This window comes from Elgaria multicarinata, chromosome 12, assembly GCF_023053635.1.
Source record: "Elgaria multicarinata webbii isolate HBS135686 ecotype San Diego chromosome 12, rElgMul1.1.pri, whole genome shotgun sequence".
Taxonomy (NCBI): domain Eukaryota; kingdom Metazoa; phylum Chordata; class Lepidosauria; order Squamata; family Anguidae; genus Elgaria; species Elgaria multicarinata.
In genome coordinates, this window is record NC_086182.1 from 7,171,052 (window position 1) to 7,235,052 (window position 64,001).

At 47.2% G+C, this 64,001-nt stretch overlaps 2 protein-coding genes across 3 annotated transcripts; one reads left to right on the forward strand and one right to left on the reverse strand.

The window, feature by feature from the left end:
- Positions 1-1,461: 1,461 nt before the first annotated feature.
- On the reverse strand, positions 1,462-20,227 carry POLM (DNA polymerase mu). Of its 2 annotated transcripts, XM_063139613.1 has the most exons (12): positions 20,218-20,227; positions 18,913-19,198; positions 17,807-17,993; positions 14,530-14,628; positions 13,674-13,844; positions 12,153-12,224; positions 8,293-8,413; positions 7,201-7,333; positions 5,548-5,650; positions 3,686-3,958; positions 2,970-3,053; positions 1,462-1,842 (listed from the first exon to the last, which is right to left on the reverse strand). In XM_063139613.1, exons 2-12 carry the CDS (start codon positions 19,101-19,103, stop codon positions 1,756-1,758), a joined length of 1,521 nt encoding a protein of 506 aa, XP_062995683.1. In that variant the 5' UTR covers positions 19,104-19,198; positions 20,218-20,227; the 3' UTR covers positions 1,462-1,755. The 2 variants fall into 2 exon arrangements, with proteins under 2 accessions (XP_062995683.1, XP_062995684.1); XM_063139614.1 differs by lacking the exon at positions 12,153-12,224.
- Positions 20,228-20,401: 174 nt separating this feature from the next.
- LOC134407390 (N-acetylglucosamine-6-sulfatase-like) lies at positions 20,402-57,291 on the forward strand. The gene is made up of 13 exons (XM_063139136.1): positions 20,402-20,812; positions 25,375-25,434; positions 26,501-26,704; positions 27,962-28,027; positions 30,009-30,107; positions 32,881-33,045; positions 42,652-42,734; positions 44,457-44,575; positions 46,886-46,989; positions 47,546-47,647; positions 48,797-48,907; positions 53,368-53,475; positions 56,244-57,291. Exons 1-13 carry the CDS (start codon positions 20,492-20,494, stop codon positions 56,385-56,387), a joined length of 1,686 nt encoding a protein of 561 aa, XP_062995206.1. The 5' UTR covers positions 20,402-20,491; the 3' UTR covers positions 56,388-57,291.
- Positions 57,292-64,001: the final 6,710 nt, after the last annotated feature.

Below are 64,001 nucleotides of genomic sequence, written 5' to 3' on the forward strand. Positions count from 1 at the left end.
ATGCGTGGTTTATCATGACATGCAAACTGGGAAGTCCGGCTCGTCTGGAGAGTGACAAGCCAAAGCCATAAATCATGGTTTGTTCTTGGCTTATGACACTGGCTCATCTTGAGAGAGGCAAACCACACATCACAAAGAACAAGCTGTGGACAGAATTTCCAGTTTGTTCAGCTGCTCCTGCTTGCAGGAGAAGCCAAGTGGGAGCGATCAAGCAGCATGTTCGAGATTCAGGACAAATAAAAGGACTTCTTCACACAGCACATAGTTAAAACCATGGAATTCACTACAAGATGTGGTGATGGCCACCAATTTGGATGGCTTTAAAAGGGAGTTCAATAAATTCCTGGAGAAGGCGATCAATGGGCCCGTTCAGAAGATACCTTAAACCAGCCTTCCTCAACTTGGGGCGCTCCAGATATGTTGGACTACAACTCCCAGAATGCCCCAGCCAGCTCCGCTGGCTGAAGCATTCTGGGACATGCAGTCCAACACATCTGGAGCGCCCCAGGTTGAGGAAGGCTGCCTTAAACCATTTCTTTAACTATGGTAGTTAAGCTAGAAAGCCAGGCTGTGTTCAGAAGACACCTTAAACCATAGCTTTAACCATGGTAAGACTTTTTGCTTTATTCACCATGGTTAAAGCCATGGTTTAAGGTGTCTTCTGAATGGGGCCAATGGCTACTAGCTCTGATGATTAAATGCTATCTCCAGTATCCAAGGCAGTAAGCCTGGGTGCACTAGTTGCTGGGGAACATGGGTGGGAGGGTGCTCTTGCATCATGTCCTGCCCCGGCTGACAGCTGGTTGGCCACTTTGTGAACAGAGTGCTGGACTAGATGGACCCTCTGTCTGATCCTGCATGGCTCTTCTTATGTTCTTATGCACCAGCACACTAGCACAGTCACAAAGACATCAAATTCTTTAGAATTCTGGTTTATCGCGATGCGCAAACACAGCCGATGTATGGGTAGAGGGCGAACAGAAGGAATGATGCTAAGGAATAGAATTACCAACTTTCCCCCTGGCTGATGTCCTGTGCCTTTAATGGCTACTCTATGCCATGCAAAGCTTTTTACCTGCTAAACGTCTGCCTATCACAGCTGCTACAGAGAAAGAAACTCGGGCAGGGGAGAAGAACTGAGAATGCTAATTCTGATTTGCTTTTCAAGATCTTGAGCACCGGTTATTTTTCCAGCCTTGCTACCAAAAATCTTTGAACCAGAGAGTAGTACCCAATGTAAGTCATGACTCACTGAAGGTCCCATTCATTTCAGTGAGTCTACTCTGTGTAGGACTAAATGTGGATACTAACCAGAGATTCCATGGGATCTTTTACCGAGAAGAGCGGTTGGAAACAATCCCTTTTCGCCTGCAGCACTGTAAGAATGCAGGACTGCCAGGCATGGGACTCCCTTGCCATGCGAAAAAAAAACCCACCAGAAGAAACGAAGTGAGGAAGATGTAGAAAAAGAAGTGCTTGTTTAATTTTCTTAAGTTCGACGGGCATCATCCGGGAATGGGTTGCAGACCTGCAGCAGGAAGTGAGTTGTAATCTCTGCTCCATCCTAACTATTTCTGAATCAGTGGGGGGAAAAGACAACAGGCAGCCTTTGCAGCCACAGCAACAGGTGATCCCGAAAGTTCATGAAAAGATGTGAGCAGGTCAAGGGGAAGAGAGTGGCCACGTCATTCCCGTATCTTCGGAAGAGGTTGTGAATTCATAGGACCGAGAGGGTTATTCCCACGATGAGGGGGTTCAGGCGTTTCTTTCTTCAGGGGGGATATACTCCAAACCTAAATGCTGGAAGATTTCTTCCTCGGAGGCAGCAGACAGAAACGTTTTCTGAAGTGTAGTTAAGACACAAAAGAACACAAATGAAGTTGAAATTATTTGCTCACATCCTGACTCCCTCCCCTGCCCCTGCAAAAATAAAGGACACAACAAAAATTCAGCATCAAGGTGACTCAGGTCCTGTGGCCCGTATAAATTGTGCAGCTGTAAAGTTGACAAGCAAACTTGCTTTGCATAATTTATTCTGCTTCAGGTATGCAGGATAGATACCTGGAGTGGGGTAGGGGGGCAGAATCAGTTTCTGCAAATGATGGGGAGGGCAGCCCAATGACCCCTAAATGCTCCTCCTCTTCTCACCACTCCTGCTTCTAACATCTCACAGGAAATTGTAGCCGCGTTCATTCCAGGCTAACTGAGCAGCCTTAAGGGCCTGCTAGGGCGTCCCATGAAGTGGACTGGTGGGAGATTCAGGACAGATAAAAGGAAGGACTTCTTCACACAGCGCAGAGTTAAACTATGGAACTCACTACCACAAGATGTAGTGATGGTCACTAATTTGGATGGCTTTAAAAGGGGGCTGGATAGATCCCTGCAGGAGAAGGCTATCCATGGCTACTAGCCCTGATGGCTACGCATTACCTCCAATATCAGAGGCAGTAAGCCTAGATACAGCAGTTGCTGGGGAACATGGGCAGAAGGGTGCTTTTGCACTCGTATCCTGCTTGTGGGTTCCTAGTCAACAGCTGGTTGGCTATGGTGTGAACAGAATGCTGGACTAGATGGACCCTTGGTCTGATCCAGCATGGCCCTTCTTACGGCCTTATGCAAGCCTGCCTTTAAAAGAGGAAATAAAGAAGGCTGGATGCTATGCCTGATCCCCACGTCTAGCACAATGGCAGAGGCTGAAAGGAGAAAGGGATGATGTGGGGAAGTCAGAACCCCAAAACTTCAGACATCCGTTTTGCATTTCCCCCATTCCTCGGCTCAAAGCAAAACAAGCAGCGCTGTAATGCGGACAGTGGGGGAACCAGCTCGGAATGCGGCCATCTTGAAGAGAACTGCAACCACTGCTGATCCCTGCCAGAAGAAGTCGTTTCTGTGAAGGTGTGCCAAGCTCAAAAACACAAGTCTTCCGATGTGGGGATCCGTCTTCCTTCTCCTCCCTGGAGGCCACGCACCTGCTCCATGTGATAGAGGCTGTGGCTGTTGAGAGTCATCTTCTTCTCTTGCTTGGAGAAACGCCTCAGGTCCCGTTCGAAATTCTGGGGGAGAGCAAGAATCTACATTAGGGGGAAACTGCTCTGCCTTACTGGGGCTGCTCCTTTGTGCAACTGTGATGGGCTCCATTACATGGGCACACAGGGGCAGCGGCAGGGTTTGAATTACTGGCCACATGTTTTTTATTTGAAAACTTCCCCTCCTTTCAATGCTCGTAGCCTTGAATGGGACAGTGCCATCTAGCAGCTGCTTTGTAGCACAACTTTGACTTTAGATGCTGGGAAAACCCATATTATTTCAAAAGAACCAGAATATCTGAGGTGTTTTTTTAAGAGTGAGGTTTCCAGAGGAAGGAACGGGAAACGTCCTGGAGGTTGACAACATCATCTAAAGGACTCACAAATATCTTTTGAGTTGTCAGTCACAAACGTGCTATATATCACTGGTGTAGAAACACTCAGAGAGAAGATGGGCTGTAAGGCAGCTGCTTCCAAACATCATGCCCCCCAAAATAAAAACTCATTGGCCCTGTTCCGAAGACGCCTTAAACCACGGTGGTTAAGGCTTTTTTGTTAACAAAAAAGCCGTACTCACTGTGGTTTAAGGTGTCTTTAGAACATTGTGTAATTAATATCAAACACAAAACAACCCAAAACAAGATACTAGTGAAACTCACCTTTGAGCCGGTCCAACCCAGCAAAGCAAATGGAAACTGACTGCAGGGGGCCACAACGAAGTCCACCCTTATAGCCTTCCAGGAGCCGGATGCTCCAGGCTTCTGAGCCCCAGCGCCTCCTTGAACAGCCCCAGGGCAGTTGCCAAGGCGGAAAATGGAGAGACATCGCTCAAAACGGTCCATCCCGCTTGCGCTACTGCTGATCTCCTGCTCTTCTTCCTCTTCGAAGTACTGGAAAGTGTTTCTGCGGCTGCTGTGATACAGCAAGAAGTCCTGGGAAGGAAAGAAGGAAGGAAGGAAGGAAGGAAGGGACGGACGGACAACAGGCCCTCTGTTGTTAACACCCAGCATTTATACAGTAAAGCATTTCCCAAACCTCTGATTTCTGAGGCACATGTCTCTCTTGCACTTCAAAAAAGGGATGAAATTTTAAGAGTGTGCTGGAGGAGGAAGTCCCTGCTGCACAGGAACCCAAGCCCTAGGCTTCTGCAAAACTCACCGATTGGGGGCACACTTCAGACAGCCCAGAACAGTGACTCTTGCAGAGTTGCAGCAGGGAACCTCCTCCAAGGGCAACATAGGGACAATCACTAAGGCAAAAGGAGAGGGAGGAGCCTGGCTGGCTGGGGATGATGGGAGCTGTAGTCAAGTCATCTACCGCACACCAGGTTGGGGAAGGCGGCTTTAGAATGCTTGATGGGCTTTGCCTCGCAATTTCCCAAGGAAGGAACTGTTCCTGTCCTTTAACACAGTGGTCTTCAGCCGGTCCTGGCCCAAAACCCACCTGGGGCTGGTGAACAGGATGCAACGATTAGGAGGAGGGTCCAGTGACTGATAATGGGTGCCCCGTTTGGCCATGTTGTGCCCAACACTGGATCCAGGTAGGTGAATGAAGAGGAACAAGCAAGGGGAACAGTACAGCCAAAGGTTGGCAGTTGGGCCCTCCTTGGAGCATGTGGGCTATGGCAGATGTCCAACGATACTTGTCCCGGGAATAGGTCCGTAGGAGAGTTGGTGCAGCTGTATTTTGTATTTGTGTTTTTAAATTGTTGGTTGTTTTATTATGCTCTTCATGGTTTAAATTTTTGTGAACCGCCCAGAGAGCTTCAGTTATTGGGCGGTATAGAAATGAAATGAAATAAATAGCACCATAACCAAGAGCTGAAATCTCATCTAAGGCAGAAACTCACTGGGTGAATTCAGGCAAGCTACTATTTATTTATTTATTACATTTCTATACCACCCAATAGCTGGAGCTCTCTGGGCGGTTCACAAAAATTAAAAACATTCAAAGTATAAAACAACAATATAAAACCATAATATAAAATACAATATAAAAGGCTCAACCAGATAAAAACAGCAACAATGCAAAATTACAAATTTAAAACACCAAGTTAAAATTTATTTATAGACTGTTAAAATACTGGGAGAATAAAAAGGCCTTCACCTGGCATCTAAATGCATATAATGTAGGTGCCAAGCGAACCTCCTTAGGGAGCTCATTCCACAGCCGGGGGGCCACAGCAGAGAAGGCCCTCCTCCTGGTAGCCACTTGCCTCACCTCCTTTGGCAGGGGCTCATGGAAAAGGACCCCTGAGGATGACTACTAGACATTTATAGCAGCGGTCTTCGACTCGTCCAGACCTGAGGTCCACCTCGGACTCCCAATCTACAACACGGGACCCACTTCCACAATTTCGCCATCGCCCAACGCGGCGACAACAGCCCTCCCGCAACCCAAGTGGACTGATCTCGCGACCGACTTTTAGGTCACGGCACACAGCTTGAAGACCAGCGCTTTAACACATCCAAACACCCCTCCGTTCCCAGCGCGTCCCACTGGAACCCGAACCTGCTCCTACCTGGCTCTCCAGCCAGCCAATGATTTTGCTCAGCAGTCCCGCTTCTTGGCCTTCCGCAGGGTGTGTGATGAGCAAGTCCACATCGTGGCCGCTCCGTTTTCCCCTGCAGGGGAAGGGGAAGCAGTAACGTCGGAGTCACGGGGAAGGCAGCGAGAAGCGGAGTCGTGGTCTTCAGCTGCACATAACGCACACGAAACCACACGCTCTGCAGTGCCCTTGCCCAACCCAGGCCATCCAGCTCCGTGTCCATACTCCCCAACAATTCCAACTTAAGGGATCTATTTTCTTATTGGGCGCTCCAGTTACTGGCATGTACAGAGTTCAAGAGCTTGCCCACTTAATTTGAAAACAACCATGCCTGTTTCGGTCTATCAAACTTAGGAGAGGGCAACTTGGTGGTCAAAGCACCTAGAGGGCCACAACTTCCATCAGCCCTAGTCAGCATAGTCAAGGGTGAGGAATCATGGGAGTTGTAGGCCAGAACATCTGGAGGGTCCCAGGATGCCTGCTTGGCTGAATCAAACGGTATCGGGAGTATCATGATTTTCTGCACTCCACATCTATCAGCTGGGGTTCAAGGAAGGATGGCAGAGTAGGCAACGCATCCTGTGTGTTCCCTCCAGCATCAGAATCTGACATTTGTGCTTTCATTGCCATTCTGACAGGCAAGAAGACCTGCCTTTTCGATAATTCCCCATCAGGAATACAGACTCAGAAGACATATTACACACTACAAACATAAACCCCTCTCGAAACCGGTTTAAACTATCGTAACCTCCTCTAAAGAAACTTGGGAATTATCGTTTTGGGAGAGTGCTTAAAACTCTCTTTGGTAGATCCCTAGTGCCTTCATAGGGCAACCTCCGAGGGCTGGAAAGAGTGCAGAAAAGGACACCTAAAATGATCAAGGGCCTGGAGCAGCTTGCCTATGAGGAAAGGTTACATCAACCGGGATTGTTTAGCTTGGAAAAAAAGGAGGCTAAAGAGAGACATGATAGAGGTGTACAAAATTATGCATGGTGTGGAGAATGTGGAGAGGGAGACACTTTCCTTCTCTCATAATACTAGAATCCAATGTGGTCAATCCCATGAAGCTAATTGGTGGGAGATTTGTGACAGATAAAAGGAAGGACTTCTTCACACAGCGCATAGTTAAACTGTGGAACTCACTACCACAAGATATAGTGATGGCCACCATTTTGGATGGCTTTAAAAGGGGGTTGGACAAAGTCCTGGAGGCGAAGGCTCTCAATGGCTACTAGACCTGGTGGCTAAGTGCCACCTCCAGGATCAGAGGCGGTAAACCTGTATACACCAGGTGCTGGGGAACATGGGTTGGAGGGTGCTGTTGCACCCGTGTCCTGCTTGTGGGTTCCTGATTGACAGCTGGTCAGCCACCGTGCGAACAGTGCTGGAGTTGATGGTCCTTTGGTCTGACCCAGCAGAGATCTTCCTACGTTCCTTACAGGTTCTGCCTTAGAGTGGTTTACATCTGCAGTCTAGAGAGTGTGGAAGTAACAGATGACATTACCGGAGGACGAAGGAGCTGCTGCGGCTGAGCAGATGTGACACTGAGTGGATGTGACACGAGTGCATTCCAGGAACGGGATGCCCAGCCCACCTGTCAAGAACCAATCCTCCCAAAGAATTCACCTTCTAAAGCCACCAATCAGAGTGACGGAGGCCCCAGGCAACAGCTGCTCAGCCACCTCTTGAACCACCTGGGCGATGGCCTCCGCTTCGGGGCGTTCCACCGGGGTGTTGAGGTCCTTGTAATGAAGGAGCCCTGAGCAGGGAAACAAGCCCATCACCCGGAGGTCACAGAGCAGTGTCTCAGGAGCGAAGACGTGAGAAGATGGGAAGAAACAACATTCCACTCCACGCTAGGTAGGGAGGAAAGGGCCCCTGCTTTGCAGAAACCCCGGAGGGTGGCTGCCAATTAGGGTCAACAATACTGGCCTAGATGGACTGATGCTGGGGATTCCCCCTCTGAAATCCTGGAGAGCCGCGGCCAGTCAGCACAACACGGGGGCAGGGAACCTCTTTCAGCCGGAGCGCGGGACTCAGTTGCAGAGAAGCTCTCGGGGGCCGCATTCCGTTGGTGGGCGGGGCCAAAGGCAAAGAGGGTGGAGCCAACCCCCCCCAAAACCCCACCCAGTTTATTGAAACTTAAAGCTCCGACTGCCAGTAGCAAAACCTCAGGAGCGGCATTTCAACCATTTAGAAGGTGGAAAATATACAGATGTTGGGAAACCACCAAATGACCGGTGGTTGGAGGAAAGGAGCGAGGTCAGTGGATTGGGAAATGGGCATCTGGGGAACCCCAGAAGGTTGGTTGGGATCCCAGGAGCGTTGGATCTGGCCCTTAGGCTCGAGGTCCGCCAGCCTTGATGTAGAAGCTACCAGTAAAGGCTGGTGGCAGCATTGGGGCGAAAATCCCCCTGGGCATGCGAGGGCAGCGGACGCCCCTCATCCAGCCTTCATGGTCCAGGCAGATGCGACTGGCGGATTTTTCACCCAATGCTGCAGTTCCGCCGCCTTTCTCCTCTTCCCCCACCATTAACACAGCGGGGGGAAATACGGGCCTCCCGAAAGTGCGTAATTCCTCCGGCATGCCGTTAGGGGGCAGGCAAAGCACGCTTTCCGAGGCTAACGGTGTGCCAGGGCAATTGCGCTTCGCTGAGCACTTGTCCGGCCCGCTGCAGGCCACATCTCCAGCCCCTCTTGACTGCGCAGATAACTTACCAGCTTGCTGTTCTTTGTTCAGCTTTGTGCGATGTACCTGCAGGTCAGCGAGGGTCCTCAGCCCTTCCTGATACCACCGGCTGGCTGTCTTCACCCCCACGCCAAAGATCTTTGTGAAGAGCTGTGGAACGAAAATGCCATTCGTTGCAACGTCACTGCCGTCTGCTGCAGCAAAGGATTCTGGGGCATATGTTCCACAGCATCCACTCAGTTCACACATTAGCACTGGCCCGGGGGCGATAGCCTCACCATCACCCTACCTGCACTGAGGGTGCATCCTAGGACATAGAGTGCATCTTCTTCCCCTGCAGCTGTATGTTGCAGGGGAGGAGCAGTAGTGATGGACCATCTCCTTTCATGGGAGTGCGTCTGTGTCAGGATTTCCCCTATGACCTGGACACTCTGAGCAACACCTTAAGAACCTATGCCCCCTTAAGAGACCCACCTTCCTTCTTTTTACCTTCCCAGTAATGCTGAGGTTAGGCTGTAGATGTGGGGCGAGTGACTTAACACAACAGTTTACTAATGAATTTAAACAACCAAATTGTTTAAATTGTTAGAGGGGAGTAACACAAAAGGCATTAAAAGAAAATAAGAGTTGCAAAGATACAAGTGCTTCTTTCTGCTCCTTCCTTGTGGTCTTGTCTTGTTCTGGCTCTGGTCTGGTCTGGTTCCTGGCTGGCTCTCACATACTTTTATACCCTCTTCCCCACAAACAGAAAGTCAAATTCCTACTTGAGGAAATGAATCTTAACTGGAGAAATGAAACTGCTCCTCTCAGGGATACCCTCTCCCAATAGAAAACTCCAGGCCTTTATTTACCTTGCCTCAGTAGGCCTCAATCCTTCACAGTCTGTTATTATTGCTCTTTTCAATGAGGAAGGCAACTAACATACAAATTAGGATATCTAATACTAATCCCCCCAAGTAAAAAAGCACCCCCTCAAAAAACAGCAGGTACAATAGAAAACCCACACAAATCAGCACTAGCCAGTGACACAAAAATTAACAGCAAAACCAAAAATATCTGAGCAGCTTCAGTTGGTTCTAAAGACTTAAAAAAAAAATTCACCCGGCCCTAGAGCAAACAGCATCAGGGCTACAGTTACATAAGCTTTCTTGGGGAGGATGTGTCATCAAGTTAGTGCCAGCCTTGAAAAGGCCCTGTTCCTAGTAGCCTCCTGTAGACTATCTGTCAGTGAGGGAATCTAAAGCACAACCTCGGATGTTGCTCTTGATGGAGGGGTATTTATTTATTCAATTTATACCCCACCTTTCTACAAAAATAAAATGGCATTCAAGGCGGCTGAGAAATTAGGAGAAATCTTCTTTATGCTGATGTGCTTTAATTGTGTGTTTAATCTGCTCTTATGACTTAATTGCTTTTATTGTAGTTTTTTATTGTAATATTACTATTGTCACCTACCTGGAGTGCTTTTTTTTTTTTGGCAGCAAGGCAGGATAAAAACTTAATGAATAAACAAAATGAAAGTGGTCTTTCCGGAATCCGGTTCCCAAACCCATAGAACTTTACAGGTAAGAACATCCAGGTGAACACCTTCAATTGAATCAGGACATTTATCCACAGGAACAATATAAACCACTGCTGTTGCCACACCAGTATTTTTGTTGGAGTCAACTGGGTATCCCTTGCCAGCGGCATCAGTGATCCAATTCTCTTCATGCTTGTCATGTGTGCACGTGTTTATGCTTTTGACACCAGGACCAGGTTTCCAAATTCTACCCCAAGTGTGAAAGAACATACCAGAAGAATGCCTTCAAGAGGATTCCATTTATATTTAACAGCCTAGACCCCCAAGGAGCAAATTGTATGAGTAGTTTATGCTGCAGATGTGTTCCCAAAAGCATCCGAGGTAAGAATCAAAGCCACTGTTGGGAGTGACCTCCCCTCTCCATGACTGCTATTGCAGCACCAGGTCTGATCCAGCACTGGTAGCATGATAAATGTACAAATGTAATGGACGTGGCGGGACCAGCGAAACTTTTCACCATATGAAAAGGACAGGGCTCCTGTATCTTTAACAGTTGCATAGGAAAGGGAATTTCAGCAGGTGTCATTTGTATATATGGAGAACCTGGTGAAATTCCCTCTTCATCACAACAGTTAACGTACAGGAGCTATACTGCAGCTATACTGTGACCAGATTTAAAAGAGGGCAGGGCACCTGCAGCTTTCACTGTTGTGATGAAGAGGAAATTTCACCAGGTTCTCCATTTATACAAATGACACCTGCTGAAATTCCCTTTTCAATACAACTGTTAAAGATACAGGAGCCCTGTCCTCCTTTTCATACGGTCACCCTATGTAACACACTGAGTAACTGGCTATTTTGTTGGTACCTTAATGGTGCCCCATAAATTTCACCCTGCCAAACAACTGGTCATGTCAATTTCAACACTCCAATGACTTGGGAGGTGGGGTCCTGAGGAAGCAGGCTTCACTCAGCAAAAACAGACCACCAGTCAGTGAAGTGCTGAAACTGACTTGATTTCCGGCAGCTTCCAGCACTGTCAGTTTCATGCCCAAGTGAAATTGCCCTACCTCAAAACTTGCAAAATCAGTGTGACCAGGACAAGACGCACACACGAAATTTTACTGTCAACAACGCAAGCTGCAAGCCATTTTCTGTACACAGCGCAAGACTGCAAGGTTCACATACTTTCCTGCTATACTGGGGAGCCACCAGATGGCAATAAGACACAAACTCCAGATATAGGAGCACAGGAACAATCTCCTTCCCTCACCCACGCCAGCAGTTCTCTTTTCCTTTGCAAATCTTTGGCTGTTGCTCTGCCAGCGAAAGCTCTATAAACTGCTGCTTCGTGTAGAAGTTATGCCAAGGGAGGGCTGCGTGCCCGTGCACATGCACAAGCGGCGTGCACTGAACCAGGAAATTCTAAGAACTGCTCTCCCCCCAGCAATACATATAAAATAAAGTTCTGTGGCAGAGCAATCTAAATGTTCCACCTAAAACCTGGGCAGGATCCACACTACTGCTTTAAACCAGTTTATAACGGTAGTGACAACTGTTAGGGCCTAGGACACACTCCTTATACAGTTTTCAACCCGTTTTCAAAGTGTCATATCCTGCATGGTGCAGATCTGGCCATAGACTCTACAACTTTTAAAAAATTATGCAGGGTTGGGGAAATTTTACTCGCTTCACAGAATTTTCAGGGATTGCTAGACAGGATTTGGAGGCAATGAACTACACAGACCATGGAACCCTCTAACCACTAGAAACCTTATTGCTTTGGCTGCTGAGATTTCACCCTACTCCTTCAAGCATGGCTTTGCAGCCTTAAGGACTAGAAACTTACTTTAAATACATAAAGATTAAAGATTAGAGAAGTGGAAGCCAAGGGTCTCTGGAAGAGAAATTTTCCCGATCCTTCCCCATAATTGTGAGTGTGGCAATGAGGACAGGGCCTTTTCGGTGGTGGCCCCCAGATTATGGAACGATCTCCCTAATGAGGCTTGCCTGGCGCCAACGCTGCTATCTTTCCAGCGCTAGGTTAAGACTTTCCTCTTTGCCCAGGCATATGGCGGCACATCTTAATCACCCACACGTTTAGTTTTTTAACGCTTTATGTGTGTATGTTCTGTGTTTTAGAATTTTAAATTTTGTATACTCGTTTTTATCTTAATTTTAGAATTTCTGTAAACTGCCCATAGAGCCCTGGCTATGGGAGTGGTATATAAGTGTAATAAATAAATAAATATACAGAACGCTGATCCTAGCGTTCAACAGACTTGGTCACGTTCCATTAAACATCCCCCAATACCTGGCTGCATCCACCAGGCCAAAGATTACGCTATCCAAGGACAACAATCACACCTTCATAGTCTGGTATCTGTCAGACTGCCGGACTCCCTCCACCTCGGCAGACATGCCATCTTCCAGCATTTCCTGCTTGGGAGACAGAAGATGGTAAGACAGGGCTGAGACAGTTCAGTTGCAAGAAACCAAAATGGAAAGGCATTAAATGCAATGCTCGCATTGGCTGCCTATATGTTTCTGAGCCCAATTCAAGGTGCTGGTTTTAACCTATAAAACCTTACATGGCTTGGGACCACAATACCTGACGGAACGCCTCTCCCGACATGAATCTACCCGTACACTACGCTCAACATCTAAGGTCCTCCTCTGGGTGCCTACTCTGAGAGAAGCTCGGAGGATAGCAACCAGGGAGAGGGCCTTTTCAGTGGTGGCCCCCCAATTATGGAATGATCTCCCTGACGAGGCTTGCCTGGCGCCAACATTGTTATCTTTTCGGCGCCAGGTCAAGACTTTTCTCTTCTTCCAGGCAGTTAACAACATGTGCTGAGTTGTTGTTTTTAACTGACCCCAGAATAGTTGTTTTAAAAGGACATTGTCGTTTTTATGCTTTTGATGGTTTTAAATTTTGTCTATTTAGTTTTAATGACTACTGTTTTTAACTTTTGTAAACCACCCAGAGAGCTTTAGTATGGGGCGGTATATAAATGTAATAAATAAATAAATAAACAAACAAACCCACAAAGCAGGGGAGAAACTGTTCTCAGAAGGGCCAACCGACTTAAAAATGTATCTCCTATAAGGAATATTCGTATAGTCTAAACAAGTCAACAGGTCTGTCCAGAAGACACCTAAAACCCTGCTGGCTAAGGCTTTTGGTTAAGCAGCAGGGCTTAAAGTGTCTTGTGTGATGCGTTTTGCTAACCCCTGGTCACTCACTAACCCCAGTTGGACTGTCTGCAGCGGCTCTCACCATGGCTTAAAGTGTTGTGTGTGACAGCACAACTTGTGGTTAGTGCCAACCACAGAGAATGGTCCCAATGTTTTCAGTGATACATATATATGAAGAATAAAAAGCAAATAAACTCTAAAAGGAGAAAAAGGGTAGCAAAACTGAAAAGTTAGGCATTTCAGATTTTAGCAAAAACATAAAGGAAATTGTACTTCCCTTTAGGAACAGAGAAAGTTCCCTTATATTACACTATTTGTCTTTCTACCTTAATATTGTCGACTCTGCCTGGCAGCATCACTCCCGGATTTCAGACAGGGAGCTTTCCTTGCCCCACCTGGAGATGTTGGGGATTGAACCGGGCATCTTCTGCATACAAAGCAAGTGGTCTACCACTGAACTACCACTATTCTTTAAGCACACGTCCACAACCAAAGGGACAAGTTTCTAGCCCTTAGTAAAAAGAAAGCTGACATCCTCAGAGAGCTGAAACACCCGATCAATGTCAGTCTACGTTTGTTTCTGTACTTCTTTGGAATGGTGGCCTAGACACAGCCTTAACACGGAGAAGAATGGGAGGACAGAGGTTAGGAGTGTTGAAAAGGGGTAACATGACTCAAGGACAGCATCACCTGGATGATTCTCTTGGAATGCTCCCCTATGCAGGGAAGGCCGCTCAGTTCCTGCACTCTCCTGACAGCCCAGGATAAGGCCTTGAGCACCGAGGCAGCTCTGGTGAAGCCCAGGCTGCGTACTTCACTGCCACAGAAGTGTGCCTCCTCCGCCATGGTTTCCAGAGCTTCCTGAAAAAGGAAAACCGATAAAGATAATCCCTGTCGGGGCTTTTTGACACTCAGAAAAGGACTGTACCACCTCACCATCTGCATCCAGGAAGTTTCATGTTTGAGCACATCTATGTGTCCCCTACACCAAGATCTACCCGCATGTATAAAGCTAGAGCATCAGGGAGGAGGCTAAGGTGGAAGACTTTGCTTGACAAGCTAGCTTGGAAAGCCATAAAGGCAAAGAAGGGGCAGGCATAACTCTCTGGTGAGATCGTACCACTTGCCACCATTCTAGAAAAAGCTTCTCCCCCTCCCCCCCAGGTGTTTTTTTTTTTTTTTTTTAGCATGCCAGGGCAATGCAACATGGGCGGTAAAAGTGGTGGCAACTTAATCCTTCTAACTTGCTTGCATCCTACTCTGAAACCAGCTGTAATTCAGTCACTTGTGAGCGGCACAGCGGTGCTCCCACACCCTCCCCATCCCTTTCAACCGGCCCTGTGAAGGAGAACTTCCTGGCAGATAGCAGTACTCCGTAATAACGGAGATGGGGCGCCACTTGGAATTTCTGCCACAGGCCCCAAAATCCCTTGCCCCCCCCCCCAATCCAAGCCTCCACTGTCCGGGCAGCGTCGTTCTTTGCTCCCTCCCCGCAAGCCAAGCTCTGTCTACTCTAGTCGCCAGACCTCGAGGCGAGCAAAATCACCGTGAGCGCTGCATTGTTGTGGGTGAGCGGCGTTCGGCGCTGGCAGGCATACGCGGCCACCTGGCTGTCGCCTTCCAGCTTCTCTGCATGGGCAGTCACCTGAGCAGAACAGAGAAGAGGACGACATGCCTTCAGGATGTATAGCTTGCCCCATGTCAACGGCTGAGAACAACCGCTGTGAAACTTTTGCATCCGGCATTGATATAAAAGCCAGCGCCCAGTTTTCTGTTTCTTTGTCACTCTCTAGCAGTGTCACGGCACAAGATGACAAAGACATGGGGGAAATAATCATCATCAGGGAACTATCTTTGGGAAGGGGGGGATCCATCTTTCAGAGTCACAGTGTGCAATCCTGCTTTTCTGAAGCCAGTTCTTTGGCCGGTAGGGCATTTCCAATTGCACAAAAGATTGCTTTCAGCCATTCATGCACCCAATCCAATTGGGGGAGGCAGGAAAAGCAGAGAGGAAAAGTTGCATATAAACAGCAGCAGAACCTGGGGGTTCCCGACAGACTGTGCCTCCCTCTCTGTGTCTCAGAAGCAGATCACACACACAGGGGTGGGGGGCATGGGGAGGAGAAACCTGTCTAATCTGGACAGATGGCTTGGGACCACAATACCTGATGGAACGCCTCTCTGGACACGAACCTACCCGTACACTGCGCTCAACATCTAAGGTCCTCCTCCGAGTGCCTACTCCGAGGGAAGCTCGGAGGATGGCAACAAGGGAGAGGGCTTTCTCGGTGGTGGCCCCCCGACTGTGGAATGATCTCCCCTATGAGGGTCGCCTGGCGCCAACATTATCTTTTTGGCGCCAGGTCAAGACTTTTCTCTTCTCCCAGGCATTTTAACAGCATTTAACAATGTTAAGTTTGTTTTTAATGGACCCCAGAATTGTTTTTAAATGGATACTATTATTTTTATACTGTTGTTTTTATGTTTCTGATGGTTTTTTAAATCTTGTATACTTTTTAATGTTTACCATTTTTAACTGTTGTAAACCGCCCAGAGAGCTTCGGCTGTGGGGCGGTATATAAATGTAATAAATAAATAAATACTTAAGAGCAAGCCCTGGAAGTCAAGCACGTGTGACACCGAGTTGCCAACTTCTGCTACCTTGGCCTCGTTGCACTGCCTTTCACAGCAGTGCAACACAAAGAACACAGGAAGCTGCCAAATAGTGAGTCAGATCCTCGGTTCATCTAGCTCAGTACCGTCAACACTGGCTGGTAGCAGCTCTCCAGCATTTGGGGCAGGAACGTCCCCTGCCCTACCTAGAGATGCCAGGGATTAATCTTGAGACCATCTGCGTGCAAAGCAGGTTCCCTGTGCCTGAGCCATGGCCCCTCCCTAAGGAGTGCAAGCACATCCCAAACATTCATTACAGCCTTTGCTAATAACCTTTATTTTACAATACTCCAGTAGCTGAGAGGCCTAGGAGTAATTAATCCATTTGAATTTTGCTCCCATTCACAAACGGACAGCTAGAACACACTCAAGGCTATGAGCACAAAGAGGCAACCTTAAGGCATCTCATTATCAAGTAGCAAGCTGGAAAAGAATGCTGATTCCTCTCTAACTTTTGTAACTTAACTAAAAGCATAATCAGGTGGTCAAATTGAGGAAGTTTTAGTTTTGATACATTTTAAAAAATTTACTTTGTTCATTGGATCAACAACTTCGGCTATTAACTTTTATAACAATGTCCAGAGAGGTAGCTGTGTTAGTCTGTTGCTGGCAAATCAATAGAGGCTATCAATGGCTATTAGTCCTGATGGCTTTGTGCTACCTGCAGTAGCAAAGGCAATAAGCCTGTGTGCACCAGTTGCTGGGGAACATGGTCTACAACTCGCACCATCAGATGCGTGAAGCATCACCCTGACCTTGAGGTATACACATGAACACACATGAAATTAAGGTGCAGCTTTTCCCATCACTTCTGTCTCCATGTCCAGAAAAAAGATGCACATGCTAAATTTCTGTGCATCAAGGTTGCTGAGAGGAACGCAAGAATGAGTCCAGGACCAATACAAAAAAATGGTGGCAACTATTTTTATCCAATTGTCATAGCTTGTCTGTTTTAACTTTTATCTGCTCGCTTTATCTGATTTTGATGTTGCTGTATTCGAGATTGTATTGTGTTGTAATTGTACAAATGCGACATGCAACAGTGGATTGCTGTGCGGAGAATTCTTGCTCGGGGTTCCAGCCAGCTAGTCATGCCTTCTTGCAGGATATTCCATTCCGCTTTCCATCCTGTAGCATTTTATGTCCCACCCATCCCAACAGAAACCCATGCTCATTAGGGTGGGCATATTTGGGGGGGTGGGATGCTTGAATGTTCCCCCCCTCCTTAAAGACTACTTGTAGTTCTGCAAACATTGAGACTCCTCCAAGCATTCCTCCCTCTTGTTTATCAGTGGTCCCATTTTAGCTACATAGCTGTCGTCACTCAGCATCCAATCCGGTATTAGAGGGAATGCTGTGTTTATTGACTCCGCTCAGACGACACTCAGTGCTTTGTGGTTAGCTTAACCACGTTCAGCTGTGGTTAACACTAACCACATACGGAATGCTAGCAGACAACACCGTTAGCCCTTTTGTGCTGCAGTTTTCCTTAACCACACGCTAACCACAAGGCAGTTAGATGAGCACCTGAGTCCTCCGAACACTCCGCCCCGTATCCCAGCAGTTCGTGAGCTAAGACGACTGGCAGTTGCACCGGGCATTTCACTTGACGTCGTAACGGTGCTTCAACACAACACCGTAACGGGGCTTCAACGTGGTAAGAGAAAGAGTAGATCAGATTGGGGATGGGGAGTAAAAAAAGGCATATTTCCAGAAGGCGCTACCGCACAAAAACGGGAGCCGCTTAACCAAAATGGCGGCTGCAGCGCCCATTATAACCAAGCAGGCTGGAGCAGTTATTGAGCCCATAGGTTAGAGCGGTCGGGGCAATTTTGGCCACTCTGTACTGGAAGCTCTATGATTTCAGCCTGTGATCCAGAGGTGCGTGTCAGACGACACCTTAAACCAAATTTTCTGCTGCTAAAAACGCATGTCAGAAGACACTGTTAACCATGCTGCTAAACCATAAAAAGGTTAACGGCATGGTTAACAGTGTCGTCTGAACGGGGCCGATGTCATTAACTGCCTTGGAGGCTTAGTCCAGAAAGGGGGGAATACGCATTTAAACAAACCATACAGACAAGCCACGGTCTGTATGAATCCTGCTGGAGACCAGGAAAAATCAAGCGTTCGTGAGGCTCCTTTCTTACCTCTAGGCAGTGCTTGCGTTTGATCTCCACCGGCCGTCCTGCGCTCATGCTTTCGGTGAACCAGCTGAGATCTAGAAGGGCCGGGCCGCTCCCCACAGCATCCATGTAGCAGTTCCCATTCCTCTTCAGCCACTTGACCACCTCATCTCCAGAGTTGCCCTCTGACACCACATGGGTCACCCTCTCACTAGGGGAGACGCCACATGGAAAGGTGTGTGTGTGTGTGGGGGGGGAGAATAAGACCTGAACTGTAACCTCTATTGATCCAATCCGGTACAAAAAAAACTGTTTTTTGAAGAAATGGAACTCAAGCTAAGACTCAGCTGGGGTTGACCCCGAATAATTTTATTGCCCAAAGCAGGAGATAAATGGCTGGCTGGGGAATTATGGGAGTTGCAGAACTTCTCTCTGTCGAAACATGCCTAGGATTGAAGAATAAGGATACAATCCTATGCATGTCACGACAGAAGACAGACCTAGAACCCCCAGCATTCCCCATAGGATTCCACCCTAAGTCCCAACGTTTCTTTGTGGCCAAACACTTAGTTGCTCTATTGTTGGGGCTTCCAATGAGGTCCCACTAGCACCTTCATGCCTGCAGACACCCCTCGATGGCTGCAACGCGCCCTACCCGTCCTGATTTTGATTTTGTTTCTTAAGTTTTTTAAAATTACGCTTTAAAACAAAACAGGCAGGCTAGCATGCTGCAAAGCTCTCCCTTCCAGCACCATTTTTATTTGGCTTCTAAAGAGAGGCTTCGTTGTTTTAGACTGCAGAAACTTGTACTTGGGTTCTTGGGCGAGTCCCTTTTCTTTGGGCCTCACCAGTTTTCCTTCAAGGAAATGAGCGGTTTATGGTTGGCCATGTCCCCAAGGCAGCCATTTTGTGAGAGCACCCATGAGACTCTCTCAAAGTCCCAAATCTGCCCACCGACCCAAAAGGGTGGGGCAGCCCTATCACCAAAGCTTCCAAGGGTTGGCTATGCGAATTTTAAAAATTGCGACAGGTGGCCATCTTTTTCCCCTTCCTCCTGGCCCTGTTGTCTATTCTCGCTTGAGTGCCCTGACACCCCACCAGAGAATCAGTCGGGCCCAGCTCCTTCTTACCTCTTCGCATCCTCTACACAGAAGCCCTTGGAGCGGGCCAGGGTAGTGAGGAAGGCCTTGCGGGTCGCGCCCATCCTTTTTTCTACCAGGCAGAGGACCACTTCAGGGAAGCGCACAGGATGTCCTGGGTCAGCCGGTGGGGTGGGCTTAGGTTCACGGGGACGCTTTTTTTTCACAGGATGTGGCAACATCACAGGCTTAATGGATCAGGGCCTTTCCCCACAAAGCCAAAAAAATAATAATCAAGGATTGTGGCATGGCCAGGAGCGGGCTGGGGGCCACAGCCCTGTGGAAACACAATCAAGATGGATGCATTATTTTTGATTGCTACACCTTTCCTTCTGAAATGAACAGTTAAAACCCGATTTCTGGTTATAAGCTTGCCTTCTGTGCCTTGTGTGGCACAGAGTGGTAAGCGGCAGTTACTGCAGCCAAAACTCCCCACGGCCTGAGTTCGATCCCAGCAGAAGCTGGTTCTCAGGCAGCCGGCTCAGGTCGACTCAGCCTTCCATCCTTCCGAGGTCGGTAAAATGAGTACCCAGCTAGCTGGGGGAAAGGTAACTGTGACTGGGGAAGGCAATGCCACCATCTTGGAGTCAGCAATGACTCAAGTGCTTGCACGAGAGGTTCCTTTCATTCCTTCTGTGCCTTTAACAGCAGCCTGGTATTTATAGGCAGAAGTTTTCCTCAGGCAGGGAAAAAACTTCTTCATCTCAATTAATTAATGCCTAAGGTTCAGGGTGCTGTTAAGAGGCACTGGAGTGCACTTGAGGCTAGAATGCTTGCAGTAAAAGAAAGGACATGTTGAATTCAAAGGAGCTTCCTTTCAAGAAAAATAAATAAATATAGGCAGGATGGTCCAATTTCCCCAAACAATCCATGCATTTGCCAGGGAGAAAAAGCTATAAACATCCAGTATCAGAGACAGTATGGTTATGTACCCCAGTGCTGGGGAACATGGGCAGGAGGGCACTGTTGCACTCATGCCCTGCTTGTGAGTTCCCATCCAACATAGAGTAGGGCTGGGACTTAAATTAGTTGTAACTATCACAAGTCTCATTCATTTCAATAGGTCTGCTCTATATAGGACTAACATTGGCTACCCCTCACAACGTTGGACTAAATGAACTCGGTTTGATCCAGCACGGTTCTTCTTAACTCCGCAGGGAACGTTTACTCCCGAGTAAACATGCACAGGACCAGGAAGCTGAGGCTACAAGCTTTCATGCGAGGCTTTGTTTTCAAGGAATCATGCAGAGAGGCGCCGGACAGCCCCGTTTCCCAGGTCAAGAAAGGAATACTCACCCCTCGCCGCCTATCCGATCGGACAGAATGAAAGGGCCTCCCCAGGCAACGCCCCTTTATGCAAATAAGCACCTCCCGGGGGCGGCGCTGGAGTACAGAGGCCGCCCCGCCCCCCGGGTCCCTTGCAAAACTGAAAGTGAACCTTCTGCAAAAAAGAGAGAAAAGGCTAGGGAGTAGGGAGTAGGGGGTGGAGATCGTCCTCTCGGCTAGCCTCGCCTCGCTCTCCGGGGGTGGGCAGCGCCCCAGAGGCAGGTGGAGTTTGTAAGGCAATCATATGACCCGCAGAAAAGTTGCACTTCCTGAAAATCTCCACCTTCTCCTCCTCTTCCCAGCTAGCCAGCCTGCAACTAGCCACCCCTACGTAGAACAGCTAAGCAAGGGGAGGGGGCGGCGGCAAACTACTACTACTTTGCTACTACTACTACTAGCAGCCCTAGCCATGGGGGGCTCTTTGAACCCTGGGATCTTCTGGGCTCTGTTCATGCCCTGGCTACTGCTTGCCGCCGGGCGAGCAGAAGCTGGAGGTGGCAGAAAGGGCAAGAGTAATATACTCCTCATCCTAACTGATGACCAGGACGTAGAGATCGGGGGGATGGTAAGTAATGCAGGTTCCTCTTGGGAAAGTGGTGAAGTTAAGTGGGTTTGGACCCCGGATTGAGTCCTTCTTCTCGGTAGCCTCTTTTACTAGCCCACGTGCGTCTTGCAGAACTAACATTTCTCTTCTCCCCGCCCCCGGCCAAGCCACCATCCCTTGCTTTGCAAGCGCTTTGCCGTTCCAGATGTTAGAACAACAAAAACTGCCTCCCAACCCTGATTTAAAAAACAACAACCAACTATTTATTTATTTATTCCTTCGTTGCATATTTATACCACCCAATAGCCGAAACTCCCTGGGTGGTTCACTCACACACACACACACACACGCACACACACCATTACTATGAGCATGTGCAGATTTGCATTTTAAGCCCACGTAAACCATAGCACCATTTACAGGAGTAAAATGGGAGTTTGCTTCTGCTGCTCTCATCACCTTCCGCTTTCTGGGTGGTTATTTGGGGACGGGGGCTGGTCTGTGAGCCCCTGGACTTTGGCCCCAAGGTCCGGTCCCAGCTGCACTACTGGCTTTGGAATATGATTAATAATAAAGCTATTAATATATTAGTGGTTGTGATGATGATGGAGTGCTTGCGAGCTGGAATCCAGGCAGCAAAAGCAAGGGGTGTGGTTCAAGACTTAATATTTGTCTGGACACATAGTCTCTTCTGAATGCCAGGGCTCAGCTCTGGGATAGGGCGCCTAATGGCGATGAAACAACAACACAAAATGGTTCATGTGCAGAGTGCATTTTCTCACCACTAAGTATGTGGCAGATGTGGCTACAAAGCAAGCCATTATACATTTAGGGCTGTAATCCAGTTTACACACTTAGCTGGGAGTAAGTAAGAGCCAGTGTGGTTTAGTGGTTAGAGTGTGGGCCTGGGAGTCAGGAGATCTGGGTTCTTAATCCCCACTCAGCCATGGAAGCCTGTGGAGTGACTTTGGGCCAGTCAGATTCTCAGCTTAACCTACCTCACAGAGTTGTTGTTGAGAGGATGAGGAGGTTTATGTATGCCGCCTGGTGTTCCTTAAGAAGGAAAAAAGGCAGGATATAAATCTAATAAATAATAAATTGAATGCCGTGGGACTTACATCTGAGTAGATGTGTATAGGATCGCACCACACAGGAATTAAAATTTGTATGGTTACATAAAGATGTTGCTAGATTTTGCAAATGGTGGTTTCTGTAGTGAAATCATTAATAAGTAGTAAAACTGAGGATCAGTCATATCCCAGAAGGCTGTTCTGCTAGCCACTGAATGTGGTGCTTGGAGTTAGTGTTAGATAGCCTGCTCTGGGTATAAAAGCACTAATAAGGTAAGTTAATTTGAACTTATAAATTGGCTCTCATTTGTGCTTATTGTCTCCAATTCTAAATGTTGTGTTGCCACGCTTTCTCTATATAAAGCATCTCTGCTGCAAGTCACTTTCCAACACCTTTAAGCCAAAGTTATCTCCAACGTATTTAGAGGCCCTCATAATATGAAGGTATAAGTCCTGGCTTACTTAGCTTGTTCCTAAATCTGGCATTGCATAGTGGGTTGCGGTGTGTGCCAGCATGTGCTGGGCAGCTTTTGAATATTCATGCTGTGACCGCAGCTTGTGTTGTCAGAACACGGCTGGGGCAGGTTGTAGAAGGGTTAAACATGCTTGGTTGTCTGGTCAAGGGGATTCGCTTTGCCTCGTCCACCAAGAAGTTGGCAACAGTGTCGACTTTAATCAAATAAAATGTGAAGTAATTTCTATTATACTTCTCAGGTGAACTTCATAAAGCAATTTACATTTTCAAAAGAAGCATAAATCACAACCTAATAATAAAATTTATTTCTTACCCACCTCTCCATTTGATCAAGGCGGAGAACAGTAAATATAAAATACATAAAACTGAATTAAGAACATAATATTCATTGTTAAAACTTTCTAAAAACATCCTAAAATCCCCCTGGATATAATACAACAAGAACGACAGGAAACGTACAAGGAGGCCCAGCTCTGTATTTGAACAGCCCTGTAGCGACATTTTGGGGTGGGGGAACAGGAGGTGCCACCTCAGCTAACAGCAGGATCTAGGTGAGACTAATAGGAATCTCTTCTGAGCGTTCTTGGACACACAAACGGTTTTCAATTCCTATGTCTGATGGCCTTCGTGTTTCACAAAATATTCCCACAGTTTTGGAACCGGAAATGAAAGTCGGCAACTTTCATACTGCAGTTTACCACTAACTTCCTGAACAGTTTCCCCTTTTTTTTTCTTTTTAATTTTACATTATTCCGGGCAGCAGCGGCAGCAATGACAAGCCGAGACCAGATGGCATTGGAGAATTACCTTAGTAACCTTTGAGCAAGCGCTGTCAGAAGGAGTGACCACAGATACATGGTGACTGACCTTCGCTGTGGTAACTTGTGTCACCTGACGATGAATCATTGTGGGTTGAAATCCACGTGCTTTTAAGCCTTTTCTTAGAGGGAGAATACTGTAAGAACCAGACCCTTGTGTGCCTGAGAGAAGGTCCACCACGTTGCTCTGATGGCCCAGGCATTCTCTGAAGACAGTCTGTATAATCTTTCTGTTCTCTTATCTGGAGTAGAACAGTGCTGTTTATTTAGTTATTCGGTTTATATCCCTCACTCCCCTTCAAAGAGCCCAGGCAACTAACAAAACACAGTATACCACATAAGCAACATTAAAACCACAACTCTAAAATCACAAATATATAATAAGATATAATAAAACCCTCAACACAAACACACACACAAAATAATTAGAGCCCTTGACTATACCCTCAAAGCCTGCACAAATAAATAGGACTTTGACTAGTGCCTAAATGACAGCAGCGTGGGAGTTGGCTGAATCTCTACCAGAAGAGAGTTCCAAAGCTGAGGTGCCACCACCGAAAAGGCCCTTTCACATGTGGTAGCCCCACAGGACATATTTCTCAAGGACACCATAAGCAAAGACTCCCCGACTCATCTTAAATCCTGGGTTGGTTAGTATTGGGGAAGGCAATCCTTCAAGTGTTGCATGTCTGTTTGTTATGGTGTATATATACCTGTCTTTCGCTCACTCTTTGTCTCTTCTCAATAATAAATAATAATAATAATGTGAAAATGGCATTGGTTAAGCCCAGAGTCATGACCTATTTGTCAAAAGTCCCAGGCTGTTTTTAGGCCTCCATTGACCAAGATGGCCATTTTGAATTTCTGACTGAGGAAGAAAGAGTTTTCACTGATTTCAGACTCCCAGCCAGGTTCAGAAGTCTGCTCTGTAACTTAACTTAGATATATAGCATGGTGTATTCTTAAGAATGTTTGGAAAGGAAAGGAACCTCTCGTGCAAGCACTGAGTCATAGTAATGAGTACTGAGTACATAGTACTGAATACATAGTACTGAGTCAGTACTCTTGGAGGGACGCCAGCTTTCGCGGACGTTTTCTTGGCAGGCCTTATAGTGAGGTGGTTTGCCGTTGCCTTCCCCGGCCGTTATTACCTTTCCCCCAGCTAGCTGGGTACTCATTTTACAGACCTCGGGAGGATAGAAGGCTGAGTCGACCCAAGCTGGCTGCCTGAAACCAGCTTCCGCTGGGATCGAACTCAGGCCGTGGGGAGAGTTTCGGCTGCAGAAACTGCTGCTTTACCGCTCTGCGCCACACGAGTTTATACATGTCTTATTCTGTATAATCACTGTTTTGTGCTCTAAAACATGTCATGGAGAAGGTGATTTCTGTTCCGCCCCCACGCCATTGGCTGCCATGACCTAAATCAGGGATCCAGTCTGTGGGCATAATCTATCCCACCAGGGTCCCAGTCCGGCCCATGGAGCAATGAGTTCCTTCAGGGGGCAAGGCTTAGATTCCTCCAGGGTAGTGGCTGCTGGTAGCTGCAATGTCAGTGGGGTAGCGAATCCGCTTTGAAACCCAGAGCAGATTCACCACCCACTGACATCAGAGCCACCAGCCTCCACAGTTCCAGTTATTTATTTATTTATTTATTACATTTTTATACCGCCCAATAGCCGAAGCTCTCTGGGCGGTTCACAAAAATTAAAACCACAGTAAAACACCAACAGTTTAAAACACAATTACGAAATACAGTATAAAGTTATCTCCTCAGACTGGAAATAACTGTGGGCTTGCAGATGGATGGGGAGAATTCATCTCTTCCCAGCACTGGCTGAGTCCCTTTTTCCATACTGAGAGAGGTGTACAGAATTCTGTCCTTGTCTCAGCACAGAGAAACGCTAAAATGGGGGGGGGGGGATTATTACCATTTGACAGCCCCACTGACATAGGACCTGTGCGTAGGGCCTTTCAGGGGGCTTGTGAACTGCCCGAGAGCTTCGGCTATTGGGCATTATAAAAATGTAATAAATAAATAAAATAAAAATTCTGACTCCCCACCCCCATATAGTTCCGCACGTCTGCCCTAAATGATGGCCTATCTCTGCAAATGACTAACAACACCCTGCGTAGGCCATTGGGCTGGTGCGGGTTTTTTTTGGGTTTTTTGGTAGGCTTATTTGTGGGGTGTGGCCTGACCTGGGTGTTTTTAACCTTCAGACCCCCATGAAGAAGACTCAATCGTTGATTGGCCAGTTAGGCGCTTCCTTTGCGAACGCGGTAAGTATCCTGATAATGCCGCTTTGGATTGTCGAAATGTGTGGGGAGGATGCAGCCCTTTCCTGAGCGTAGCCAGCTCCTTGTATCGTTTCTCCACGCAAGTTACTGGTCCGAGAACCTGGTGATGAGGCAGATGTGGAATTTGCGCTCCACATCACAAAATCACTCTTTGCAGCCCAAATGAAGATGGCGTTGGAGGTCAGCCCTCTGCTTTGCAGCATGCCAGCCTAATGATTTTTTAAAAATCTTAAGAAATACAAACCAGGAGGGACAGGGACAGGGGGCCTGGCAGGCATTGGTGCCCACAGGAGACCCCAGCCATAAGCTTTCGGGCACAGTGTCCACAAAATAATCCCAGAATAAATGTGTCAGTCTTTAAGGTGCCACAAGATTCTTCGTTGCTGCTGTTGTAGGAGCAGCCTAACACAGCTGCCCTGCTGGAAACAGTTGCCATGGATTCCAGGTTAAGCTGTAGCCCTGTGGGCACTTAGCTAGGAGTAAGCCACATTGAACACAGTGGGATTTACTTCTGGGTAAACATATATAGGATTGTGCTGCACGTTATGTGCTGTTGATACAAAGTTCTTACTTCTCTTCCTGACTCAATTGCCAAATTGGTCTTGTTGGGTGGCCCTCGGGTTTTATGAGAGAAACACAGAAAAACGATCCCCTTTCTCTTCTCTCCGTGCTGTACATAATTTTGTAACGTGCTAGCTTGCTTTCTCATCTTTTTCTGTACACCCTACTAAGCTAAAAAGCTCCAAAGTCTTTAGCTCAGGGATGGGGAAACCGTGGCCCCACAGATACAGCTGGACTACAACTCCCATCATCCATGACTATTGGGTGTGCTGGCTGGGGCTAAAGGGACTTGGTCTCCAACAGCATCTAAGGAGCCACAGGTGTAGCCTTTTCCTTGAACAGTTTCTCCAAACAGCAGCTGTTTGGACGCTTGTGACAGCCAGGTTGGGCCTGGAATAGCTCCTCCCCGGGATGGCCGGGGGAAGAGGTGTTAATTTGGAGGGGATGAGCCGAAGCTGACGGCCTAAACCTACACGTCTGCCTTCAGTTTGCAGTCACTCCACTGTGCTGCCCTAGCCGCAGTGGCATCCTTACCGGCAGCTACCCCCACAACCATCTGGTGAGGAACAACTCCCTGGAGGGCAACTGCAGCAGCCCAGCTTGGCAGAAGTTTCAGGAGCCATACACCTTCCCGGTTTATCTGCAGAAGCAAGGCTACCAAACCTTCTATGCCGGCAAATATCTCAACCAGGTAAAGAGAAAGACCTCTTTCTCCCGTGCAAGCCTGCCCGTGTTAAAAATCTTCTGGAGAAGCCGTTCTTTCAGTGCCCCCGCCTTCAGAGGCATATTCGGAGGTGAGGCAAGACAGGGCCTTCTCGGTGGCTGCTCCCAGCCTGTGGAACTCCCTGCCGAGGGAGGCTAGGTTGTCTCCCTCTCTGCTGTCCTTCTGCTAGGAGGCAGAGATGCTTTTATTCAAGCTGGCCTTTGGGCGTGTAAGCAGGTCTGCTGGGTTGGATGCTCTTTTTATTCTTGTGTTTGTTTGTGTGATTTTAATGTACTAGTTTGATGAGTGTTTCAACCCAAGTTTTTATTTTAAATATTGTTTCTTGTTGTTAGCTGCCTGGAGTGCCATTTTCTTGGCAGAAAGGTGGGGTATAAATCAAATAAGAGCTTACCTTCTGCAGGTAGATAGCCAAATATTATTTATTAAGGGCGCAATCCTATCCCGACACTTGAAAGCCTCCGAACCCAGAGGCTTACGGTTAACCCATGCAAAGCAGGAGGAGCCGTGGAGGGGATCATCGCTTTGGCTGCTTCTCCTGTTCTGCATTTTCGCTAGATGGACTTTTTTGCCCATCTAGCTGGGGCGATTCAGAGGGGGAGGAAAGGAGGCTGGAGAGCCTTGTATCCTGCCCTCTCCAGTTCCCTCCCCTTCTGGAACACTCACTTCACTCCCCCTCCAAGGTCGCGCTCCTGGCCTGGGAGAGGTAGCCAATGCAGTTCTTTCCACCCCAGCAGGGAGAGGGAGAGGGAGGGGGCTTGGAGTGCAGATTCCTGGATCCCGGGTCAGAGCGCTGTCTCTGACCTTGTTTCCAGGAATTCTAAATATCCTCTGGCTCCCCCCAGACAGTGGCTAGGGACTATAGGATTGCTGCCTTATTTACAATTATTTATATGCCTCCTTTCAGGATACAAATCTTTCCAAGGTGCCTTACAAGTAACGTAAAGAACAATATAATCACAATAAACGCTATTAGCAAATTTTTAAAGAATAGCCATGGGGATCCTTCCTGCAGGACACTTGGTAGAAAATGGTCCCGGGGGAGGGGGGGTCGGGGCAGGGGAAGTCCAGCTGGGGCAGGAGTAGGTGTCTCATTTACCTCCCTCTGAAAGTGGGAGGTATTACAAAGATTTGGGGTCTATTTCCCCCCTCCACCCCATCACACTTAACTTTTGAGATCGCACGTGAGCATGTAGCACGTTAACTGGCAATTCATCTCTTTCGCAGTATGGAGACGCCAAAGCAGGAGGCGTTCAGCATATCCCCATGGGCTGGTCCTACTGGCTAGGTCTGGTGAGTAAATGACATTTCCCCCCACCCTTTCTTCTCTTTCATGAAATGTTTATTTCATTTTGAAATCAAGTTTTTAAAAAGTAGAAACAACAACATAAAGGAAACACACATAATAATATAACAAGATCACTGAAGAAGCAACGAGATTTAACAATTGTACCCTATTTCTTCAATTCTAAGACGCACTTTTTCCCCCAATATAAACTTCTCTAAAAACGGGGTGCGTCTTAGAATCGCGGGTGTGTCTTAGGGTTTTTTTTTCTGTTGGTGGTACTGAAATTAGTGTGCGTCTTACAATCGATGGCGTCTTACAATCGAAGAAATATGGTAATTCTTAGTCTGTCACCGACGTGCGCAGGAAACATCTGCAGTAGAACAGCCTAAATAGGAGCTCAATATCTGTTGAAAGAATGAAAATACATGTTACACAGCATATAAAATGAGTGAGTGCAAGTGTCCGTTATTTTGTGTGTATTACTTAGAAAAAAAAATATAGACAACTGTACCTGGTGGGAATTTGATCAAATATTTGAAAGCCTTCAACATAGGAATAAATGGAGACCAGAGTGTAATATCTTCCTTAAAATTAGGATCCGTTGCTTGCTGCACTTGCTGATTAAGTTTATGCATAGTCATAGCGTCCCAAACTTTATCAACTCACTGCTGTTTAGTTGCTTGCTTTGAAGAATTTGAATTATGTGCTATACGTGACCTTGCAGCTGTATGCAATTGCTTGAGAAGGTCTTTGTGCAGGAATCCAGGGTCATTTAGATTCAAAAAGATGAAGCATAGCTTTAGCAATTGCCAGTGGTCTAATGTGGACAAATTCCTGGCAGTATTTAAATGGGCAACCATGTTTAAATACTCCTGCATTGTTGATATCCTGTATTTCCTCTCCTCTGCTAAATTCACAGTGGACAGGATGATCGACTCAGATCTGTGGGGGTAGGCCAGCAGGGGTGGGCAAGCTGTACACTGTTGAATGCTGGTTTTCATTAGTCCCACCCAGCATGGCAAATGGTCAGGTTTGAGGAGAGTTACAGTCCAAAAATCTCTGCATGGCTGAGCTGTGATGTTGGAATTCTAGGTTCATGTCTGTGTCTGCAGCTGTGAAGATGGCAAGAGAATAATCTCCTAAGCCTACCTCGCAGGGTTCTTCCAAAGGGGAGAATAAAGCTAGACTTATATTGTGATACTGAGAATTTGGGACTTATTTATTTTTAAGAAAGGTTTGGTAACTAGGATATAAATAAACGATGCTGCCATATACTATTGGATTATTGGTCATCTAAGCCTCTGCTATTTTCTTGAAGCATCAGAAAATCCCCACTGGATCAGACCAAAGGCCTGTCTAGTCCAGAATTGTCTCCACAGTGGCTCTTAAGAACATAAGAGCATCAGAAGAGCCCTGCTGGATCAGGCCAAGGGTCCATCTAGTCCAACCCTCTGTTCACACAGTGGCCAACCAGCTGATGGCCAGGGACCAACAAGGCAGGACACAGGTGCAATAGTACCCTCCCACCCGTGTTCCCCAGCAACTGGTGCACACAGGCTTACTGCCTCAGATACTGGAGGTAGCACACAACCATCAGGGCTAGTAGCCATTGATAGCCTTCCCCTCCAGGAATTTATCCAACCCCCTTTTAAAGCCATCTGAATTTGTGGCCATCACTGCATCTTGTGGTAGTGAGTTCCATAGTTTAGCTATGCGCTGTGTGAAGAAGTCCTTCTATTTGTCCTGAATTTCCCACCCATCATCTTCATGGGATGACAAAAATGGGGTTCTAGTATGATGGGAGAGGGAGAAAAATGTCTTCCGCATCTTCTGCTACCTTTTGAACTTCAGATTCAGGGGTTTGAAGCCGTGTCTTCCATACAGCCTCGTGTGTCGTGGCCCAGGCCCGAACCCTGGCATTCTGAACAGCTGTGATTTGGGTGACTGGACTCAAGTGAAGCCTTGTTCTCAATAACCTTTTCATAGGTGGGGAATTCCAAGTATTACAATTACACCCTTTCGGCCAACGGACGTGAGGAGAAGCATGGAGAGAACTATGAAAAAGACTATCTCACCGACCTCATAGTGAGTTACTCTGCATTGCCTTCCTTTCTGGCTTTGAGATTCCCATCCAGTGCAAGTAGCCAGACCACAGAGGACTCGAAGGAAAGCACTTCTTCGCATTCTCAAAATGTTTTATTATTTATTTACTAGCCCAGGTCGCCATCCTGCTCCTTTCCCACTTTTTTGCCCCTTGGTCCCCTCACCACAGATGGGCTCATGAATATTGAAAATGTGGCTAATGCATAGTAAACTCCCCTCTCTAAAATTTACCTCTGGCATGGACCCACCCCTCCCTCATACACTCCGATTGGCCGTCTCCACCCCTTCCCCCTCCCCACTGGCGGCAACAGCCTAACTGTGCACCATATTGATTGGCTGAGCAGGGCTGTCTGTCATTCCACTGGCAGAAGGGCTGCCCTGCCTGTTTGGCACGGAGGAAATTATTGGCTATTAAAGCTCAAGCTTTGAACGTTTTCGGACTTTCACGTTTTTCTGCACGTCTGCATTGCTCAAGCTTCGGTTCAGAACAAAAAATGAGCAAGATCAGTCTGGTAGATCTAGAGCAGTGTTTGCCAAACTTTTTCAGGTCACCGCCCCCTTGGTTCCACAAACTCATGCCCAGTGCCCCCTGCGTGCAGCCCCTTTAAATGGGAAGCACCCGCCGCAGACTTGCCGAGAGAGGGAGGGAAAAGAGAGCAAACGCCTCTGTTTTGCAGCCGGCGTGGCGTGGCACACCAAGCAGGGTATGTCTCTTCATTAGCGTTTTGGTGCTTTTGAAACATTTCAATTCACCGTTAAAAGGACTCTTCTTAAACGGTATTAATACCTGTGTGGATTGTTCCCCTATATGGCTTGGGACCAAACTACCTTCTCCCATAAAAATGTCCCTCAGTCTTAAGACCTTCTGGAGAGGTGCTTCTTGGAAAAGACCACTTAAAGCCCGCCCCCCCCGCCGCCCCTTTGCCTCTTAGCGCCCCCCTGCCACCCTATTGCCTCTTAACACCCCCCCAATGCAATCCCACCGCCCCCAAGGGGGCAATACCACCCACTTTGGGAACCACTGATCTAGAGTAATAAACCTTACACCACTATATTCTTCTATATGGTTTTTAACATCTATGTACCACTCCACAGCTAGACAGATTTCGGAATGGTGAACAATAGACGATACCACATAGGATAAAAGAATAAAACTCCAGGATAAAAGAATAAAAGTCCATGTTAAAGATGATTATGCTTTAAAAAGAACCAGAATTCTAATAAACTCTGGCTGCCCAGTCAAGGAAGGCTTGCTGAAATAAAGATGTTTTCAGGCGGTGCCAGAAACATCGTGATGCCTGCCTGACTTCCAGAGGCAATGAGTTCCAGAGAAAGAGGGGCCACCACATTGAAGGCTCTTCTCTGGGTGGACTCCAATTGGCCCACAGATCTGTGCTGAACCACCAGGAGCATGCTGTCTTATGACCTCAGTGACTGTGCGGGTTGATAATGGAAAAGGCGCTTTCACTGGTTTCCCTTTAGTATTGTCAATCAATATAAATAAATAGTAGTTTCTCATTGGCTCATTCTTCTGTCCTTCACGGGAAAGAGAGTGGGGGAAGAAACCCCTCCAAGCCACTGACATTTTGTTCTCCTTTTGAGGGGAAGGATCTATGGGACTTCCCCCCACCAACACCTCTGCCTGGCTGTCCCGCCTTCCTTCTTGTTGCCTTCCAAAGCGAACAGGAGACTTCCATTGCAGCCCCTTCCCACTCAACCTGTGAGGAAATCTCTATGCCAGCCTTTCCCAACTGGCATGTCTTGGGCTACAACTCCCAGCCAGCCTGGCCAATGGGTGTTCTGCCTGGGGAAGCTGGGAGTTGTAGTCGGACACACCTGTTGGGCAGCGGGTTGGAGAAGGTAGCTGTAGGAGGTGAAGAATTCATAGAATCACAGAATAGCAGAGTTGGAAGGGGCCTACAAGGCCATCGAGTCCGACTCCCTGCTCAATGCAGGAATCCACCCTAAAGCATCCCTGACAGATGGTTGTCCAGCTGCCTCTTGAAGGCCTCTAGTGTGGGAGAGCCCACAACCTCCCTAGGTAACTGGTTCCATTGTCGTACTGCTCTAACAGTCAGGAAGTTTTTCCTGATGTCCAGCCGGAATCTGGCTTCCTTTAACTGGAGCCCGTTATTCCGTGTCCTGCACTCTGGGAGGATCGAGAAGAGATCCTGGCCCTCCTCTGTGTGACAACCTTTTAAGTATTTGAAGAGTGCTCTCATGTCTCCCCTCAATCTTCTCTTCTCCAGGCTAAACATGCCCAGTTCTTTCAGTCTCTCTTCATAGGGCTTTATTTCCAGAACCCTGAAGGAGAGCATTGAAGGGAAAAGGTGGAGGCATCTCAAGGCAATGGAAAATGGAAGTGTCCAGCCTGTTCATGTGCAAATGAAATAGTTTTTCCATTATTACTAGTTAGGCACAATAAAAGCATATGCTTCTACCAGCACTTGGAAACTGCAGCTAAATCATAAAGTAGAAACTTAAAATCCTTTCCGTGCTTGCTTTGCAAGTTAACTCCATTGACTGATAGGACTTACTTTGCAGGCAATATATATATGAATACGAAACATGCCATTATTTCTCTTTCAGAAATCTAACATATGGGATAAAGCTCAACCCCCAATACACATTGTCCTCACCCTATATAGAGAGGTGTGTTTCTGGTGATGACACTGGCTGGGTCGTTCTCCACCTTCTCCCATTGTCTGCATCTTTCTCTGTCCACCCCGCTGCCCTCACCTCTACCCTGCTGCAGACCAACCGGAGCCTGACATTCCTGCAGAAGATGTCTCGGCCGCCGTTTCTCATGGTGTTGGCCCCTCCGGCCTCCCACTCCCCGTGGACCGCAGCCCCCCATTACAAGTCGGCCTACAACCACATCAAAGCACCACGCAACGGAAGCTTCAACGTCCACGGGAAGGTGAGCGCCACAGCCTCCGAGATGGTCCGAGGGCTGAATGACCTCTCAGCAGAAACACGCGCTATCGTGGATCGTGTTTCATTGGCATTCCAACTTCTGTGCTGATTCCTTGTCTTTTCGCAGGAAAGCTGCAAAGTCCTAGTTCTAACCTATAAAGGGGTCCCAGTGCGGCCATCTGGGAATCCACAGGTGGCCCAACCAATCATTTGGCCAGCTCATTCTTAGGGCCTGTTCAGACGACCCACTAAGCTATGATTAGGCCGCTAACCCTTTTGCAGCAAATGGTTAGTGAGCGTGTTTAAAGCATATAACCACCATGGTTAGGAATGATTCACACGACACGCTAAGCCATACTGTTTAGCTCAAAGTGTTTAGCGTGTCGTCTGAACAGGGTCGTTGTCTGCTTCCTTCTCTCTGTAGTTAAAATGTCCATCGTTACATGACATTACAGCAGCTCAGCCACACAGTTCTAGAAATATAGGAACATAGGAAGCTGGTTTATACAGAGTCACCATTACTCAGAATCGACTTTTAAATCATGGAGCCAGTGAAACAGGTCTTCCCCAACCTGGTGCCCTCCAGATATGTTAGCTACAGCTTTCAGTATCCCCCAGCCAAGCATGCTGGTTGGTGGATGCTGGGTGTTGTAATCCAACACATCTGGAGAGTACCAGGTTGTGGAAGGCTGCCCAGAAAGCCTTCAATAGCATAGGACCAACCTTTTCTTAACAGGCTCTTAATATCCTCCGAAGGATGCCTTCTAAGCTTACAGATCAGTCATAAAAAAAATGCCCTCTGGATGTTTTGGAGCGCAGTTCCCATCATCCCCCTGCCAGCATGATCTGGTAGCTCTGGAGGGCACCAGGGCAAGGATTGCCACTTCACACCTGTGATGTCACATATGTTTCAAATTAATTAGTGTGCATTTTTAAACATTTCACAATATATAGTTTACAGTTGTGTGAAAAAGAAAGTACACCCTCTTGGAATTGTATGATTTTACATATCAGGACATAATAACAATCATCTGTTCCTTAGCAGGTCTAAAAATTAGGTAAATACAACCTCAGATGAACAACAAGATATGACATATTACACCGTGTCATGATTTATTTAACAGAAATAAAGCCAAAATGGAGAAGCCATGTGTGGAAAAGTAAGTACACCTTCTGATTCAATAGCTTGTAGAACCACATTTAGCAACAATAACTTGAAGTAATCGTTTTCTGTGTGACTTTATCAGTCTCTCACATCGTTGTGGAGGAATTTTGGCCCACTCTTCTTTACAACGTTGCTTCAGTTCATTGAGGTTTGAGGATATTTGTTTATGCACAGCTCTCTTAAGGTCCCGCCACAGCATTTCAATCGGGTTGAGGTCTGGACTTTGTCTGGGCCATTGCAACACCTTGATTCTTTCTTTTTCAGCCATTCTGTTGTAGATTTGCTGGTGTGCTTGGGATCATTGTCCTGTTGCATGACCCAATTTTGGCCAAGCTTTAGCTGTCGGACAGATGGCCTCACATTTGACTCTAGAATACTTTGGTATACAGAGGAGTTCATGGTCGACTCAATGACTGCAAGGTTCCCAGGTCCTGTGGCTGCAAAACAAGCCCAACTCATCATCCCTCCACCACCGTGCTTGACAGTTGGTATGGGGTGTTTGTGCTGATACGCTGTGTTTGGTTTCCGCCAAACGTGGCGCTGTGCATTATGGCCAAACATCTCCACTTTGGTCTCGTCTCTCCAAAGGACATTGTTCCAGAAGTCTTGTGGTTTGTTCAGGTGCAACTTTGCAAACCTAAGCCGTGCTGCCACGTTCTTTTTAGAGAGAAGAGGCTTTCTCCTGGCAACCCTTCCAAACAAACCATACTTGTTCAGTCTTTTTCTAATTGTACCGTCATGAACTTTAACATTTAACATGCTCACTGAGGCCTGTAGAGTCTGAGATGTAACTCTTGGGGTTTTTGCAATTTCTCTGAGCATTGCACAATCTGACCTTGGGGTGATTTTGCTGGGACGTCCTCTCCTGGGAAGATTGGCAACAGTCTTGAATGTTTTCCACTTTTGAATCATCTTTCTCACTGTAGAATGATGGACTTTAAATTGTTTGGAAATGGCCTTATAACCCTTCCCAGATTAATGGGCAGCAGCAATTGCCTCTCTAAGATCATTGCTGATGTCTTTCCTCCTTGGCATTGTGTTAACACACACCTGAATGATCCAGACCAGCAAACTGAAAAAACTTCTGCTTTTATAGAGGTGGTCATACTTGCTGATGATCAATTAATCACGGGCATTTGATTAGCAGCACCTGTCTGCTACTTAGCATCTTAATTCCTATGGAAGCAGTAAGGGCGTACTTACTTTTTCCACACATGGCTTCTCCATTTTGGCTTTATTTCTGTTAAATAAATCATGACACGGTGTAATATGTCATGTGTTGTTGTTCATCCGATGTTGTATTTACCTAATTTTTAGACCTGCTAAGGAACAGATGATGGTTATTATGTCCTGATATGTAAAATCATACAATTCCAAGCCAGTGTGCTTTCTTTTTCACACAACTGTAAATGTCAGGGTATAGGCCTGGGGTTCCCAACCTTACTGGACCCGTGGGCACATTTGGGAATTTGGGACCATGCTGTGGGCATCACCACGAAATGGTTAATCAGTGGATCCCTGCTTTGGCCTCTTCCTGTGGCTCCTGTGGATTTTGGGTTCTGTCTTATTCAGCAAAAATGTTTGTTTTGTGCCTTTTTGGACACCATAAGTCTCTTCAATAAGGGTTGGTCTAATTCAGCTAATTGCCGGTGGAGCAATGCAGCTAATCCTTCTACAATGTCCAGTGGTTCTTCTGCGTGGTCTCTGTGCATCACACACTATGGGCTTCTGTGCCTGCGCAGGATCAGTGTCGGGAACTTCAATAGCTGAGTATGACTTTTGGCGGGATCCCCGCCCACCATCCTACTGCGCATGTCCAGGGGGTCCCGCCATGCTCCTCAGTTCTCTTTCGACCGCGCTGCTACCAGCACGTCGGGAGCTTCGCTCGTCTTCAAAGAGAATATTTAGCTGAGATTTCGTAGATTCTTACCTCTATTCATATTCTTTATCCTTCCTTTCCCCCTTTTTTCTCCTTCCTAAAAAAACAAAAAAAAAACACTGTTAGTCCTTGCTACTCTTTACTTTCGTTTTCCATTCTAATGTCTGACTCTAACAAAGGCCCGTTTAAAAGATGCCTTTCCTGCAAAGGAAAGGTTCCTCTTTCTGATGGACGCTCCTTGTGCCTCTTATGTTTGGGCGAGTCGCACGTCGTTGAAGCCTGTTCGTGCTGCATGAAGCTATCCAAACAGTCTCGGCGTAATAGAGCTGATCGACTGAAAGCTCTACTTTGGAAAAAGGCCCTTGAATCGGTTCACGAACCAATTCCGCAGGCCTCGACATGGACTGCCCAGCCCCTATCTCCTATCATGGAACAACGGGCACCTACAGGCAAGAAATCCCATACCCTTGTAGCAGCTAAAAAGCTCTCAAAAAGGGCAAGGGATCATAAGGCGGACAACGGAAAGCAAAAGAAAAAACCTCGCCGAGAAAAGGAGCCACGTCCGTCTCGCCCTCCAACTCCGCAGTCGCAACCGATACCGTCGGTTCCGCCGCCACCGACATCACCGCCGCTCCCCTCAGTACCGTTGCCTACGGCATCTATGTCAGAGGGTGAACTCCGGGACTCCCCGTTATCATCTAGAGCCATTCCATTGGCACAACCAATTCCATCCCAACAACCTTCCGAGCAACAAGTTTCTACTCAAGCGGCTACTCACCCTCCTCCTTACAGATCACGATCTCCACTCCGTGACTGGGACTCCGATTCCAATTGGTCCATGCTAGGACCTCGCGACTCGTATCGTCGTCGAGATCAAGAACCTGACCGCCGTCGGGACCAAGAGTTCACCGCGGCATACCACCGTTCTCCATACCGCGAACGACCAGTTCCGCGCACGCGATCTCCACCACCTCCACCAGTACCCCCTAGGTTTGCATTGCTACAACGTTCCCTACAAATACAACAACGATGCCATGATCAATGTAGATCGCCCTCTCCTTCCGACAATGACTATCAATCGGATTCATCTTCGGTCGTATCGGTACCATCACCAACTGACGCCGTCGACACAACTGAACACGCGTCTCCTTCCGATGATACCGACCATTTTACGGAACAAATCCTTCGCATGGCCCAATCCCTCGGCATAGATGCTCAGAAATCCAAAGACATTTCTGATCCTATTTTTGACTCCGCTTATCCGGATAGTATACCTCCGGTGTCAATACCGCTCTTCCCGAGACTTCTGCATATTGCTCGACAGTCCTGGAAGACACCAACCACTCTCGGTACCACGTCTAGGCGACTTGAGAGTCTCTATAGGGTGCAGGAGAAGGAAGCCTCTTTCCTTTTTAGCCACCCTAAACCTAACTCCGTGATTGTTGAGTCCTCACAGGGTCGCTCCACTAAGACCCACACTACGCCTTCCGATAAGGAATCTCGTCGACTCGACATAATAGGCAGATGGTTATATTCCTCTGCGGCTCTTACTATTAAGATAGCCAACTATACCGCCCTTATGGCGCGCTACCAGATATTTCTCTGGGACAAAATGGCTTCTCTGACATCACACCTTCAGGGTGACCAAAGAGAACTCGCCCAGCTTTTCCACGCCGAGGCAGCTAAAATTTCCCGTCTCCAACTCAACGCTTCTCGTCATTTGACTGACTGCGCCTCTAAGTCTATGATTGGTTCCGTCGCCATGCTTGGCTTCGTGCTGCCAGTTTGACCTCTGAAACCCGCTCAAGAATCGAGGACCTTCCGTTCGATGGTGATGGTCTATTCAGTTCCACCACCGACGAAGCGATGGATACCATTCAAAAAGCTCGCCTCACGGCACGGAAAATGGGAATTTCCCAACCCTTTTTCCTTCCATCTTATAAAAGAAAATGGCATCGCCCACAAACCTCCTTTTCATCAAGGTACCAACAGCAACAGCAACATCATGACAAATTCAATCGTTACCAGCAACAATTCAATCAACCCAAGCGACAAATACCTTCTCCACGATTCCGTCAGCCCCGTTCCAAAGCGGATGCTTTTCCCAAATGTCGTCTTTGACAACCACTCTCTTCCACTAGTACCAGTCTTCGGCTCCATACTAAAACCATTCTACCACGCCTGGTCCAACATCACAAACGACACCTGGGTTCTCACCATAATCCTAACAGGTTACCGCCTCGAACTTCAAGACACTCCACCTCTCGGTACCGTAAAAATTACTTCCCCATCGCAACCTCTCATAGACGAATCGCGTCTCCTCCTCAGCAAAGGAGCCATCCGAAAAGTCTCCACCAATATCACCCGAGGATTCTTTTCCCGATACTTTACTGTACCGAAAGCCGATGGCGGACTACGCCCTATTTTAGACCTCAGAAATCTCAACACATACATTCAACCAAGAAAATTCAGAATGACCACATTGGGTTACATCCTTCCCCTTCTCTGGGAAAACCACTGGTTCACCTCCATTGATTTAAGGGACGCGTATTTCCACATTGCAATCCACCCGTCCCATCACAAACTCCTCCGTTTCGCCATCGGAACTGACGTCTTTCAGTTTACAGTTCTTCCCTTCGGACTGTCCTCTGCCCCAAGGGTATTCACAAAGTGTATGGCACCGGTGTGTGCACAACTTCGCACCCAAGGGATTACAATCTTTCCTTATCTCGCCGACTGGCTTTTGACGGCTCCATCCTCCTCAACAGCCCTCCGAGACACCACGTACACCCTCGACCTTCTTGCCTCTCTAGGCCTCTGTGTCAACAACGAAAAGTCAAACCTGCTTCCCTCCCAACGCATCTCTTTTATCGGAGTCGACATAGACTCAGTAACCTCCACAGCATATCTACCTCAAAAACGACTACTCACCCTCATCGCTCAAACGCACGCAATTCGCCGTCGACCTTCTCCAACGGTCTGGGCAGTCCAACGCCTCCTCGGCCTCATGGCATCCACTGTATATGTCGTACAGTGGGCGCGCCTACGAATGCGCCCTCTCCAAGCATACCTCATACGCTCCTACAACGGCACAACCGATCCACGTCGTACTCACCTCATCATTCCACCAGACATTCATTCCTCCCTGCTGTGGTGGACTCAAGCACACAATCTCCGTCAAGGCATGCCCTTTCGACAACCTCAACCAGCCATCACAATTACGACCGATGCGTCCAACCTCGGTTGGGGCGCCCACACCAATCACTTCAACACCCAAGGCCGATGGTCCACCAACGAGCGCAAACTACCCATCAATGCCCTCGAACTCTTAGCGGTATACAAAGCGATCATCGCTTTCGAGCCGAACATCCAACACAAGCACGTCCTGATCCTATCCGACAACACCTCAGTCGTGTGGTACCTCAACAAACAAGGAGGGACACGCTGCACTACACTCCTCAATATAACCCTCAACATCTTCAATTGGGCAATTCCCAAGAACATTTCGATAATGGCCATCCACATTGCGGGGAAGTTCAATCAGGTTGCGGACACCCTCAGTCGCACCTTCTCCCCGACCCACGAATGGAAACTCTCCCAGGCCATCCTCCAACTGTTTCTCCGATGGGGAACTCCATCCATAGATCTCTTCGCCTCTCAGACCAACACTGTCTGCCGACTCTTCTGCTCCAGAGCTGGGCACGGAAAATCCTCTGTCGGAGATGCCTTTCAGATTCAATGGGCACACACCTTTGCTTACATATTCCCACCCTTCCCACTCCTCAACACAGTCATTGCCAGGCTGCGGATGGAGCCAATGACTGCAATTCTCATAGCCCCCTGGTGGCCAGTCCTGGTTCGCTCCCCTTCTCTCCGTGTCAAACCGGACCTACATCCGCCTGCCCACGATACCGAACCTCATCACAATGAACAACGGACACATTCACCACCCAGATCTCCAAACACTTCGACTAACTGCATGGAAAATCAACAATCATCATCAGACATCCCCCCCCAAATACAACACATATTACGTTCAGCAAGGAAACATCGACCCGTAAAGCCTATCGAGCCAAACGTCGCCGATTCAGATCCTTTGCAAGACAACACAAATTTGACCCCCAGAACTGCTCCATCAAGGATGTCCTCTTTCTTAAACATCTTGTGGATTCAGGTCTTAAAAATTCTTCGCTCTGAGTACACCTAGCAGCCCTATCCGCTGTGCATCCTCCAATCCAAGGGCATTCTGTTTTCACTCACCCTCTCATCAAACAATTCCTGAAAGGTGCTAAAAATTTATTTCCTCCAATAAGACACATCACTCCACAATGGAGCCTGTCGGTTGTCCTAAAAGCTTTAACGACAGAACCTTTCGAACCTTTAGCATCTATCAGCATGCGCCTCCTATCGATGAAAGTAGCTTTCCTCGTGGCTATCACATCCGCCCGTTGAGCTTCTGAACTCACAGCCCTTTGGGTCGACCCACCATATCTGTCTTTCCACCCTGACAAGGTCACGCTTCGACCAGATCTACAGTTCCTTCCTAAGGTTGTGACATCTTTCCATCTCAATCAGGATATCATTCTCCCTACTTTCTTCAAACAGCCTTCTTCCCCACTGGAAACAACTTCGCATTGTCTCGATGTCTGCCGAGCCCTTGCATTTTACAAATCTCGAACCGAGCCATTCAGAACTACCCCATGCCTATTTGTTGCGTATGGTAAGCCAAACCAAGGCTCACCTGTATCATCACAAAGGCTTGCAGTATGGATCACCCAGACAATCCGTCTTGCCTACCAACTTTAAAATCTACCTGTACCTAATCCTCTGACAGTGCACTCTACCAGAGGCATTGCCACCTCTATGGCTTTTTCCAGAGGAGTCCCAGTTCAAGAACTTTGTAGAGCAGCCACTTGGTCAAAGCCCTCTACTTTCATCAGACACTACCGACTAGATGTCAGAGCCAGAGCTGATTCCAGTTTCGGTAGAGCTGTCTTACCTTCACTCCTGTGACATCAACACGACCAACGAGACTACCCTCCTCTGGTAAGTCAGCTTGCTATTTGCCCATAGTGTGTGATGCACAGAGATCACGCAGAAGAAATGCAGGTTGCTTACCTGTAACCGTAGTTCTTCTAGTGGTCATCTGTGCATTCACACAACCCACCCACCATCCCCTCTTGTCTCGTTCAGGCTTGAGGTATGCTGCATTATAATGTGACACCTGTCACACACACATGTATTTGTTCATCCTGCTTGAACATATGCATGGACATGCATGTCTGTCTAACCGCATATTACTGTATGCGCATATATATATATATATATATATATATATATATATATATATATACACATACACATTATTATGCTGGTGTGTATATATACATATATGTATAGCTATCCTTGGTTCTATTGACTGCGGTCTCAAGGAACTGAGGAGCATGGCGGGACCCCTGGACATGCGCAGTAGGATGGTGGGCGGGGATCCCGCCAAAAGTCATACTCCGCTATTGAAGTTCCCGACACTGATCCTGCGCAGGCGTAAAAGCCCATAGTGTGTGATGCACAGATGACCACTAGAAGAACTACGGTTACAGGTAAGCAACCTGCATTTGCTTCCTTTGGGGAAGAGGCTATCACACAGATAAATGCTATACTGGAACAGTCTTTAATATTCACTGATGTACGTGCGGTTTCAAGTTACCTGTTACATGGAAATTAACAAAAAGAGCATCAATGGATTCTCTGCACCCTTTCGACAGCTCAAAGATCGATATTACAGCATTGGAAGAACATACACTCACCTCCTGTAATGCAATGGATTGGGGTCCTTACAACGCTTTCAGTATTTGAACAGGTGGCCTATCGACACCACGTTCAAACGGAGACTTATTTGAATATTTGGTCCATTTTTGTTGAAACCCACATATAATAGCTGGGTTTGTTTTTGTATGTTTTTGTGGTTTAAATTTTTTGTATATTGTTTTTAAGTGTTTTTATCCGATGTAAACCGCCCAGAGAGCTTTGGCTATGGGACAGTATACAAATAATAATAATAATAATAATAATAATAATAATAATAATAATAATAATAGAAAGTTGTGCATTTCATACAAATGTATGTATGTATATTTAAAAAAGAGGATTTTTTTTAATGAAAAAATTTTGGGCAACATGTTGGAGACCCTGGTATAGACCACAGGAAGGGTGGGGGGAAATGGGGAGGGGGCAGGATGTCCATGGAAACTGTGCCCCCCCCCCCAGTTCCTGCCAATGTTCCACCTGGAGCCGTGAATCTAGTAGTAGTATTGTTCATTACATTTCTCTAGCGCCCCATAGCCAAAGCTCTCTGGGTGGTTTATGTAAGATTAAAACAATTAAAAACAATATACAACATTTAAACCCATAAAAACATGCAGCATACACAAAAACATGCATCTAAAAGAAGCCATGAACAACTTTAAGCTGTCAGCCAAACCAAAAAACAACAACACAGGTCCGGGATTGGTGAAGCTCAGCGTATATTGCTAAATCTAACCTTTGTAATCCTCGTCTTTTTATAGGACAAGCATTGGTTGATAAGGCAAGCAAAGACTCCCATGTCAAACGCATCCATTGAGTTCCTGGACAGTGCATACAGACAGCGGTAAGGAGGGATTCTGAACAATGTTGCCTGGCCAGGGGTCGGGGGTGAGGCATGCCGGGAGCATTTTCCTAAAAGGAGCAGCTTAAAAGGAGAGCCAAGGGGTGGGAAATGATGATGGCATCCTTTAGCAGAGGCAGTTGGGAGGAACAGAGAGAAAGAGGCCTGTGGAAACAGTGTTTTGGTGTGGTATGTCTGTTCTCAGCTGGGGAGGTCCGAGATCTTCAGTGGGCCTCAACCCTTCAGAATATAGAAAAATTGTTACAGGGAGCATACAACTCTCTAGTTACAACAGCTCCGCTAGCTTCCAGCTATGACCTATTAAGCCCTATACGGCTCAGGTCCAGGTTATCTGAAAGACCGTATTCTCCCTTACGAGCCTGCCCATGCCCTGAGATCTTCAGGGGAGGCCTTTCTCTCGGTCCCACCACTATCACAGGCATATCTAGCGGGAACATGGGAGAGGGCCTTCTCGGTGGCTGCTCCAGGGCTCTGGAACTCCCTTCCCACGGAAGCTAGACTGGCTCCCTCTTTGCTATGGTTCCGGAGGCAGCCAGAAACTTTTTTGTTCCGGCAGGACTTCAGGGAATAGTGTGGACTTCTGTTTATACGCTGGATTTTTAAAAAATTGTTACCGTATTTCTTTGATTCTAAGACACACTTTTTTCCCATATAAACATTTCTAAAAATGGGGTGCGTCTTAGAATCGCGGGTGTGATTATTTTTCTTAGAATCAAAGCTTTTTTTCTGTTGGTGGTACTGAAATTAGTGTGCGTCTTACAATCGATGGAGTCTTACAATTGAAGAAATACGATATTTGTTTTTTAAATATTTTAAATGTTCTAATACAGCAGATTTAATTATATTTTAACTATATGTTTTAATTGTATAAGTTTTAATTTTCTAAAGCCACCTTGAGTCCAAGCACAAGGGAAAAGGTAGGATACAAATAAATATAATAAATAAATAAATCATAAATTTTATAGCCCAGGAGTGCAGAGGCTAGGTCTGTGGGGCAAACACGCCCCACCTGCTGTGCCAAGCCAGCCCTCTGGGGTTCTCCAGATGGCCACGCCCTCTTCCTGTGACCACGCCCCCTTTCCCTGACCGACGATTGGCAGCTTCCTGGCTTTTTTAGGGGTTTTTTCTGCCTCCCAAAAGGCTGAACGGCCTCTCTAGTCCTAAAGCTTAGTTGCTGGCAGTAAAGAGCTCTAAGCGAAACTATGCTGGTGATTGGGGTATTCCTGCATTGAGCAGGGGGTTGAACTCAATGGCGTTATAGGCCCCTTCCAACTCTACTATTCTATGATTCTATGATTTACAAAAGGCTGCACAGTGAATTCCATGCGCAGAGCTAGGATTTGAACCCAGGTCTCCAACTCCAGTGCCCTAAAAATAATTGTTAAGCACAACAGAGGAAGGCTGTCGCTTTCATGCCACGCTTGTGAGCTTCTTGGAGGCATCTGGTGGGCCACTGTTAGAACTGGACCTTGGGACTATTCCCTAGCCTAGGTCCCTACAGACGACATGGGCCCTTGATTTGATCCAGAAGGGCTCTTCTTAAGTCCTTCTGTTTGGGGATGGACTTGATTGCAGGATCAATAATACAGCAACGCAGACATGTAGTGCTGAGCGTGTGTGTGTGTGTGTCTGCCCAGGTGTGTTCATCTGTTCAAGTTGGGTGCCATGTGGGCAGGCATGTAGAATACCCATCTCTGCTTGCAGGTGGCAGACTTTGCTGTCTGTGGATGACATGGTGGAGAAGATGTTGGGTGAACTGAAGACCCTTGGCCTGCTGGACAGCACATACGTGTTCTATACCTCAGATCACGGTTACCACGCGGGTGAGCCGAGGCCTGCTGCTATCCAGAGACCTTGTGGGGTGGGGTTGTTGGGGGACAGGGGGAGGGCTGAGCAGGGTCTCCTGTGGGCAAACGGTGAGGCATGATCAAGCCAGAAGGGAGGGCAGGATGTGTTTGTAGATCTCTGGGTGATTGGCGGTCGATGGGTAAGGGTGAAATGGCAAATCAGGGTGAAATGGCAAAAAAGCTAAAATCAAGGGCTATGATAAAATCAAGGGCAACCTGAAGCCCTCCAGATGTTTTGGACTACAACTCCCATAATTCCTGGGCATTGGCTGTGCTGGCACAGACTTAAGGATGGTGTAGTCCAAAACATCTGGAAGGTACCAGGTTGTTTAACCCTGATGTAGCCACGACCTCAGCACTTTAGGGCGCAGTCCTATGCATGTTTAGACAGAAAAAGTCCTACAACTCCCAACATTCCCCAACCAGCTGTGATGGCTGGAGAATGCTGGGAGTTGTAGGACTTCTTTCTGTCTAAATATTCAAAAATGTGCACCCTTAAAAACCCATTATTTTTAGTGGGAAAGATTTTAATCATGTGCTTTACTGTCCAGTTGAAATCCACAAGTATTTTTGATAGGTTTACATTAAAGTTAACCTAGTCGTTAACTTTAATTTTTTAAAAAATACGTTTTAATGCAACTAAGTATTTACTGCCAAGAGTATGCTGGTTCTCCCAGGGGCTTTGTACTCATTGACCTGAGTACAAAGCCCCTTGACTGGATGGTGGACATAAGTTAATTGTTTACATTCTAAATTTAAGTAGAACAATCTGTACACATTTTTGGAAATATTTCTGTAAGTAAAGGATCTAGAAAGGTACTTTAAAAACAGAAAAGAAAGCTGGAAATGAAGAGAGGGGGTTCTTAATTTTCTGGGAATAGGGAGGGTTCCTGATTTTATTTCAATACTACCCAAGAGCCAGTGTGGAGTAGTGGTTACAGTGGTGAACTGAGAGTCGGGAGATCCGGGTTCCAATCCCCACGCGGCCATGAAGCTCACTGGGTGACTTTGAGCCAGTCACAGACTCTCAGCCCAACCTAGATAAACGGTATATAAATATTCTAAATAAATAAATAACCTACCTCACAGGGCTGTTGTCGTGAGGATAAAGGACCATGTGAGCCTCTGTGATTCCTTGCAAGAGGGAAAAGGCAAGATATAAATGCAAGAATAAAATAATAAAGTTCTCTGGGTGGTTCACAAAAATTAAAGTCCAAAATGCAACATGAGAACAACATAATGGGCCTGTTCAGACAACACGCTAAGCTATGGTTAGGCTGCTAACCCCTTTGCAGCAAATGGTTAGTGAACATGTTTAAACCATAGTTATGTAGCCCCCATGGTTAGGAATGGTTCACCCGACACACTAAGCCATAATGTTTAGCTCAAAATGCTTAGCCATGGCAGCTTAGCAGGGTCGATAAAAAAATCTTTTCAATGTAAAAAAATATAAAGTAATTTCAAACAGCTAAAAACAATTAACAATGAAATGTCACAACCAATTAGACAACTGATATTAACAGCCCTATCATATGCCTGGGAGCCTTAACCTGGTGCCAAAATGATGACAATGTTAGTGCCAGGTGGACCTCAGTGGGGAGAGCATTCCACAATCGGGAGGGAGGGGACCACCAACAAGGCCCTCAAATGTCCCGCTGTGATTACAGCTCTGATTGGCTGGCAGAGCTGGTCCTCCATCTCTGAGCCTAAATGAGGAGCCAAAGGAAAGTAAAAGGTGGAGGAAGTGTCTTCCTAAGAGAAAACTGGGAATGCGTGTCTTTCCAAATAGGGATCTGTGCCCCAGGTATCACCCCCTTCCAGTGATCCATCCAGTGAGAGCCAGTGTAGTGCAGTGGTTACAGTAGAGGTTGACAACTTGTGGCAGTGTTGAGCCATAACAATTCAAAATTACAAGTACAATACCGTAAAAACAAAACATTTAACCACCGTTAACAATAAAAATAGACAGGCAGCAAACAAGTTATACAACCAGCAAAAGCCATAAAAGCAGGTAAAATGCCAGGGCAAACAAAATTGTTTACAACATTTTTACCCCTCCCTCCACCCAAAAAGGCTCCCCGAGCAGTTTACAAAGATCTGTAATAGGACAGGCCCTGCTTGTAATTTAAAAGAAATGACACAAGAGGAAAAGGGATTGGGAGGGAAGAGGAAAAAAGCCGACAAAGGCACTTTTCCTGACGTTTCAATAGATAACTATTGTAGGTAAATACATTCCCTTTTGGAGCTGAAAACTCACAGCTGCAACTTTTTTTTTTGCCCACCCAGGTCAGTTTTCACTGCCCATTGACAAGCGGCAGCTTTATGAGTTTGACATCCGGGTGCCGTTGCTGGTGCGAGGCCCAGGCATCAAACCGAATCAGACTCATCTGGTAGGTGCATCTCTTCGCCTTTCTGTCTTTCCCTACTTGACCATCTCAGCTGGAGGACTTGTAAGTCAGTGGCTGAGTGCACGCTTTGCATCCAGACAGCACCACGGCGAGTCTCTGCCACCTCCGATTAAATGGAGCTCGAGTTGCAGCAGGCCTGCTCAAAATCTCTGCACTGTTGCCAGTTGGACTGACAATTTGCAGAACACACAGCGCATGGATTAAACAAAATGGATACAACCCTGGTTAAAACTCCTAAACAACCCAGAGTGCTGGGTTTACACATCTCGACAACAGCCCAGAAGCTGGATTGTTTCAGAGAGCAGAAGTTAGCAGGGCAGAAGCCAGGATTCTTAAACAAACCATGTTTTGACCAGGCCAGTGTGTCAGGGAGATGGCTGTGTTAGAACCCTTCTCTCTGAAACGCTAGCTTTGATGTTGTGCATGGGTCAGGGGAGTGGCGGGGGGACGATACTTCCAGTTTTCTCATGTCAGTAGGTTAGCCGTTGCATTGAACGGGATGGCGTGGGCTGCCTCAATCATGTTGTCTTCTTCTTAGGAACCCATCCTCAATATTGATCTGGGACCCACCTTCCTGGACATTGCAGGAGTCAATGTATCTCAGACCTCCATGGATGGGCAGTCCTTCCTGCCCTTGTTGGTAATAACCTGTTCTGAACCTTGAAACAATGTGTGTGGTGGTGGTGGGATCTAATTTAAAAAGCTGTTTTCAGGACTCCCTTAGACGAGTAATGTTCAAACTTTAAGGCAAGGAGAGGGGGCAGCTTGTAGCCCTCCAGATGGTTTGGCCAATGTACTACTTGCATCAGGGATTCTTTTAGCATCACCTTTTCTGCTCAGAACCGTTCCGAATGCACTGCAGAGCATTCTGGGGACTGTTTTAGGACACACTCTTGGTTCTCAGAGGGCTTTAGGTTGACATCTTGGGCCTCCTACATGGATTGAGTGCATCCTCTAGAAAAGGGATGGGCAAAAGGTAGAGCTACAGATGTTTTGGATTTCAACTCCCAGAAGCCCCTGCCAGCATGGCCAGTGGTCAGGAATGCTGGGTGTTGACATCCAAAACTAGAACAGCCCTTAGTATTTCCAAGCCAACCATGTGCTGGCATGGCACAGTAGCACAGGGAGCTTCCTTTGGGGGGAATATATCTGTCATAACTGATTTTCTTCTTGAGGATCCCTTAGGGCAGGCATCCAGGGTAGGTGCAGTCGGGCATCTGCTGAGGATCCACACTCTGGCAGGGGCCCACTGACAAGAGCCCCCTGGACGCGCTCCTCCTCTTCACCATGGCATCCTGCCTCTTGCTCTGGCCCAGACAAAGGTAGTGGTGGTGAGAAGGAGGCAGAGCAGATGCCCCGGCCTACACGCTCCCTGGTTCCCTCCTTGTTGAACAAGCAAAGGCTATCAGTGATGAGAAAGAAGACGACGAGCAAGAGCAGCCGGTGACCATGGTGGGGAGAAGGTAGACAGATTGAGGGCACAGAGCGTGTCTTGCCCAGGGGACCGCCGAAACCTGGATCCAGTACTGCCTGATGGTTCTTCTGATGTACCCTAGAATTCAGAAAGCCCTGCTGGAGACGAAACGCTCAGAGCAGTGCTAGGTCTTTTACCAGCTCCATTTTTGTGGATGTCTGCCTGGGGTGGGGGTGGTGGGGGTTCCTGGAGCACCATCTGAGAGCTTCTCCCATAGATTAAGCCTTTGGATAGCAAGTTTGGAGGCCACGGCAGAGAGGTGGGACAAGCATTCCAACGAGGGAGGCTCCCTGAAATGCGTTTCCTGTGCTCCAGATGAACAGCACGCGCAGCAATGGTTGGCGGTCGGATTTCCTGGTGGAGTACACTGGGGAAGGCTGCACTGGCAAAGATCCCCACTGTCCGGGCTTGGGACCGGGAGTGTCGGTAAGTGTTCTGCACTTTTCACGGCTGTCCAGATTCCGCAGCAAGCGAAGCAAGATTCTGCCGTCTATGTAAACTGTGCAAAGTAAGCCCCACTCCCACCCCGCAAAAAAAAATAAAAATAAAATAAAATGCATTTATCTGTTTTGTTTTTAGGACTGTCACCCTCATTAAAGAGCTCTTAGTTAATTCATAGGAGTTTTAATTGACCAAATCTGCACTCGTTTGCATGTGAAGAAAATGGTAATTCTGAAAAAGAGGACTTTGTTGGCTGAGACACCTAAAAATGATCTTGGAAGAGGCATCCCATCCTGTATGGATCAGGAGAAAGCATGCCTCTTCTCAGGTGCTACTGCCACCTGCACACGCACACACAAATGATGAATAATGTGGTGGGTTTTAAAGGTATATAAAAATCTGCTGCCTGTTTTTAAAAAATCAGATGAATTAACAGAACGTTGGAGTCAAGTTGAATCAGTTACGGGAGTGTTTGGACAATCACATTGGGAAGAGAAGCCATGATGGCTTCTCCCCCAGCCCCAGCACATGCTGTGCGTGCAACCATCATTTGCATTATTCCCCGCAACGCAGGTTGTATCATCCGAACCCAGCACATGGCGCGGCAGGGGTAGCTTTGTACCCATCCCACAAGCCCTGCTGGAAGCCGAGGGTCGTAGGGTGGGTATGAAGCCATCCATGTCATGGGGATGGCACAGTAACCCGCACTGCATCATGGGGAATTAGGCAAATGATGGTCACACACAAAACACACATGCTTTTACTGACATGAAGGCCCAACCCAGTCTCTGTGTGGAAGCCTTTCTTATTTTGCATAATTCAATTCTTCTTCATGATATTTCTTTGCTGCCAGAGTTCTCTGGGCAGCATACATAATTTTTTTTTAACATTATAAACAATAAAAATACAATCGCAATATAAAACACACTTAGCAGAGAGAACCAATAAAATCTAAATGCATCTTTAAACTTTAAAAAGCCAAAACTACCTAGTCTGTAAAAACCCCAGCAAGCCATTAAAAGGTCTGTGTATATTTTAAAATGGTTTTGACTTCATTCATTCATTTATTTATTATAATTCTATACTGCCCAATAACCAAAGCTCTCTAGGAGGTTTACAAAGATTAAAAACTATTGAAATACATTATACAAAGTGTAAAAGCCATTTACGTACTAACATATAGACTGACAGCACACACACACACACACACACACACGCACGAACTTAAAGAATCAAGAATAAGAAAATTCCATGACCTGATTAAAATCTCATCATATGCTGCCAAACGTGAGATAAGAGAAGGGTCTTAACCTGCTATCTCAAACTATGGCCTAATCTACACCAAGCAGGATATTCCACTATGAACGCGGTATATAAAAGGCAGGAGCCACACTACTGCTTTATACCGGTATTGAAGTGCACGGACAACTGTTGAGGCCCATTGACACATCCCATATACCGCTTTCATAGTGCTATATCCTGCTTGGTGTGGCTCCTGCCTTTCATATACTGCTTCCATACTGCTTTCATAGTGCAATATCCTGCTTGGTGTAGATTAGGCCAGTGTTGACACCAAGCGGGCCTCATCAAGGAGATCATTCCACAATTAGGAGGCCCCCACTGAGAAGGCCCTCTACCTTGCTGCCAGCTTCCGAGCCTCCCTTGGAGGAGGCACGTGTGGAGGAGGGCCTTAGATGCTGAGGTTCATGCCAGGAGATGCACTCCATCAGGTATGGCGGACTTGTGCCAAAAATATTGCAGGGTAGGTGTAGGTGTAGAGCGAGCCTCTCTGGGAAGGGCATTGCACAACTGGAGTGCTGTTGCCACCTGCCAAATTTCACCTGGCTTCTGGTGAGGACTCCTGTGTCTGGGTAGGTACATATGGGAGGAGGCGATCCTTCAAGTGACCTGGCCCCAAGCCATGTAGGGCTTTAAAGGCTCAAACCTGCCCTTTTTTGAGTTCTGGTTTTGCTAATCGTGAAAAGGAGCCAAGAGCTATGCAAATCAATGAAGAGACATGCGCACTGCAGATCCTGCTCAGCCCCAGAGCCTGGTTTCTGAAAAGACGCAAGACCTCCAAATGTGACCTATGTGGCAGTGATTCTTGCAGGCTGTGGAACTGCTGACTACTGAGTATGTCTTACTGTTGAGCTGCCACTAGCTCCCCTTTCCTAAGAGGGTTGCAGAATGCCCGTGCCCCCATGCACATCCATGCATTCATGTGTGCAAAGTCAGCTCTGAATTTTCATGGGCCTTTGAGCAAGAGTCGTTTTGCCTTAGGCCAGGGGTGGGACACCTCAGATCCTGGCCACGTGGTTTCCGGTTTGGCCCTCTAGAGTTCTCCCAAGTTTGTTTTTTTTCTCTCCAGCAAGAATGCAAGTTCAGTTGATGGTTGTTTCTGGCTACTCTGTGGTGTAAAAAAGGCCACTGTAGCCAATCTGGCAGCCATAGAACAGTGGGAGTGAAATATTCCATGGCGTGACATTTTCTGTAGATGGGTCTCGCTGGGAATTATCCTCCTGGTTGAAGCCATGTGATGTTAAGGTGTCCGGTCGTTGGGTTGGGGCCGTGGCTCAGTGGTAGAGCACCTGCTTTGAGTGCGGAAGGTCGCAGGTTCAATCCCCAGGTAGGGCTGGGGAAAATCCTGCCTGAAACCCTGGAGAGCTGCTGCCAGTCTGTGTCTACAGTACTGGTCTTAGATGGGCTATGGGTCAACTCAGTATAAAGCAAGCCCACCAGATGTTTTCACCTATAACTTCCATGAGCCCTCAGCTTTGGCTGTAATGGCTAGGGGAGGGGGCCCCTCCAGACATGTTGGGCTACAAGTTGCCCGTCCCTTACTATCCAGTAGTTTTCCATTTCTTAGACCAGGTAGCATCTCTGCTGCGATAATTAGGAAAAGGAAAGGAACCTCTCGTGCAAAGCACTTGAGTCATTACTAACTCCTAGAGGGACGCCTGCTTTCGCCGACGTTTTCTTGGCAGACTTTGTAGCGGGGTGGTTTGCCATTGCCTTCCCCAGTCACAACTACCTTTCCCCCAGCTAGCTGGGGACTCATTTTACCCACCTCAGAAGGATGGAAGGCTGAGTCGACCCGAGCCGGCTGCCTGAGAACCAGCTTCCGCTGGGATCAAACTCAGGCCATGGGGAGAGTTTCGGCTGCAGAAACTGCCGCTTACCACGCTGCGCCACACGAGGCTCTTTTGCAATAATTAACAAACCATATATATTGCCGTCAGGATGCATGGTTTACAAAGTGAAAGAGGACAGGGTCCTGCCCCCAAGGAACTTTTAAAGCAGTGCAGTGTAGTGGTTAGAGTGTCAACTAGGACCTGGGAGTCCTGGGTTCAGATCCCCACTCCGCCATGAAGGCCACACAATGACCCCCCGCACTATTCACAATCTCTTAGCCTAACCTACCTGGCAAGGTTGTGTGTGAAATGGTGAGATACAAATGGAATAAGTAAATGCTGCCTAGCTTTACTTTTGAACTAAGGCTGCCTGCGCATGGGCTGACCCAAACGTTGCGTTTGCAGCATGCCAGGGATGTGGCCTCTCCGTTCCTGTCATTCTGCCTTAAGGTGTTTTTATTTATTGTATTTATTTATTGCATTTCTATGTTCTTGGACTCACGGGGCCTGATATTTGTTTATGCAAATAGCCCTTCCCCTCATTTTCATATCGGCCCAAGCCCCGGGCTCCCACAGCGTAGAGGGATATTCTTGGCCTCTTTCATGCGGGCATTTTGCACCCTTGCTCTCCACGCATTTGTGGACCCAATTATGTCCCACCCCTGGGATCCATGCTCACAATTGCATGCTAGCACTATCCAGTCTGCCTGTAACAATGCATTGAAAGCACAGGGGCAGATCCACCACCCGCTTTTCTATTTCTTAACCAGACCCATTGTCAAAGGATTTGGTTGGGAGAGTTGAAGTTTCTATCTTATGAAAACCAATGGGGACCTGCAACAAAATGTTGCAGCGTGGAATCATCCTGTTCAGGGTTACAGCCATGTCTTCTTCTAGCATATTCCATTCCATCCTCTCCCTCACCCTGACACTGAGCATTCCATGGCCACTGAGCATGCTCAGTCCTTATCAGGTTGGGTTTTTTTTAGGGGGGGTCCCCCTCAGGGCCCCAAATATCTTTCCGTATTTGAATGTTGTGTTTGTGTTTGTATTTTGGATTTGAGAGCTTCAACTGCTGAGCGGTACAGAAATGTTGTTGTTGTTGTTGTTGTTGTTGTTATTATTATATGATGCAAACCCTGTGGTTCCCCTCAATCATGCCCTTTTTATTTCTCAATGGGCCTATTTTGGCCACAATCCTATTGCCACTCGCTAGCCGAATTTGCTGTTAGGGGGAGTGTGGGAAGGTCTTGGGTACACGTCAGATTCATATGAAACCTCCCTCTTTCCCCGCTCCCTCTCCGCCTTTGGCAGCAATGCTTTCCTGACTGCGTCTGTGAGGATGCCTTCAATAACACCTACGCCTGTGTGCGCACCCTAAGCGCCATCGACTTGCAGTACTGTGAATTTGCGGATGCCCTGGTAAGTTTGACCACATTTTGCCCCCTCACCTACTTCCGACGCAGGGGCTGCTGTCGAGTTGGAAAATTTGTCCCGATTGATGACAAGCTGGGAAAAGGCGCTTCCAAGGGCGGGTTGGAGAAAATCCTTGCTCGCAAACCTTCCCCCACGCCGAGGGAATCCTGTTCCTGCCTGTTCTGTTAGCTGAGCACCCCCTGCGCTGTGCAGAGGGCTCTGGGGCGTATTCTAGGCTCCTCGTGTCATTCACAAGGGGCAGTGGCCGGGCTTGATACCCCCCTGCTTTGGGCCTGTGTCAGCTTGAGGGAGAAGCCAGGCGTGCATTCGGACGGGGCTCACAGCAGTGGGTGCTGAGCTCTCTGCCTGACGGACATGTGGCTGTGGCGCATGAGTGAATGAAACATTGGGACATGCCACGGCCAGGGCCGGTGCTACCATTAGGCCAACTAAGCAGCCACCTAGGGAGCAGTATTGACCTTTAAAGGTCACCGTTTTATACAAATTAACTGTTTTAAGAAAAAACATAATAAAAGGAAAATGTAGTTCAGAAACTCTTCTTGAACAACTGAATCGAAGTTCACAATTTTTTTTGTGGGGGGTGCAAGTAGCTTGCCTTGCCTAGGGCACAAAATAGTCCCTGGCCACGGCCACTGGTTGGCTGTTTTGTCACTGCAGCCTCTCCATCTTAGAATCATAGAATAGCAAAGTTGGAAGGGGCCTACAAGGCCATCGAGTCCAACCCCCTGCTCAATGCAGGAATCCACCCTAAAGCATCCCTGACAGATGGTTGTCCAGCTGCCTCTTGAAGGCCTCTAGTGTGGGAGAGCCCACAACCTCCCCAGGTAACTGATTCCATTGTCGCACTGCTCTAACAGTCAGGGAGTTTTTCCTGATGTCCAGCCGGAATCTGGCTTCCTTTAACTTGAGCCCGTTATTCCGTGTCCTGCACTCTGGGAGGATCGAGAAGAGATCCTGGCCCTCCTCTGTGTGACAACCTTTTAAGTATTTGAAGAGCGCTATCCTGTCTCCCCTCAGCCTTCTCTTCTCCAGGCTAAACATGCCCAGTTCTTTCAGTCTCTCTTCATAGGGCTTTGTTTCCAGACCCCTGATCATCCTGGTTGCCCTCCTCTGAACACGCTCCAGCTTGTCTGCGTCCTTCTTGAATTGTGGAGCCCAGAACTGGACGCAATACTCCAGATGAGGGCCAAATAGAGAGGAACCAGGACCTCACGTGATTTGGAAGCGATACTTCTATTAATGCAGCCCAAAACAGCATTGGCCTTCCTTGCAGCCCCATCGCACTGGGGAGCTTTCTTGCAGCCATAACTCGTTGGGGAGCTGAGCACTCTTCTGCCCGATGCCTGGAAAGGGTTTGGGGGAAGACCGTGCTGCTCCCCTCTTGGGCACTGAGCACGTTTTCCATTACTGCTCCTCTCCCTGGGGAACTTTGGGAAGCTTCTGAGGTTCGCTGGGGAAAGTGCAGGAAAGGGCCACTAAAATGATCAAGGAGCAGGAGCATCTCCCCTATGAGGAAAGGTTTCAACAGGTGGGATTCCTCAGCTTGGAAAAAGGAGGCTAAAGGGACACACGATAGACGTGTACAAAATCATGCAAGGTATGGAGAAAGTGGACAGGGAGACATTTTTCTCGCTCTCCCAAAATACTAGAACTGGGGTCATCCCATGAAGCTGGTTGGCGGAAGGTTCAGGACAGAAAAAAGGAAGTATTTCTTCGCACATCGCAGAGTTAAACTATGGAATTCACTACCCCAAGACGTAGTGAGGGCCACCCATCTGGATGGCTTTAAAAAGGGGGGTTAGATAAATTCCTGGAGGAGAAGGCTGTCCATGGCTACGAGTCCTGATGGCTAAGTGCAGCCCCCAGGATCAGAGGCAGTAAACCTGTATACACCAGTTGCTCGGGAACGTGGGTGGGAGGGTGCTGTTGCACCCGTGTCCTGCTTGTGGGTCCCTGGTCGACAGCTGGTTGGCCACTGTGTGACCAGAGTACTGGCTTGGATGGACCCTTGGTCTGATCCTGCAAGGCTCTTCTTATGAGCCCTTCATGAAAGCCACTGCTAAGGAGGCAGTGTTTAGCCACACGTACCCAATAGTTTCCATAAAACATCCTTGTCCCGTGGCTATGAACTGGGCTTGGTTTTCATCTGTGCAAATTTCTCCTGCTGGAGGCAGATGTTGCAGCCCGGTACTTCCAGGCTGGGTGTGGTGAGGTGAAGGGCGTTTGGGTACCAAAGAGCCTCTCACGTTTCAGCTGCAGGAATCGGGAGCTCCTCAAAACACTCCTTTCCGTTGCTGAAATCAGCACTGACCTCTGGGAGCCTTAGCACGGAGCCCTGGCTCTAGGCTTTTTCCATACCTGGCCTGGACCGCCCCCTCCTTCTTGAGCTCCATCCCTAGAGATAAATTATTTTTGCTGCATCTATCTTTTTACCTGTCTGTTGCTGTTTTTTATCTGTCATTTTATCCTTTTTGTCTTGCTCCTTTGCTAAAAGGGCTTCCGGAGTAGCTGACACACACTCCATAAAAACAAGGCAGTTCCCTGCCCACAGATGTACAACATTTAAAAAGACATGACTCGAAAGGAAAAAGGGATGGGGAGGGATGAGGAGAAGAGCAGGTAGTCTTCCAGCAGGGCTGGTGGAACTGCCCTGTTTCCCACCTTGACATAGTTGAGGATTTTGTGACTCTTCTCCCTGCCTCTGGGAGGACTCCACCTCCTTACCCACCACCAATTTCTCTTTTCCCTTGCAGAATTTTGTTGAGGTCTATAATCTGACTTCAGACCCACACCAACTCCTCAATGTGTTCAAGATGGTGGACCCTTCGGTGCTGGAGCAGATGAATCAGAGGCTAATCAAGTTACAGGCATGCTCTGGGGTCAGCTGCCGCTCCTAACGCCCCCTGATGCTGCTCTTGCTCTGGCTTGTGCCAAGAAGCCCAGAAAGTCCCCGTGGGTCTCTTCTTCCCTCCCTCCCTCCCTCCCTCTCTCTTTCTCTCTCTCTCGTGGGGTCACGTCCTCCTTTCTCCACTTTTAAGCCAACATTGTTCTGCTTTCCCATTCTCAATCCCTTGGCTTTAAGGCCCTGGTCAGTAACTGACTTGGCTGGAGGAATGGCGGGAAGGTATGAACGGGAAGTCGAGGCTCAGTGCACGACCGCCATCGGAATGAATGGGCATCAAGCTCTCGCCTTCTTTTTTTTGCAACTCAAATTTTGCCACTCAGGGTGGGGTTGGGGGCAGAACTGGTCCGGAGGACCCTAGTTGCTGACCCCCCCTGCTCTAAGGGCAGGGCTGGGCAGTTGTCACCCACCGGTAGACCCCTGGAAGGTTGGAGTGAGGGTTTTTGACTCCCAGTGGAACCCTTTGATTCTAAATGTGCTTCTTTTGCACCAGGCACGGGTTGGTGGATCTCAGGGTTGCAGTAAAAAGAAAATGAAAATAAAAGTAGCTCCTGCAAGCCTGAAGTCTACCCACCCTTGGTGAAAGAGGTTGTCCTGGGCTACGTGGCAATGGATTGGCTCTCTTCTTTTCTCCTGCCCTGGGAAGGGGGTGGGATTCATTTCCCCATCTAGTCACTAATCAGAATGGGATTACTTCTCCTCCTTCTCTTTCCCCTGGCTGAGCCCGGGAGGATCCGTGATTTTTGTGTCTTTAATGCCTGTCCTCTTAGGGATTTTTATTCAGATCCTCTCCCCTAGTCCAAAGTGGCTCTGGTAGCTGCTGTGTTGTCTCAACTGTACTTGTTTACTGTTGTGCTGTGAAAAGAAATGGAATAAAAGACTCATTTATTAGGAAACAAGCTCTTGCTCTACTTAACTACAAGAAATGTTACATCTCTCTTACCGCGCTGGTTTAGAAAATCTGCAACCCCGGTTCCAAATATTGCTTGAATTCTGAAAAGAAGATAAGGTAACAAGCAGCATTTGGGGCACCTACAACATTTCATCTGGGCCCAAGCCCCATCCTCTTGGGGAGCTATGAACGGCTTTGTATCCTCAGCAGCTATTACACCAATCTCTACCTTCATCTCAGACCTATTTGCATGGTTAGCAACCAACATATCTGACATTAAGGAAAGGAGATTCAGGCCTAAAGGGCCTGGAAGCAAAGTGTGTGTGGGGGATGAAGATGGGTATACATAGGTGAGCAACAACCAGCATGCACCACTAAGCAACAGTGTAGAATTTGGGGTAGAAGTACGTACACGGTCTTCAAGTGTTATGGCAAACGAAAATTTGCTCGTTGTACAATCTCTCCCATCATCACATCACATTTTCAAACACATTCCCTGAATTTGGTGGCGAAACTCTGGGGAGGTCTATTCCACAGTTGGGGTGCTACCACCAAGAAGACCCTCTCCCAAGTAGCCACCCACCTCACTTTGCTTTGTTGGGAGTACATAGATCAGGGCCTCCAAAAAGGATCTTAAAATTCAAGCAGGTATATATGGGAGAAGGCAATCCTTTTTTTTTTAATTGAATTTTTCAAAGTAACAATGAACAGTAGCAAATCTAAATACACCATATGTGATTCAATTTCTTTACAATCTTTCTGATAATTCAGGATCTTTTTGGTACAAACAAGATTATCTGATAGTTATCATTCAACATCCTAATAGATAATGCCATAGAGTTCCATGTGTCTTAGGCCTTGTGTCCATCTCTGCATTAGCAAATTCAATAAATGAATACCGTATTCCATAAAAGTTTAATTTCTGCTTGCCCTCTTTGTACTAGAAGATGTTTACTGAGTTTCTCCATTAGTGCAAGTTCTCAGATTTCCTGTTTCCATGTGAGAAGAGAAAGTTCATATGCTGATTTCCAATTAGCGGCTATGACTAACCTGGATGTTGTCCAGGAATTAGTCAGGAGCTCTTTATGTCTTTGTGTATATAAAAAGATAGAATCATAGAATCATAGAATAGCAGAGTTGGAAGGGGCCTACAAGGCCATCTAGTCCAACCCCCTACCAAAAATGGTAGTCCCAGTTTTGCAGATTGTGTTAAATCTTGTTGTGTGACCCCACTGGCAAAGTTCTGGACCCAAACCTTTGCACCGGTGGGCAATCCCACCACATACGGAAGTAGGTACCTCCACAGCTCCCAACAACTAGGGTCCACATTACAATTAAAATAGTTCTGCTATACTGATCCTTCAGGTAACTTGTTCCCGAACTGTTCAAGACTTGCAGGTTAAACCAGCATTTTAAATTTGGACACACTGCAGCTGATAAAGCACTGCATCATGTGACTGAAATGCCCACTTCAGACTTCAGTGAGACTTCCTGCATGACCTTCGTGTATGGAAGTACAGCAAGGATGGCATGTTGAGAGGGAGCTTGGAAAACACGTTTAGGTTAGCCGTGACGGCCCATTTGAAGCATTAATGGAGAGGGAAGGCTGTGGGGAGTCAGATCCATGCTTGGAGGCATCCAATCGTGCAGGGATTTTATTTATGATATGGAAAATACCTGGTCATTGAGTGAGGCTGGGATGGGTTTTGAAGGTAAGGAGGCGGAGCTCAATGGTTGGGAATCATTAGGGGCGGGGGGACAAGTAAACCCCAGGTCAACACACAGGCCGCCTTCAACAAAATACCTTATCTGAGGTCAAAATACAAAGTGGGCAACTAACAGAGAAACCCCATGCATACTTAATCCAGAGTAAGTGTGTATAGGATTGTAGCCTAAAATACTTGAACAGCAACAGGAAGGCACTCTATTCAAGGAAAGAAAACCAAACGAACTCACAGCCGTGCTCATTTATTGTTTGCCAGCCTGACATTTTGGAGAGAGACCTTCAGCAGCTGCCTGCACTATGTGAATCTGCTTGAATAGCTAAATATTAACCAATCACCATCATAAACCTGGTTTAATATTTAGCTGCTCAAGCTGTGCAAGCAGGCCCTGCAGAAGACGCCTCTCTGCCTGCCTGTATACTTTGCTCATTATCTGAGTCCATCCTTCAAGGGAGTTTCAAAGTATAGCAAACAAGGGAAGGTGCCTTCTCAATGGTGTCCCCCTGGTTATGGAATGGCCTAATACACTCGGTAACACTTTGATGTCCTCCTACACTCCCTACAGGTCTCAAAAGTAATTGGGCAATAGCACTTAAACAGACAAGTATTTTAGCACAGATACCAGGTCCGGGCCCGATCCAAAGTGCTGGTATTGACATTTAAAGCCCTAAACAGTTTGGGGCCAGGTTATTTGAGGGAACGCCTCCTCCCATATGTACCTGCCCGGACCTTAAGATCCTCCATAGGGGTCCTTCTCTGTGAGCCCCTGCCAAAGGAAGTGAGGCAGGTGGCTACTAGGGGGAGGGCTTTCTCCGCTGTGGCACCCCGACTGTGGAATGAGCTCCCCAGAGAGGTCCGCCTGGCGCCTACACTGTACTCCTTTTGTCGCCAGTTGAAGACCTTTTTATTCTCTCAGTATTTTAACACTTAATTTTAACTTAAATTTAAATTTTACTGTTTTAACTGTATTTTAATTTTATATCAATTTTGCTTCATTGTTTTTATTCTGGTTCAGCTTTTTATATTTTATTTTGTATTTGTGCTTTTAACCTGTTGGTTGTCTTATTATGGTTTTAATTTTTGTGAACCGCCCAGAGAGCTTCGGCTATTGGGCGGTATAGAAATGTAATAAATAAATAAATAAATAATAAAATGTCAATGGGGTGGAAGCACCTTGGGGAGCTCCTTTAGAGTTCTGACTGCTTCTAGCTGGAACTCGGGCAGATTCACTGCCCCACGGACATTAGAGTCACCAGCCTCTCCTGCTCTTTGTTCCACTCTTCGCTCCCACCCATCGCCCTGTCCATGTAAATCCTCAGTCGAGCATATGCAAATCTTAAGCACAGTGAACTTTTGTGCTTCCCCTGGGACAGCAGGTCCCCCATTTGCATGGCATCCGGGACCAAGAGAGGCAGAGCGAAGTTGCATTCTCTCCAGTATGGTAAGTTTGCAGTTTTGCTGCTTTCTGCTCTTGGTTTCGGGGTTGGCAGAACACCCTTGAAAGGCAGGCAGGCAGGCAAGCAACTTCCCTAGAACAGATGGAGAACTTCCCACTGGAAAAGCGAGTCACCCAAACCGAGTCCAGCTATGTAGGTCCATGTGTCCACCCTGGTCTGTAGTGCTTTGTGGGTTTATATAGCTGTAATCAGGCCTGCCTGGGTGGGGGGGGATGAAGGGGGCAGTTTGCCCCAGGCCCCCATATAGCAGGGGGCTCCCGACAAACTTGCCCCAATTATATATTCAAATCATTGTAATTTTTGTGCGTGTGATAGCCATCCCCGAGAAAATTCCATTTCACCGCCCCCGATTCCTCTGCGGGCCCTTCCAGCAATCCTATGGAGTAGAGAGGACACAGTGTGGATTACTTCTGAATCTAAACACAGAGAGGTACTGTTCCTCCGTCCGCTCACTCAGCTTTCTAAGCCAGCGTTATTTATTTACAATATTTACATACCCCTCTATATTTAAAATCGATTCCAGAGCGGTGAACATAGGAATAAAACAGTAAAAAGTTAAGTCACGGTTCACACGACATGCTAAGCCATAATGTTTAGTTCAAAATGTTTACCACCATGGCTTAGCGTGTTGTCTGAACAGGGTCTTCGTGGGATTCATATCAATGAAAGTCAGGCCAAGTTAGGGTTGCTTCTGCACTAACCTTTTGCTCTGGAATTGCTATTCTTTGTCCGCTTACATTATATGGGGTATCCGTGTAATGTTGCTGTTAGAGATGTGAGATTTCCAGACATTTTGAATCCGTGAAAGAAATCTTCTTTCAGAGGGGGTGGGGGGGTCCTTGGAAAAAAATGAAATGTGGAAGGAAATGGAAAAATACCCAATACTTTTTTCTGTGTGCTCGTTATAGATCTCATTACAAATTTTAAAAACGAACATAGGTGGGATAATCCACATGCAGGTTCCTTCACATGTGGTGGGAGTGGCAGAATAACGTACAATGTTTTTTATTATTATTGCATTCATTATTGCATTTATATCCTGCCTTTTTCCTCCAAGAAACCCAAGGCAGTGTACATAATCCTCCTCTCCATTTTGTCCTCACAACAACAAGCCTGTGAGGTCGGTTGGGCTGAGAGTCTGACTGGCCCAAAGTCACCCACTGGGTTTCCATGGCTGAGTGGGGACTAGAACCCGGATCTCCTGACTCCCAGTCCGACACTCCAGCCACTACACTACACTGGCTCACAATGTTTCTTTCATATATAGGTTTTAACTTAGAATGCCATTAATTGATTAAGGTAGCATCTAACCAGAACAAGTCCATAAAACGCAGGATTCTATAAACCAAAACAGTCAAGAATTCACATTTTCTTCCATATTATGGTATGGTGGCTCTGCTCACACACTGGGAAACTGAGCATGACTTATCCCCAAATTCTGTCAGTGAAAGAGACATGAAATCAATAATTTTAAGAAGGAGTGGAAGAAATGACAATGTTGGGTATCTTACTCCATTATTTCCAGTCTTCTTATTACTTACGCCGGATCTACACTACTGCTTTAAAGCGCTTTATCACAGTTATAAAGCGCTTTAAAGCAGTAGTGTAGATCCGGCCTTAGTGTTTAGAAACCATCTTGCGGGGGGGGGGGGGGAGTAAAGGCTGGGTAACAATTTATAAACACCTTTTCTTAAACATTTTATTCATCATTCTAAAAGAAAATAATTCATAACCCAAAGCTGTTGATTTTTTCTAGTGAAAAAAGAAAGAAAAAAGAAACAGTCATTGAAAAAGAAAAATGGTTTTGCCCAAGTATTTGCAGTTTTTTTCTGGGCCTTCACAGCTATTGTTGTCATCAATGCGTTTCAGCGTTTTCTGTGTTGTTTTTCTGTGACTTTTTAAAAATACAACTTCATTTTGCTTTTGTTTGCACTCTAATTTACCAATTCTCTTTGCAGAACATATTTGGGAAGAATAAGATTCCGTGAGTAGCTGCTCTTGTTGGATCTGGTGGCTTGTGGTACCCAAATGCCAGCAAGGCTGTGGATTTGTGGGGACTGCGGGCGGCAGTTCTGAGCTGGGGCCTTCACAAGCGTGCTTTCAGCTGCTGTTGCTGATGCTTATGGCTGCCAGCTTAGATGGCTTTAAAGGGAAGTGGGGAAATCACACAGGAGAAATTGATCCGGGGCCATTAGGCCATGATTGCTAGAGAGACCTCCCATTTCAGAGGCAGTTGCTGCGTTCAGACGACACGACAGTCAAACAATGGGGTAATAATCAACTCGGCAGTTGTTTATCTGTCAGGGATGCTTTAGGGGGGATTCCTGCATTGAGCAGGGGGTTGGACTCGATGGCCTCAGAGGCCCCTTCCAACTCTAGTAATCTATGATTCTGTGATCATTGTGTGGGTACACCCCACACAACATGATAATAATCAACCGTGGTGTGGATTAAGATCAGCATTGAGTTAACTATTAGTCCATGCTGAGTTGACTCACTCATCCCCCGCCCTCTCTCTCTCCCCTCAGTCCTCCCCCTAGAATCCCATCAGCCATTGCTGCCAAAAATCTATCCTGCCAGCTGGACTAGAGCAGCACCCATCGCTTTGACCGCTTTTGCCTTGCAACTCTGTGGCTGATGAAATAACCAACGGTGCCCTCCACACAACACGATAACCAATGGTGGTTCAAATAGCCAACTCTGCACAGCGTTGGTTATTGCATTGGTTATTTCAGCCAAATAACCAACCGTTGGTTTAAAAACTCCCTCCACACAACACAATAACCCATGGTAGATGAAATAACCAACCATCAACTATTTAAACCACCATTGGTTGTTGTGAACCCAGTTAGTATGTCGTTAAATACCAACTGGAGGTGATTTATTATACTATTCAGAAGGGCTAATGCTTTAATAGTAGGGGTGAGGAACAAGAATGGTGTGTGTGTGTGATGACCTCCCACCTGGGCCTCTGTGGGCCTGATGACATCATTTGCTTCTGGGCCAAAGCTCTTTCAGCCAGAACTTTAGCTAGGATTTGGCATCACTGCATGCTGACTTTCCACAGGCGGGGGCAGCCTGCAGGCAATGAAATTAGCCTTTTTGAAGCACTGGCTGAGGAGCATTCCTCTATCTGATCCCTCGTCCCAGGCCCGGGCTTTGATGTGTGTCTTTTCTCCTGCCCCCGAGATTCTCCAACTCAAGTCTGGTGTAAAAGACATCCACTTAGGATTCTGAGCCCAGGTTTTGTTTCTTCTTTTCTTTTTGAGTTCCAGAATTGGAACGCACAACCCTTCGACGCAAAAATTCACTCCTGGTTATTACCCCAACCTTTATTTCAGCAGTATAATGTGTTGAGGAGGGGGGAGGTCATTCCGGGGTGTTTAAAACAATTGAGAGTCAAAAATGAAAAACCTTGTTGATTTACTGCAAAACGTCCAGAGTGCCACCAATAGATCCAAATCAAAATTCAGCCCACCCCCAATCTAGGGTATACTCCCAGTTCACATCAGACGTTAGTGAAGTCTGCCTGGTCT

Coding starts and splice junctions, on each gene's coding strand:
- POLM (XM_063139613.1), bottom strand. CDS start 19,103: ATGTTGCCACATCCTGTGAAAAAAAAGCGTCCCCGTGAACCTAAGCCC. Junction 8,414..12,152: donor ACAGATACCAGACTATGAAG/GTGTGATTGTTG, acceptor TTCGTTCCACAG/CTCTTCACAAAGATCTTTGG. Junction 5,651..7,200: donor CTGATTGGTGGCTTTAGAAG/GTGAATTCTTTG, acceptor CTTCCCCTGCAG/GGGAAAACGGAGCGGCCACG.
- LOC134407390 (XM_063139136.1), top strand. CDS start 20,492: ATGACCCGCAGAAAAGTTGCACTTCCTGAAAATCTCCACCTTCTCCTC. Junction 26,705..27,961: donor CCGGCAAATATCTCAACCAG/GTAAAGAGAAAG, acceptor TCTCTTTCGCAG/TATGGAGACGCCAAAGCAGG. Junction 33,046..42,651: donor GCTTCAACGTCCACGGGAAG/GTGAGCGCCACA, acceptor GTCTTTTTATAG/GACAAGCATTGGTTGATAAG.